The sequence below is a fragment of the Neophocaena asiaeorientalis genome, unplaced genomic scaffold, assembly GCF_003031525.2.
Source record: "Neophocaena asiaeorientalis asiaeorientalis breed wild unplaced genomic scaffold, Neophocaena_asiaeorientalis_V1.1 scaffold292, whole genome shotgun sequence".
In the NCBI taxonomy this organism is placed as follows: Eukaryota; Metazoa; Chordata; class Mammalia; order Artiodactyla; family Phocoenidae; genus Neophocaena; species Neophocaena asiaeorientalis.
The window spans coordinates 86,859-155,950 of record NW_020173241.1 but is presented as its reverse complement, the minus strand read 5'-3'; the positions used below and the strand labels follow the sequence as shown (position 1 = coordinate 155,950).

Here is a 69,092-nt window from a genome sequence, read left to right as displayed (position 1 = left end):
GACCTTCCGCGCGTCGCCGCCGGCGCCCTGGCCTGGACTCATGGTGTGCTCGTCGCGGGTGGACTCTCAGAGGGGACGGTGCACAGAGCCGGGGTCGCTGGCTGAGCGTGCTGGAGCGTGCTGGAGAGCCCGAGGCACGAGGTCGGCCCGGCGCGGGGCTTGGCCTCCGGGCAGCAGCGGACCGCGGCGCACGCCCCCTTCTCTGCAGCCAACTCCTCCACAGCGGCCACTTTGGGCAGTTTCCTCTATGCAAATAGACCCTGCCAGAAAAGGAGCCGGGACCCACCCAGGGGAGGAGCGGCCAGGCCTGCCCCGTGCGGCGAGGGGGCGGGGGCGGGGGCGGAAACGGAGCTGGCTAGCCCCACAGCGCGTACCTGGCTAACCCCGCGAGCAGCACGCACCTCCGCCCTCACCTGGACGCCAGGCTGCACCCTGGACGCCGGGCTGCACCCACTCCCGCGCATGCACCTCTGCGACTCCTCAGCCCGAGTTCCAGCTGCGATCCCAAGAGGTCTGTGGTGCACCCAGAGACTCAGAGCGCCTTCTGCAGCCTACCCCTGGCTGCGGCATCATTCATTTGCTGGGAAAATTCCCCTCGACTTGTAAATTAACCTGACACTTTGAAGTGTCAGAAGTTTTGAAGTACGAAACTTCAAACCCTGTGGAAAACGTAGTGAATCCTTTCTAGATGGTGCCCTAGCGCCGCTTGGTGGTGGAAAGCGACCTCTTGTGCATTCATACGCAGTCAGGGTCGGGATTGAGCCTAGTGGAAGGATGCCTCTTAGAATATTTAATACTCTCACCATTTATTATGTGCCAGACAGGCGGTGATGGAAACAAATTGTAAGACCTTGTTCCTGACCTAGAGAATTCTTTCATTTGAGAAAATTTAGGCTTTAACAAATGCAAAAGATAGGGAAAAAGAACTCCAACTTTTGATGAGCTGATGGCTTAATTCTGTACTGGAAACACAACTTGGCCAAAAATAATCATCTAGTATGCACCATATTTAACCTATACTGCGATTCTGATGCAAATGTACACCACAGGGTTAAAGTAGGAAAGCCTGAATGAGAATCAAATGGCCGGAACAGTCTTTTTCAAGAAAGGGGGGCAAGGCTGGAAGTCAAGCACATTCTCTGCTGGCTCAGATTCCTACCAGGCATATTGTATCCTAAAATGGGTCCCACATAACTCTCCCACTAACTCCAGTAATAATCAAATAAAAACAACAGACTTGCTTGGACCTTTGTAATTTGGGCAAATCCACAGCCGGTTTTGAAAAAAAGACCTGTTATATCTTCCCACTCTCTGGGTATCTTTGGATTTATTAGCATCTTTGGACAGCTCTTAACACTGTTGAGGACTTTCAGCTGATATATTCCTCCTTAATCCCTTAATTTGGAGGGGGAAATTACCTCCAAGATTGGAATAAAACAAATGGTTGGCATCTCACCTCTGCAACTTTGTAGCTGTGACCTTAGGTAACTTGGCATCACAGTTAAGTGGTTATACAGAGATAGGTCTTGCTAAGATCTAGCATATGCCCAATAAGTAGTTTGAAAAGTACTTGCTCAGCAAACTGGATTGTCTTCTTTGAAAAGAGGCCAACACCATATTACAAGTTGGCACATCATTCTTGCTACAAACACACAGGCAAATTGCCCATCACCTGCATGTATTGTTCACCATATTCCAGAAGCTTCTGTGTATTAAACAAGCCAAGCTCATTGGTCTCTTTGGCCTTTGCCCTTGCCTACAGCCTCACTATCTGGAATATCCTGCTCTCAGATCTTTGAGCAAGCTCCTCCTTCAGGTCAAGGTCCCAGGTCCTTAAACCTCACTATCTCCAAAAGACCTACCCAGACTGTCCAATCTAAGGAGGCTTCACTCGCAGTCCTCAGAAGGATTACTCAGGAAGATCATTTATCACTGTTTGAAGTTACCTTTTTATTAATAAGACAAAGTTACCCATTTGTCTTGTTCACCCCTGTTTTCTCAAAGAGCGGTACAGGATCTGGCAAATATTTGTCAAGTGAATTAAGGAAAGGCGAAAATATATTTACTGCCTACAGCTTAATTTAAAAGACAAGGCAGAAAATACTCTATTTTGTAAGTTGAGGTCCTGGAAGGAACAGATGGCATCCTCAGACTGAAGACAGTCTGACTGTAGAGACTGTCTACATGGTGGGTCAGATTAAGGGAAGCCAACAGGGGATGTTGAAGAAGCACTCTGGAGTATAAACAGTGGGAGGCCATTACCATCTCTAGCTACAGGGGGGAGAAGAAGGAAGTGTGTGGGAACCCTGTGAATGCTCGGAGCTAGACAAAGGTCAGCTCAACAGGAGCTGTGGCCTTTGGTCAAGGGATACCACTTCTGCAAAACCATGGCTTGGAAGGTAAGGAGCTGGGGGATAATCTCTCTCTCCTCTTACTCTCTGATCTGCTGGTCCTCCCACTGACCAAACCTACAGCGCAAGGGAGCCCAGATGATGCAATGTAAAGAGGTCAGCCTCCTAAGGGCAGAGAGCTGAGTCAGAGTGGTGGAGAGCAGATCTGGGGGGTGGGCAGGAATCCACTGCATTCCCTAACATGCATATAGATTACCAAGGTCAATCTAGCTACTGCTGCCTCTGAAATGGCTAACCTGTCAGCGATAGGCACTAGTCCTCAGGCTACTTGGTGGCAAATCAACTACTTTGGACTCTCTTCATCCCAGAAGGGCCAGCAATTTGTCACTCACAGGGGTGGATAGCTATACTAGGTATGGGCTCGTCTTCCCTGTTTGCAGAGCCTCAGCCAGCACCACTATCCATACAGATTCCCCATTCCACAGGTATGGAGTCCTATATAACAGAGCATCTGACCAGGGAACCCACTTTACAGCAGAGTAAGAGGGGGAGTGAGCCCATGACCATGGAATCCACTGGTTGTATTACATCCTGCACCAGCCAGAAGCAGCCAGCCTCACAGAACACTGGAACTGCCTTTTGAAGGCACAGGTGAAGCACCAACTCAGAGTATTCAGAAACAATATGGTAAAAGACTGCAGTGCCATCTTTCAGGATGTGGAATACACATTAAGAGGGACCTCGGGCTTCCCTGGTGGCGCAGTGGTTGAGAGTCCGCCTGCCGATGCAGGGGACACGGGTTCATGCCCCGGTCCGGGAAGATCCCACATGCCGCGGAGCGGCTGGGCCCATGAGCCATGGCCGCTGAGCCTGCGCGTCCGGAGCCTGTGCTCCGCAACGGAGAAGCCGCGACGGCGAAGGCCCACGTACTGCAAAAAAATAAAAAATAATAAAATTCAAAGCTCATGATAAAAAAAAAGCAGCACTGTTTTTTTTTAAGTTAAAAAAACCTTTTCATTTATATTTGTAATGGGAAACATTTTAAGTCACTGGGAGGAGGGGGTGCATGGGAACTCCTCCAAGTCTACAATTAATCTTTAATCTCATTACATGTAACTGGTGTTGATAGTATCTAAAGAACTAGACCTATGAGGTGTCTGCTCCTTTGGGATATTTAGGATGGTTTCAAGTCTTTACAATTAAATCTATGCTAAAGTCTTTTAATTATATATAACTTCTCCCCAGAATTGCAACATTTAAAAACAAACTAAAACCAGGAAAGGAGTGAATGTAAAGAAAATATATCTGAAGTTGACCATTTCTTGATTGGTTAAAAAAAGAAAAATTCTTTGAAAATTCTATTCCCCCTTCCAGTTTCAGTGAAATGTAACAATAAAAACTGCTATGATAGGGAGTCAAAAGTAGAATTCTTGGGCTTCCCTGGTGGCGCAGTGGTTGAGAGTCCACCTGCCGATGCAGGGGACACGGGTTCGTGCCCCGGTCCTGGAAGATCCCACATGCCGCGAAGCGGCTAGGCCCGTGAGCCATGGCTGCTGAGCCTGCGCGTCCGGAGCCTGTAAAAAAGTAGAATTCTTGATAGTTTTGTAATTCCTGGTGCCCTAAAGAGGAACAACCAACATTACTGGGAAAATTTTAAAAAACATGAAGTCACCTGGGTTAAAGCATTTATAGAAAGTAAAGTAACTGCTATTTACTAGGGGTTAAAGCATTTATAGAAAACAAAGTACATAACTGCTATTGACTAGTGGGACTACTAAAAGCCAGGTAATCTGCTAGATTAAAAAATTTTTTTTAAATTTTTGGCTGTGTTGGGTCTTTCTTGCTGCGAGCGGGCTTTCTCTAGTTGTGGTGCACAGGCTTCTCACTGTTGTGGCTTCTCTTGTTGCAGAGCACGGGCTCTAGGTGCATGGGCTTCAGTAGTTGCAGTGTGTGGGCTCAGTAGTTGTGGCGCATGGGCTTAGTTGCTCCGCGGCATGTGGGATTTTCCCGGACCAGGGATTGAAACTGTGTCCCCTGCATTGGCTATTGGATAACAGATACTATCCCTAAGTAATTCCAAGTAAGGAAGTGTAGTTACTTTAAAGTAACTTACTCCTCCAAACACAGAGAAGACCTGGGACTACAGTTGAAACCATGCTGGTAAGAAGTCTGAGCTCTTTTAATTCATTGAACTGCTATCCCAAAGAATTAACAGACAGGTAAGAAATGAACAAAAAGGGTCGGTATGCTTCTTTATATTTCAATTTCAATCTACAGGCTTGACTAGATCCAAATTCAATTTTTTTGTTTTAAAGGCAGTGATACTCCACAGGTGCTGTGTATTTCCTATTGCATCACCTCAGACACATATCAACACATCCATCTGGTTGCCAACCTGAGATTCAGCCTGATCCCTTCATTATAAAGTTCTCCATCAGTTTTCCCCTCATGGTTTTAGCATCCACTGATGATTGGTGCCCAAATATATTATTTCATAAAGAGTAGCAACACAGTGTATTTCTAACATCCCTTCTGTATTTATCAGAAGGAATACTATTAAAAAACTTCATTAACTATCAGTTTACAGGATAAGTGGGGACTAGAGGAAAGGACACCACTCCAATGAAATATTGAGTATGGGAAATTCTCTAAAGACAAATGACCAAGTTTCAATTAGCAAAGAAATAAAAAGGGGAGAAAAAAAGGCACATAGTGATTAAGAGATCTGAGACAAATTAGCTATGTGTGGACCCTGACTCGGTACTGATTCAAACTAACTTAAAATAACTCTTTAGACAATCATGAAACTTTATAGACTCTACCAGATAAGGAATTTTTTTTTTTTTTTTTTTTTTTTTATTATTTGCGGTACGCGGGCCTCTCACTGCTCTGGCCCCTCCCGTTGCGGAGCACAGGCTCCGGACGCGCAGGCGCAGCGGCCATGGCTCACGGGCCCAGCCGCTCCGCGGCATGTGGGATCTTCCCGGACCGGGGCGCGAACCCGCGTCCCCTGCATCGGCAGGCGGACTCTCAACCACTACGCCACCAGGGAAGCCCAGGAATTATTTTGTTAGGTGTGATACTGGCACTAAAAACTCATGTTAAAAGATATACAGTACAGATACATGGATGAAATGGTATCTGACATTTGTACTTAAATGCAACAGGAAAATAAGTTGGGGAACTGATGAAACAAAATTTGCAAAATGTTTTTAATTTTTTAAGCTGGGCTATATATAGAGGTTCATTATTCAACTTTTGCATTTTATTTTTAAAAATCACTAACATAAAACTGGCTGCAAAGGCTGGACTGGCCAAGGAGTTGTAAAGCCAACCTGACTTAAAACTTTACCTTCCCTCTATAAAAATATGGAAAAAATAAAACCAATTAACCAACTAAACAAAACTTTAGATTAAGGATTTAGCTGGATATAGCAACCTCTCAAAAATCGTGATCAAATGATCAACTCTTTTAAGAATTAAAATTATTTCTACCTATTTATTTGCAAACGTGCGATCTACTAAGCCAACAATTACTGATGCTATTAATACTGTTACTGACTCATGAATTCTTCTATTTGAAAAGGTCGCCTTTTTTTGTTGTTGGCTGCTTGGCATGTGGGATCTTAGTTCCCTAACCAGGGATTGAACCAGTGTCCCCTGCAGTAGAAGCAGAGTCCTAACCACGGGACCACCAGGGAATTCCCTGAAAATGCAGCTTGTTAAACAAAGTACTAGATGTTCAAATTTACAAAATTTTTAAAACTTATTTTTGGCTGTGTTGGGTCTTCATTGCTGCGTGCGGGCTTTCTGTAGTTGCGATGAGTGGGGACTACTCTTCGTTGTGTGCAGGCTTCTCATTGCGGTGGCTTCTCTTATGGAGCACGGGCTCTAGGCACGCGGTCTTCAGTATTTGCAGCACATGGGCATGCGGTCTTCAGTACTTGCAGCACATGGGCTCAGTAGTTGTGGTTCTCAGGCTCAGCAGTTGTGCCACACCAACTTAGTTGCTTCACGCCATGTGGGATCTTCCCGGACCGGGGCTCGAACCCGCGTCATCTGCATTAGCAGGTGGATTCTTAACCACTGCACCACCCTGGAAGTCCCTGGATGTTTAAATTTAAAATACCTTACTTGCACCAAATTTTGTGGGAATCAGACATTTCAAACTGGAAATGAGTTAAAAAGCCAGGCCACACTAACTGACAAAGTGTTTCTTCATTCCAGGATGTCAAGATGTTTAAATATAGGTTATCTGCCTATCTACTTAAAACAGAGTATATTTTCAAATTATCATACCATTTTAACCATTTTGATGGTTGAAGCTATGTATCAACTACTAAAGAAAAACGCGAGAAAAATTGAATCCAAGTAATTAAACTATTAGCCATTACATTCATTTCATCCCATTTCACAGAACCATGAACAAGAATCAAACTTAAGTTTTTAACTCAGTAAGTTGTATTATCACAAGAATGCACAATGCTAGAATCTAGGATACCTGAGTTTAAGTCACAATTCAGCCACAATTATTAGGAGTCGTGGCTGAGTCACTTCTAATTTCTCTAGCATCTAGCCCTTCAAGATTATTCAGAGGAATAGTTTTCAGTTGTACGAACTACAAAACTTCACTGGGTATTTTTCTACTGTCAACTGGATAAGTCAATTTTATTCGTCTACTCCAAAAATTTTGAGGAATGCATGGATGAGAACACCTGAGCTATAAGCAGTAGCAGAAAACACTGGAAATAACCTATTTAGCTGCACTTTTAAAACTAGGTTTGACGTCAGTGGAATTTCTAGAAATAGTAATCTATGAGACACCAAATCATGAGGGAAAATACCCAGTTACAAACAATCCATATTTATACACCGGCCATTCTAAACCTTTCCTGTTAGTGCTGAAGCTCCCAACACTGTCAAATAAAAACCTGGCGCTTTCAGAAATTGAGTTCAGAAGTACAATGAAAAAGGCAATTAAGAGTAGGAACCTGAGAGTTCACAGAAGATGGGAAGGAAGGTTAGCAGTAGACACTCATATGATACCAGAGATACCATCCTCACCACTAAACTTTTCTTCTATCCTACCTAATTCACTGAAGTTTCACTTTAATTCCTAAACTTCCATGAATTAGGCCTAGGAACTAGCAAATACCCTTAGTGAAGAATGTAAATACTTTTCAGCAGGGAAAGGGGTTAGCAATCATTAACTTCTTAGTAAGAGATAGTGTGGATATTTTTCTTTCCTCCTATATCCTGAGATCAGCTACTCCAAAGGAATGAGTTTCTGATGGGGGAGAAAGTAAACATTAATTTGGGAACTTGGAGCACTTGTAGGGAAAGGTCAGGAGGCTTAGGTAGTAGAGTGGCACCAGCAGTATGGAAATGGAGAGGAAAATAAAGGATGGCTGACTTCTTAATCTCTATAACGACATTGATGTGTTAAGGAAAAACCTTTTCTTTACATCAAATGCTCCTTTAAAAAAACCTTATAACATATAACATAGTTGAACTATATGTAGACTGCATCAGAGCCCTAAGCATAATTTATGCAGTGATTCTACAGCAACATTTCAGTTTTCTTAAATTCCTAGTCAACTTCAGGAACATAGCTTTACTATATGTGCAAATGCTACCAGCAGATCATGTAGAGAAACCCACCTTGGTATCACTATTTGTCATACCAAAAAATTACATGCATTTTATGTTCAGAATACAGATAAAACTCAAATCTTTGGTAATACACTTCAGAAATGGGAATACTTTTAACAAAAAACCTTTACCTGGATAATCAATCATGAATTCTACAACAAAAAATATTTTTACCTGGCAGACTGATCAATAGTTTTTGTTTTGTTTTGTTTTTTTTACTAAATTAATATTTACCATGTAGTTTTTAATGTGAAAACAGGTAAACAGAAAAAAATACCTACAAACAAAAAGTTCATTATGTTAACCAATCAGGGTCTGGAAATTTCTGCAGTTTTCTTCCCAAGTGTTTTCCAATCAAATCATCTTTTTTTTTTTTCCAGTAAAGAGTAACATATATACAAATTGTTTAATAATAACCTTAAAGTCTCATAGGCTGAGGTTTAAGTATTTATACTTCATATGGTAAGGAAACAGATATTGGACAATTTCTAGACTCCTGAAGATTTGGCATTAAAAACAAAAACCTCAGTCATCAGAATTCCTATTTCTACGTTTGTGACTAACTACATAAATAGCCATTGGAAAACAGGACTTTCCAAGCTAACTTTCCAGTTAGACTTTAATCTTAAACAAAGTGTGTATGTGGTTTTATTAACCTATTACGATGCACAAGTTGGATGTCTTTCCATGAATGCTACTTACCACCACTGACATCACCCAATGAAAAAGAACAATACTTACAATTTAATGAAATTCCAACAGCAAACAGTTCCTATGGGTTTTGGTTTCTAATACCTGCCTACCTAGAGTTAATAATACTTATTACCTGTTCAACAATTACAGAAAAAACTTTTAAAGTTAAGAAAAGTTTGAGGTAAATAAAGAATATTCCTTTAAGAATGAAGTAGTCAAGATTTCCTTTTACTCAAAAAAAACAAAAAACAAAACACAAAAATCACTTCCAAGAGTCAACCTCCATGTACAAAAAAGCAAGATCAATCACATTTATCACTGGACACAAAGGATATTCCAAAGGTCTTTAAAAATGGTAATTAATCTCAAAAAAGGAAAATTAATTTTAGCTTTTATATTTCATTCATTATCAAGACCATATTTGCTTAACAAGATAATTATGCAATTGATACAAAACATACAGCATTTACACTTAACTGTACAAAATAATTTAAGGTTTACAAAAATATTAGAATGTTTAGAGTTGACTGACACAGTCTTAAATAATCTCTTCTAGAGAAGTATAGTAAGACCACTGATTTCCATTTCATTTCTTTTTTAATAAGTCAAAGAAAGGATGCTGCAATGCTTCATCCAAGGTAATTCTTTTCACTGGATCATATTCTAACATTCTTCGAATCAGGTCAAACAGTTTCTCATGTTCCTCATCATGACAAAGCATAAATTCCTGAGGGGAAAAATGACTGTTTAAGAAAGACATTAAAAAATAGTTAAAAGTTTTTTTTTTGTTTTTTGTTGTTTTACCTTTAATGGTTTGCAGCGTCTCCTAACATATCTACCAGCAGAACTATGTTCCTCCCAATCTAGCTGATTATGATGAAAATACTTGTGTTTCCTATAGGAAAGAGACGTCTGGATTAAAAAAAAAAACAAACCCCCCAAAACCCCACATACTTGCCCTGCCCCCACCAGGGGATTGGGGGAAAAGATGGAACCATAGACATCTCTCTCTATATATATATAAACATACAATTTCTAAAAATCTCAGCAATAATTATATCGGCTACCTTATATGATATTTTTCCTAATCTTGTACCCTCTGAAGTTTTAGTATCCCGCCTAAGTTGTTCCCAAATACCATAAGTGAAACAATGCCAGCTTCAAAAACAGAGGTTCCTAGATCCATTCCTGTAAATTCTGATTTCACTAGATCTGGTATGGGGCTGGAAATCTTTAATAATTCCCTGGATGACTTCTGTGGTGAAGCTATGTTTTGAAACCACTTATAGTATTCTTGTCCAAAGACATACATGTGGTTTGCAACAGTCTGGAATTCAAACTTAGATATGACTCCAAAATCAAGCTTTTTACTACTCTTATGTATTATTTTTAAATCAACCTAGGAAAACACTTATGCAAAGGTTAACTTGAGTATAAAAACACCACTTTATTTACTGGATCACAAAGTAAATATTGCATTACTTTTCAAAAACGACTTCATGAAAAAAATTCAAAATCTACAGTCTTTGGAATAAGCAATAACAACAAAGATGGGTTTTCTATAGTTTGAATATAGGCCACTGCATGTACCCAATATAGGGCTTTAATCTTAAAAAGCATACCGTGTTTTCTGAATCATGCGTGTTGGTATGGGTCCTAACATACGTTCCATCATTGCCAGGTGCTCTTTACTATCATGAGTCTAAAAAAATAGGAAAAAGAAACTTAGCACTTTCCATTTCCCTACATGCACATAAAAAGAAAACACAAGAAAATAGTGTTTCCGGGACTTCCCTGGTAGTCCAGTGGTAGAGAATCCACTTTCCAACTAAGCCTGCCCACCACAACGAGAGAGCCCGCGAGCCGCAACTACAGAGCTCACACACTCTGGAACCTGCACACCACAACTGGAGAGAGAAAATCCACGCACCGCAACGAGAGAGAAGCCCACGTGCTGGAATGAAGACCCAATGCAACCAAAAAAAAAAAAGTAAATAAATAAATGTTAAGGAAAAAGAAAATAGTGTTTCCATAAAAGGACTAGATTAGACAGCTATACAATTTATATTACACTCTACTTCAAAGATGGAATAAAACTGAATGAGCTATACTGATTGTCTGATTTCTGAAATGGATTGGTAAGGTCTGTATAGCTGATTGAGGAACAACTTTTTAAGTATATTTTACTGAAGTACAGTTGATTAACAATGTTGGAATAATTTGTTTAATGTGAAACAGAACAGTTTTTCCTTATTTGTATTACTTGCACTGTTTAACTGAGGGATGACTGGGGAAGATTACCAAAAACCTGGCTACTCATTTTATCGGTTGCTTAACTAACCTCCATTACCCAATGGATAGCAACTTTGTAACACTAATCCTAGACAATAAAAATACAGTCCCAATAATTCTTACAACAACCTTGAGCTAGGAATGTGGGAACATAACTTTCAAAGAGGTTAAGATACTAGCTCAAGCTCACATAGCTCATCAATGAGGAAACCTGAGCTGTGAACCCAAGTCAAAACTCATATTCTTAAATTACACAGTAGCAGAGCTTTGGCTAAAGTAGAATAAATTGTTAAACTAAATGGTATACTCCTAAGCAGAGGCTGGCAAACTTCTTATGTAAAGGACCAGATAGTAAATATTTTAGGCTTGGATGGTCACAAATGGTCTCTACCACATATTCTTTTTCGTTTTTTAAAGCAGGCATCAGACAGGATATTGTTTGCCAACCCTTGTTCTGAAGAGCAGAGTCTATGTGCAATGCTTTTTAAATCCATTAGCTACTGTGCCTAGCACACTGCTTTCAAAATGTTCTTAATTCATGACAGGAATAAATAATACAAGCTCCATTATCTTCAAAAAGTTCCTTAGCTGAAGACTATTTTGGAGGGTAGAATTAAAATATAAACCACATCTCAAACCAAAGTTAATAATCGACGCTTAAGATCTCAGAATGATTTACAATCATAAAACCATCTGAAGGATTTTATATGTGTCAGAATGAAGAAAGCATGCACTGTTCTCAACTTTTTCCTTGACCCTATAGCTTACTACCACAAAACCAGACACCACCCCCTAGAAATGACCGACAGCTATGTTCTAGATATCAAACTTGTCTACAATCTCAGAGTACTTTTAACAGATCTCTACAGAGTAGACAGAAGTTTGGTGAGGTGCCCCACAGCAGTGAACACATATTCTGCAACAGCCGCCTAAGTGACTTATAATTAATCACAGCTTCCTCCCTCCTCATCCTGCATTGCCATAACCTCAAATCAACCTTGATAGTATTAGCCAGGAACTCCCTAACCACCCTCACCCCATCCAACAACACACCTTATCAAATCACAACCCTCTTCAATGGTTACACCACTTGAAGCTTTCAAGACTTCTAGTTTTCTGACATAAGCAAAATTATGAGGAAAAAAAGTAGAGACCTAAATAACATTTTCTCCTTTTTGTTCTGCCAAGTAAGCCAATAACTATTACCATTTCACAGAAAGAACATTTTAATACCAAAAAACCAGGAGAGATAATTTCTAAATGAAAGCTAGAATGGCAACCCTACAAAATCATTTTCATTTTAGACCAACCAGCCTACATTTGGAAACCACTGACTCCTAGGATAAAACAAATACCTTTCTATGGCAAACAAGTCCACTATGAATCAATACTTGCCTACTGACACCATTTTCCTATTTATCCAAGACACTCTGACAGCACTATTCATCCTTCCTCAACTAGAGTAGCTTCCTTTATGCCTGTTGCATTTATGAATACCATTTCTTCCTGATATGGCCATCACACACTCTAGTTTTCTGACAAACTCTTACTCTTCCTTATAGCATGGATTAAACTCCCTACTCCTCAGTGATGCCTTCTCTAAGGAAACTTAACCGTTCACCTTTTCTGGGTTCCCTTCTACATTGTTCCATTATAGCAAGTATCATATTGTACTGTACGTTTTCCCATGTCTATCCTGTGTATGACTTCCTTGAGGACAGAGATGCTGTCTTTTCATTTTTATACACATAGTGCTTAGAAATGTGTCTAGGGTGTCATAGATGCTTAATACAACTTACTGTTTCTGAATACTTTTAATAAAAGTACAACATAACCAGAGCTGAATTAAAACTGACCATAGTAACACTAATGTAAATTTATGAAGGAACACCACAATAAAACGGATCATATGAAGTCAATATGAACCATGTGTTTAAAAGCTCCACATGCAGAATGAATTATGACCATTCACTGGGAGTATTTCATTCAACTATGGTTTTAGAGAAGGATGACTATTTCGCGCATGTAAATTTTAATCTTAAGAATAATGACACTATGGCAACTTTCCAATATGGAAACCAAAACTTTAACATGCCTTTAACATTAAAGCTCATAATGAATCAGTAAATAACATTTACTAAATACATACCTGAAAGACTGTGAAACCAAGGTAATATTCAATAAGAATGCAACCTATGCTCCAAACATCACAAGGCTGAGACCAACCTAAAGCTATTTAAAAACAAAACCAAACATTGTATTATGCAACAATTTTTAATTGCCAATACACAATATCTTTTCCTATGTGGGTGCTCTCTTTATATAGCCTATTTAGGAGAATATGATAGTAAATTCAGAGTTTACATTTTTAGTTTTATATCAAACATTATTCACTATGCTTTCAGAGTCCTCCATATCCTTGTATCAAATTACAGTATTTTAACCTGGGGAAGCATTTTATGTAAAATAAGAAGGATTAGCATATATTCCATAGTCTCTGAATTGCTTGTGCAATGAGGAACACTGTTATACCCAGTTAACGGTTGTTCTATGAAATTTTACATTTTATTAGTGCAAACATAGATCAATAATTATCCTCCGAATGTAATTACTAACCCCTCATCAATTACCATCAACTTGATATCTGAGTTTATTTCTTCCATTAAAAAAATAGTAGTGTCACATAAATTATGTAAGAATTATAATGGATATTATAAGCAGTGTCACCCATAAACAGAATTATATCGCTATTTAAAGTTCACATGGAGAGGTATCTATATATGTACTTTCAGGTTGTCTATATATGATCATATATACTTTCTCCTTCAGAATTCTCAAGAGTAACATTATTCAGAAAAGAAAAAAACACCTAACCTTAAGTCTATATCTAATTAGAAAGGAAAAGAGTAAACCATACAGATGTTTTAACCTTTTAAAGATTAAGTTTTTAATAAAACAATAATGTACAAATAAATCCTACTTTAAAAGACATTTCAATTACTTTCAGTAACATTACTGAATTTAAAGACAAAGGAAGAAACAATATATTCAAGGAACTTGACTATGATTTAGCCATTTTTGTTAACCCTCACGGTACTTATCACTTGAACAAAAGGATAATGGAGCATAGTTTCTACTTACAGTAACACATACAAAATCTGCAAATGATAGAGCTTGGATCTAAGATGAAAGTTTTCTTTTCCAGCCACTCCTGTCTCCCAGTCCAGCTTTCTCCCAAGTGACTGTAAATTACCTCCTTCTCTTATGGGTCAGCTCTCACACTCTTTGGAATTTCACATCATTCACTTTTACCAACTTCTGTTTACTACCAACACCCAAGACATGAGACCAACTGCCCTCCTCAATGGTAGCAACTGACAACATCTTCCTCCTTCAACCTAATTCTGCCTTAATACTCAGGAGTAACACTTCACAAACACAAAAAGAACCCTTCTCACCTTCCCATCTGTTCATTTCTTTTCCTAAAGATCAATAACCCCAATTTCAGATTTATATCAACTATCCCCAGCCTGGCCACACATGGGACTGTATTATTACTAAGAATCACTGTATCTTACGCAATCTAGGAGGAGGCCATTAACTAACTGTAAGATACACCACTGTTTTACAAACCAATAACAAAGAAAAAATGCCAATTGTTTTGTGTTATGTTCCCTCACATGTTAAAATGTAGAGAAAAATCTTCTTCTTAAAATTGATAAAACACAGCAAGTTATCTCTTTTTAAGCTCTGAAAATACCACTCTGTCCACAATCTCTTCCCACACTCTTTTCTTTTACCTTCATTGCAGCCTTCACTCCTCAACCATGAATACACTTTCTAAACTACTGCAACACAGCAGCTTCTTTCAGACCATACTAAGCAGAAATCCTAGTAACATCAATCTCAAAGATGAGCTCCAAACCTGTGCTATCCTATTTGGTAGCCAGTAGCCACATGTGGCTATTTAAATCTAAAATTTAAATTAATTTAAAATTCAGTTCCTCAGTCACACTGGCTATACTGAAAGTACACAGTAGTCTACGTGTGGCTACTAATGGGTACCATGTTGGATAGTGCAGATATAGAACATTTCTATCATCATGGAAAGTTCTACTAGCCAGCACTACATAATATTCTTAATTTCCTGTCCCTTTTACTAATTCTCTACTCTAGGTAAACATCATTAGTTTGCTTTCACACTCATATTCTGAACTACCAAGTCCTCTTAGACAAAAGGTAAAAAGTGGAAAAGACTGATTCCACAAAGATGTTTTACTATCCAACCTCGGTTGAAACTTACTTTTGGTGAAGTAATATGCTTATACCATTTAACTATCTCCCAATATCACCTGATCTGAATTTTTCCCACTGTCTCCAAGCCCCCAAAGCCATCTCTGACTTCCTTGCTCTATCAACATGACTTGGTCTCGAACTTTAAAATTTTGAGGCATAAGACATGCTCTCCCTCACTGAGTTCCCTTTTATTAATATTTAAAAACCCTGCACCTTAACTAATTTTCCTTTCTATGCTTTCTCATGTCAAAGATGATCAAAGAAGCTCTCCTCTTAGACTATCCCCTCTTTCTTCTCCTCTTAACCTCCATCCACCCTACATCTAGACGTCTGCCAACCCAATCTTTAGCATTTTCACCAGCACCATGATTTGTGATGAGACGAAAAGAGGTGCCCACATTGCTTCAAAATCATACTGCTGTCATGTACTTAGCCAATACAGCTTGTTCTCTTATGATCTTGTAAGACTGACTTGTTCAAAAATAACCACAACCTGGAATATCTTTACAGATGATATCACATTTTTCCCACTCAGGAAAAATATTTATAGCAATGTCCAGACAGCTTTTATGAAAACAGAAAACATTTTCTGTACACTGCTAAGAAAATTACAGCTATCCCCCAACTACCTGCCCCCCAATAAAAGCTGTAGAGAACAAAAAATCTCTTTTTCAATTAAAATATCAGGAAGTCTGGTATCTACTAACCCAAAATGACCTCTGGAGCTCTGTAATGCCGTGTAGATACCAAAGTACTATGATGTTCATCATCGTATGTTGCACTTCCTAAGTCAACAACTTTGATATCTGTGTTTTTCAGTGTGCGTTCATCACGTTTCTAGAGATACAGTTAAGTAAACAAAAAGATCAATAAAGATATGAAATATTTTATAGCACTATCCAAAAGGCTTGCACATGAATTATCTTTTTGATTTTCAAAATAACCCCATGAGAAAGGCAAAGGATTACTCTTTTTGGGTTAAACATCAGGATATAATAAGCCTCAAAGGTAAAATTCCTCATCCAAGGATCACCAAGCTAAATTAATTTTAAAGACAACTACCAAAATTAAAACAAGTGTAACCTACCATTTTTGAATTATACTTGACTACATAGTCAGACTTCACAAATAAAATATTTTCAGGCTTCAGATCTGTATGGGTTAATTTATTATGATGCAAAACTACAAAAGAACAAAAAGACATTATTAGTTTCACTTACAAATTTAATCTGTACCGGGGGACAGGAGAATTAGTAGTAGAGGTAGGGATCAAAAGTGGTTTCATCTTTACTTGCAATGTGTATTTTTAGTGACACTGTTTTGATATGTTGCTTGTAAAATAAAACCTTTAATTTACTGGTATTTAAAAACTTAACAAGTATACTTACAATTTATTGACTGACAGATCTGATATGCCATTTGCCTGATATGGTCAATTTGAAATGGCAGAAAGCTGTTTTCTTTAATGAAATCATAGGTACTAAGTCCCAGGAGTTCAAACACAATACAAACATGACCATGATGATCAAACCATTCTAGCATCTGGACACATCGGCTAAAACAGATCAGAATAAAAATAATTCAGTTCACAGAATTCTGATTATTTCATGTAACATAATGGATCACAGTTCCAAGTTTATTACTTACAAGACACTATTGGGATCAGTACTATTTAAATGTTCTAATACTTGGATTTCTGAACGAGCTGCTTCACGATATCGTCCCACATTTTTTATGATTTTCACCGCTACATGCATGCCACCCCTTAAAAACAAAATGAAAATGGTAAATGTACAGAAGGGCACTGAAGACATGTATCCTCTAAAGCAGCTATCCCCAACCTTTTTGGCACCAGGGACCAGTTTCATGGAAGACAATTTTTCCATGGTGGGGGGAGGGTGTGATGGTTCAGGTGGTAATGCAAGCTATGGGGAGCAGCAGATGAAATTTCACTTGCTCGCCCACTGCTCACCTCCTGCTGTGAGGCCCAGTTCCTACCAGTCCACAGCCCAGGGGTTGGGGACCCCTGCTCTAAAGCATAATCTTATTAAGTACCAATCATTCTATGCTATTTTCCTAAAATAATCTTTCAGGGTATATTATAGCAGATCTATAAACATTTTTTCGAAACATTTTGACAAAATATACATTATATGGAGTGATGATTTCTCTTAATACTTATCAACGTTAATGTTTGTTTCCAAAAGTTTAAATTTACCTAGATTTTATAAGTAGTTTTTTTTTTAAAAAAAAGGATAAAAATATAAACCTTGAATAGAACATACTACTGCTGAAAGCATTCACTCATTCACCACGCTAGACCGACTGTGCCAGATGTTGCATTGGAATCAGTGTTAAAAAGGGCTTGTCCCATGTACCTCATAGTCTAATGGAAAAGACAGACACTTGAACAACTTATCATAAGGTTAGAAGTGCCTGGTATAAGGAGTAGAGAGAAGAAAGAGCCTAACCATCAGGGTTAGGGGAGCTTAGACTTCTTCAGAGAAGGAAGACAGCTATCAGTTTGTTAGATAATTCCGGCAAAGGAGACACCAATAAGTCATGAAGCCAAAAAAATGTTTAGTGCATTCACGGATGCGAATAGGTATAAATAGCAACAATGTAGGGCAGCGTGTTTTAGACTGGGACATCTGTAATACTTCCTAAAAAGTACAGAGGGAATTCCCTGGTGGTCCAGTGGTTAAGACATGAGCTTTCACTGCCGTAGGTCCAGGTTCAATCCCTGGTCGGGGAGCCGAGATCCCGCAAGCCACGTGGTGCGGCAAAAAAAAAAAAAGCCATAAATGATTTTGAGGAAAGGGATTTCCAAATCTTCAGCTTCCTTCTGTCCTCTTTTCTAAACCTGATCTTCTTAAATACAAGCCAGCAGTCAACCCTGCATTTTTCACTATGGCCTTCCCACATTACAAAAGAGAACCCCATGCACACGAAATTAATATGGCAAGGTTTGTGCCCTAGGCTGTTTGTAAAAAAAAAAAAATCTTTGAGGCAAACAAATTTTTCTAGTGGTTGGATAGCAAACCTGTTCCAAACTCATTTCTTTTGACAAGGCCCCAATGAAGTTGTGGGCTGATATATAATCATCAAAATAAATTTTTAATGATTTATCTCCCTATGATGTATAGCATATATCTCAAGACTTACAAGAATTACTATAAAACTGCTGTGACAAAACTTCTTCTAGTCTCATCTATTTAATCGTATGGCCAAGTTTTCTAACTGCTAATAAGCTATAAAAATGAACAGTGCTAATAGCTATAAAAATGAAAAATGGATAATGGTGTTAGCTAATGCTACTATAGTAATCATATTGCAGTATATAAATGTTTCAAACCAACGTTAAATACACCTTAAACTTACAAGCTTTCATATTACTTGTCAATTAAAAAAAAACGAAAAATGGAAACTTAATGCTAAAACAGTAAGATTTATCTATGGACACATGAACTCATTTTTTAAAGGCCCCAACCATCTCAATGAAAGATATATTTTCAATTACATTGTATGTTTTAGGTCTAATTAAGTATCAAAATTTGTAACAGATTTGTACTTGATCAATTGAATACTATTCATTGGAATATCTCAAATACTCAAGTCTTAGAACCTCAAGAAATTTTTAAAAGACCTTAATGGGACAACTAGTGAAATGTGAATCAGGTCTGTAGATGAGCTGGCAAAACTTGAAAATACATATAACATGTAAATACAGAGAATGATTAAATACTGTAAAATGTTAACATTTGTGGAATCTGGGTGAAGAATATATGGGAATTCTTAGCAACTTTCCTAAGTCAAAGTATTTCAAAATATCTTAAAATTTTACTTTATGTTCACATTTTTGTCATAGAGAGGAAAGGGTGATAATAAAAGACATTTAGGATAATATTCTCTATGAAAAATGAAGTAAAAGTAAGTTCAAGGATAAAGCATTTCTAAGTATTCAAGAAAAGTTTGTTCATGGATGACAGGAGGTATCAAGCTGTTGTATTTAGATTCCTCCAAACATTTAAAAAGAGATATGTTTTTTTAAAAAATCAGCATTTACAATAAGCTGGAAATTACATCCTCAACTATTTTATGAAGAAAAGTTTAGATGTCAATTTAGAAATGTGCGGTTTCCACTAAACTGTTTTAAGACATTCACTTACATAAAAACTTGCAACCACAGAATAGGGATCCTAGAGGAAAACATTTCCTTTGGAAATAAAAGTTTTTGAACCAAGAAGATTAGACATGCTAATTTATTGTCTCTGCAATTCAAAAGTAGGGTAAAGCACTCCAAATCTCTTATAGAAAGCTAAGGACCTAAGTTCTGGGAAACTCTTCACTTGAACATTCACATTAATTTCAATGAACTCCATCTGATAAAAATTTTTAGCATTCTTGATCAAAATCCATACTTACAGTAAATAAATCATACACAGTTCAAGAACTTTTGAATACTTATACCTTCCAGGAAAACACATAGCTACCACTTAAATTCCATTTCATTTAAATTATGGATCCTTCTCCACCAAAAATATCAGAATGTTCAAAAAAGAAAAACAACAAACTTACATGCCATGATCAATACACTCTACAACTTTGCCAAAGGCCCCTTCTCCCAAAGTGTCCACGATTTCATCTAAAGTGAGGGGGGAGAAAGAAGTGTAAGTACCTGTGTACAAATTATCAGTTATTCAAATAATGAGTGCTTAAGTGTGGAATATTTTCAAATGATCTCTATTAAAGCATAATTAAGGTTCCAGCAGTCAAATTATTTTATTTTCAGCTGCTACAAAAATAATTTAGATAGAGCTATCATTCTTGCTCTAATCTCAAATTCCACTGATTATTTTGGAACTTTAGAGTAGAAATATTTAAACTCTATAGAAAAGAAGAAATACAAAAGAACAACAAACAAACCCACGAAAAACAAAACAAAAAAGCAATGAAGAGTTCTTTAGCCCCCCGCTGACAAACTATTCTTAAAAAGATTATTCTGTCTGAAAAGTTTAAAAAGTGTTGAAAAATATTCTATACATCTTGCTCTTAGAACGTCTCCACTTTGACAGATCAGGTGACCCTCCTCATCATCCTCTATACTCCTGGATCTTTTCCTTCGGTGGCTCTTCTGGAACGGCAAGTGGGCAGCACCAAGATCATCCAGCCAATCAATATATCAGAGTGAATTCAGGGCAGAATACGCAATTCATTCAGCGGGGAGATATTCAGGCATTCAGATAAGCACCAGGCCACGAACAGTTGGCAGGAGCAATTTCAAATTCAGTCCCCAGAAATTCACAAGGCACAGTTTATGTTACAGAAGAAAAACATGGCAAGGAACAGATTTTCAGATAAGATACTTAAAGTGGCAATAGAAAAAAACAACACAATTGTCTCTTTAAAATACTGACTTAATTGAAGTCTGAAATTTAAAGAATGCAATGTCATGATCTATTAATCTCTTGTTATAAAATAGCCTATGCTGTGAGTTGAGATGTCTAGTTTGTCAGGAAAATGTTTTAAAATGTCAAGATTAGTTCAAATTGATATTTAGCAATATTTTTAAACATACTTAATTAAAATAAAAGGGGAAAATAAAGGCTAATGCCAATGTTCGATCTAATCAATGATAGTTCTACTGAAGAAAACTTGGGGAGGAAAATAATTCATAGTTTACTGCAAACAAGTGAAGATTCATGAGTGTAAAAAAAAAAAGGGCAGGCTTTCTGGACAATAATTTCCTCTTCAGCACCCACTTTCAGAACTCCAATGGAACTAATTGGAGCCTGTGCTATACACAGGGTAAGTATCCGCCAGTGCAACTTTCTACATTTGTCTCCAAGTACTGGGAAAGGGGTTTCTTTTAAAGTAAAAAACGTTTAAGATGAAAGAAAAGATGGGTGCTTCATCTTTTCGTATGATTATGTTATAAAAGATAAAAATATTTTTAACATTAAAATCAAGAAACTCATGATCTGGTCTGCAGAAAATGAGTAAATGTGGGCAAATGAGGGCTAACTAATAAATACAGATTAGTTGTAAGAATTTGGAAGTTTCCTTTAAGGATTCAAGTAATATAAACACAATTATATTCATATAGTATTATAAACTTTTTCAAATTTATTGGCTCAGTAAGAGCTTTTACACACAAATAAGTATCCACCCAAAATAAAAACAAAATCAATCATACCGAACATGACTGATTACTTGAACAGTGTCTATTACGCTTCCTTTTAGGACTGCTTCTCCTGCTTCGGACTGAAGATTTCCTGCAGTGGATTCGATAACTGCTTTCAACGTCTCTGTGATAATGTCTAGGAACATATCTTTCGCAGTAGTCATTTCTGTATTCATCAATGTATCTCCGGTCCCGATAATCTCTCTCATTCAAGGACCCTGCTTCTAAATAATGACTGCAAACACATTAAAGGATTTAAAATTACTCTCTTCATTCTAGAATAACGTGGTTAAAATAAAACATTCTCTCAAGAATTCGTGGTTTAAAACAGCTAACTCAATAAAAGAAAAAAATACAAATTGATGAATTAGAATTTATATTTAACTGACAAAACTTCAGAAATAATTTTACTTTAACCAACAAGTAAAGGGGAACATATATCTCTATTAATACATACTGCTATGAAGGAACAAAGCTTGGGTCAAATCATTCAACATATTCAGTGTTTACTTGATTAAGTGTCCCTTTACCTTCTGGTGAAAGTTAAGACCAAAAATTCACAAAACTGCTCTTCTGAAATTCATCAATCTTGTGATATATGCATCTGTAACTAAGCTCTCTTCCTTTTTTTAGAGCCACACACAATATGAGGCAGGCAAAACAGGATTCCTTTCCTTCTTAATGTAAGTAGGTATCTCTGGCACAGAGTTCTTTCATGAAAGGTGTATTAGAGCTAAAGGAATCTTAAATATATTTCAGGCCTCTCATTTTACAGATGACTAAACTGAGATCCCTAGAAGGAAAATGATTTGCCATGGTTGTAGAGCACATTCTAAATCCTATTGTATGTGCCAGTATTATTATACACACCACCTATTCCATCTCCTCTCCTCTATTTCGAGCTTCCTGTATCTCTCTGAGAAACAAACAACACAGCTTTTGAAGGCTGCTCCATGTGCCAAAAATATCTAAAATATATCCCCCTCAAATGAGAAAAGCTTCTTGTAATTGCTTGCTTAGGATTTCCCAACCCCCTACTTCCCTCTGCATTTTGAATTTGTCACTCCTGCTTGTGAAATAAACAAGAATTCAGAAAAAACAGCATCATCTGGTGCCATAGTGCTTAACTTCTGAATCTACAGATCCCTTTGAAAATCTGATTGAGAGATATGGACCCTCTCCGCTAAGAAACGCACAAATGCGTAAACAAAACTTGGCAAGGAATTTCAGAGGTCATGGACCTCAGGAAGTCAATGGATTCCAGTTAAGCAGCCTTGATCTGATGGAAAGAAAAAGATTCAATTGGCCCAGTTTCCCGTCCCCCTCTCTACCTGGGATGAGTGTCCTTTTCAACAGAGTGTGAAGCTTCAAGAGATACCTCAGTGCACAGGGAGCACTGAGGGAGAGAGGGGACACCTGCCCAGTCAGACACACCAGCTAAAATAATCCTGACAAGCAATGGAGTGACAGATGTTAACTAGACTGCCCTCACTAACCTCTTTCTTTTTCCCAGAATATGTTGTCATTCTTTTTCTCAGGAGGCTGGTTTACACAGAAATAAAGGAGAAGCATCTCTAAAACTGCTACTCAACAGGGCTGGCATCAAATCCAGGCTGGGGAGATGCAGAAACCCCCTTTCCCCAGTGTCAGCCTTAAGCTCTAGCCATTGGAGAAACAACTCAGGATATTAGGGTCTAAATCTGGGTCTAAGTCAGGGATCTGATCAGTTGCTTGGAACCGTTAAGGGAGAGATCTACAATACGTCAAACTAGAAATTACCATGCTCTAAAGGGCATCTGTTTAATTCTGTAAGGCATCCTTCTCATAAAAGTCTAAAATTTATTGGAAAACTCTAACACTAATAATCCTTAGCTGGACTAGTGCATGAAATTAGAGCTGCTGATAATCCATAAATAATCTAAAGAATAACAAACATAGAGTCAAGTAATACCATGAGGATAAACTAAAAAGATGAGGACCTCTTCAACCTACAACAACCAAGGCTTAGAGATTATATAAACAATTATATATAAATATATATATAATTATAATATATATATTCTATATGTATTATATTATTTATATTATTAATATAATATATTAATTATATAAAGAAACTATATTATAATATATATTCTATATATATTCTATATATATTCTATATATATTCTATATATATTCTATATATATTCTATATATATTCTATATATATTCTATATATATTCTATATATATTCTATATATATTCTATATATATTCTATATATATTCTATATATATTCTATATATATTCTATATATATTCTATATATATTCTATATATATTCTATATGTATTATATTATTTATATTATTAATATAATATATTAATTATATAAAGAAACTATATTATAATATATATTCTATATATATTCTATATATAAATATACATAGAATTATAAAGGCTATATGGACACAGTGAACAGGATGAACAGACTGATTTAATTTCTAAAAATATTCACTGAATGTCCAGTGAATATTTCACTGTAGTTCTTCAAAACAGCCAAGACTAATGAGGCTATGGGCATTCGTTTTTATTTCCACACAGGTCCTGTGGAAGGTAAAAAACATATATGAGGCAAAATCCCTGCCAACAAATAACTGTTCAGTTTGAGATTACTCATACAAGAATAAAACAAAACTCAACAATGCAGGAAATGTTGAAAGCCTGGATATGAGTGCTTAGGAGAAAAAACTCAAAATGTTTAAAATGGTCAGGAACAGTTGCATCTTAAAGGGAAATCAGGATTTGGGCAAAGTGGGAAGTAGAAGAAATGCCAGGAAAGAAAAATGGCATATTACCATTCTTACATTTATAGAGTACTTTTAGCCAGAATGGCTTAGAGATGAGTTTGTCTACATGTTACTTAGGAAATAGTAAGTAGACAATTTCAGCAAGAGCAATTTTCACATAGGGGAACATAGGCAAATAAATAAGCTGGGAACAGATCATCCAAAATCTTGCATGCCAGGCTAAAGGGCTTAAAACAGTGTTTCTCAAAGGGTGGTCTGTTTATTAACAATATCGAAATATTGAATTTTTAAAAATGAAGATCCCTGGACCCCAGGTCAGACTCACTGAATAATCTGGTAATATGCATTTTAAACATACCTCCAAAGTGATTCTATTCACACTAAAGTTTGAGAATCACTGGTTTAAGGCTTGATACTCTATGTTACAAGACATTTAAGGATATAAAATGTGTTCACAGCGTTCACAGCCACATCAGTCTTCCTGTGTAGAACTGATTAAGCCTGTAGGAAGGGAGAAATTCACAGGCTACTTACAAATCAGAAAGAAAAGACACTCTGAAATATATATGAAAAAAGGTAAGATAACTGATAACCAATAAAAGCGCTGATAAATCATAAGAAAAATACACTTTAATAGAAAAAATAGGCTAAGAATACAAAAATAATGTTCACAATCAAATATACTTCAATTAAAAAAATGTTCAAGTGTTCAATAAGCACATGACAGAGGATAAATTCAGCAGAAATTTAAAAATTCAAATGAAAACAAAACACTATTCTTGGCATTTCAAAATAGGCAAGACTGGTGACAGCATGTCGTAGGAGTGTAACTTGGTACAAACTTTCTAGAAAAATACGTGAAAAATATGTGAATATGTAGCAAGAGCCTTATAAGAGTTCACACCCTTTAACTTGAAACTGTCCCTTCTTAGAACCTATTTTCAGGAAATATTCAGAGGCAAAGATTTGTATACAAAAATATTTTTCAGAAGAATAAGAAATAACTTTACATCCAAATGGGGGACTAGCATCCTACCAAGCGTACCTTCTTTATACGCTTCTGTATTTTTCATTTTTTTCCAATAATTTTACAAAAAACACTCTCGTAAAGTTTTGAATCTTGAAAAAGATTATTAGATTACTCCAGATTAGAGAGCAATTACCACCAGACATCTCTGGTGCCAATATCAAAGAAGAAACTATTGGTCTAGTGGTTATTGCACTGACTCAGTAACATCTTTATGTGGTTAATTATGAACACGAATTCATCATTCATATCATTCATCATTCATATCACTTCCTTTCTACACATACAATGCATAATAAATCCATGAATGGTTAGTACTATATGTTAAGCCTTACAGAGTATTTTGTATTTATCTTAATATAGGGTACAGATATTCTTGTATAACACATTAATTAGCTCAGGTCATTGAAATCCTGGCATAGATTCTCCCTCTTCCCTCCATATGATAGTGTGTGAAGAATGATTAGTCTGCACTGATTACCAACAAGCTCACTGTTCTACAGAACAAGTCTGTTTTGGCATGGAGAAGGAAAAAAATTACATATTGTTTTTTAAAGTAACCCCAGTTGGCTAATTTAGAAAGCAATCTGGCAAACAGTCCCAGTGGAACATCTGCACAAAACAAGGAGAAAACATAGAACCAACAAAAACAAATGAGAGAGGGAAATTAATGGAGGACAGAATGAAAGAAACTCTATTCACCTAGGCTTTGTTTAATCATTTAGGAACTTGAAAAATTCCTTCAATTCTATATAAATGTATTACCTCCAAATTTTACACTGGTAAGAATACAATAGAACAGGACATATGCCATTGGAAATTTTTATTGAGGCCCTTCTTACAACAGCCAAGCTTCTAAAAATCCCAAACATATCTACTGGCCTTATCTACAAATATAACCTGTAGAATACAGTATAAGCAACTAATCCCCAACACACTTTAACATTCTCACACACCACATGCTATTTTTCTCATCTGGATGAACTCTTCCCCACCCTTCATTATCTCTCATTTGTGGAACCCTAAATAAGGCCCCAATGTACAGCTCTCCCTACTACATAGAAGTTAAAGGCACTCACTGGTCCTTTAATCACTTACTTAACTTTTGTGTGTCTCATTTCCCCCAACTATATTACTGGCAGCTGGGACTCAATCAACTGTCTCCTATAGCTCCGAAATGGACACAGATATGTGAGGGTAGGAACTCTGTTCTATTCACAGCAGTGTCTAGCATATAATAGGCACTCAGTAAATATTTTCTGAATGAGTATTTGTTGACTGATTTATAAAACAATCTGACAGATGAAAGCTATATAAGCTAATGACAAGTCATTAAAACTATTAGTGTTAAAATGGTACTAGTTCAAGCGTAATTTACCAATCAGATTCTTTAAGCTGGTGATGTGGTTTACAATGTCTGTTCTCTTGTGTACTACTGTGGGATCTCCTCTTCCGTTTGTGACTTCCACTGTAGCTTTCATGTCCCCAGCTTTCTCTGCTATCCCAGTCAGGGCAGTGAGTTCTTTTGGAATGCCTCATCTGTTAATGGAAATGAAAAGTGAGTTGTGGAATTTACAGATGGTTATATTTAGTAAATAAAATATTTCACATTAATATTAAATAGAAAAACCTCAGCACATAGGGTTGGTTGTACAGGTTCTAAAATCTTCGTAGGTAATGGTTCCCAAGGCATGGAGGCACTATCCCACTGGTATGTCAGATGATTCTAAGTGGTATACACACCTAGTACTAAATGATAACACTGTGAGACCTTAATACATTTTCTTTCAATTCTTCTGGATAAATTCTCAGCTTGGTGCATATCTTCAACTAACACTTGCTAACTGCCATTTTAAAAAAAGAGTCAGGATTCAGGCTCAAAGCCTTCAGTAGACAACAATATCTAGCTAGAAATTAATAACTTTTTTGGTTTTATTTTTATCATTACCTTCTATGGTAAATTATTACTAATCTCTTAAGTTATTGATATAATCAAATTATTAAGTTATTGATGTTAACTTTAAATGTGAACTAATTTAAAACAAATATTACAAGTGTCATGCAGCTTTGTCGAAATACTGTGATACAAATAACTGAACTCAGAGAAACACTTAGGGATACTGAATATAGGAGATGACTTTATTTTCAGATCATCCTGCAGCCATTCTTAAAATTAAACATATTTGTTGTAGATCTGGGGTGACTAAAGAAATGAACCTATAAGGATGAATACGGTCACACTGAAATCAGATAATTGTGACAATTCCCTGACTCCATCTACATCCTCACAAGTTCCATTCAGGATCAGGATCTGTGTTCTAACAACGTCATCCCTATCTGCCTCTTCCCATCTTAATTCTTTCACAAAGCAGTTAAGTTTTTAACAGTGATGTCCAAACTGTTGAAGAGGGTGAGGTTCACAACTCAGCAAGGAGCTGAAAACAGGTAAAATGGAGCAAAACCAACTTAGTTAACCCCCTTCAGTTAGCCCAAATGACTCAGTAACAAGCAAACAAATTCAAGTAAAAAATTTTAAAAACTTCAAATGAATTAAAAGACTTTAAAATGAAGCATCTCCTGGGAGGTATTCCCTAAGAAAATGTAGGTATCATGCCATCAGAGCCCGAAGCCACCAAATATTCAGATCTTTTAACTCACTTCTCTTGTTGATTCTTAGGTCCAACAAAAATCCTAAAACTCTAGTCAGGGCTCTCACTGGAAACTGATAAGTGAGCATTCTGATTTACATAGTCATTTGAATATGGGAAACTGAAATAAATGACATTACAAATTAACCTGAGCCAAAAGACCATCAGAAAAGCCATCAAAAAAAAAATTATATTTCTAGTGGAATTATTCTGACCCTTCAATTACCCAAATTGTATTTTAACCACACAGGAACTCTTTAAAATTGTTTAGTTAAGCATTCTTAAATCATAGCAAGCAAAATTACAACATCTGATGACTGAGGTTTATTACTATGACTATTATAATGCAGTTTTTGCAAAACATGTGTGTCTGCTTCAGTTTTATTTTTTTCCTTCTACTGTCAGTAGGCCATAACTAGCTCACCAAGGCAGAATTCTTAAATAACCACAGTTATCAATATGCAAATATTAAAATAAGCATCTTGGGAGAGCCAAAGGTTTTTATTTCTCTAGCCAAGTTCATTACTTTAAATTTAATTCAGCTGTTAGGAAGCCATTCCCGCCCCGCCGCCACTACTGTTCAGAAATATTTTCTCAGGAGGCCAAGAGAAGAATCCCAGATCCAGGTTACACAGATTAGGTTCCTTCGCATACAAAAAGAAGAAAAACTATCTAGAATTATCACACTATTTCTAATTAACAAAGAATCCTACATGTTAGAATCATCCTTCAATAAAAACATCAGATACAATAAACATCGGATGTTTATATCCATCTTAGAAACCTGATTCTCTACTGCCCTTTAACACCCTATATTACCCGACAATTTTACGTTATCTATATTAAAATATCTATATAGGTTAAAGTTATGATTAGATGGCTCCAAGAGTACTGTATGTAATGGATAACAAGAAGCCTGTGAGTGTATGTATGGAGCACAATCATACAAAGATAGCTATAAAATAAGACCAGGTGGCTGACGTGGTCAGTTTGGAGCGCTGTTTCCTAAGAATAGTATAAGCATTTCACGGTTACTTAAGTAATCAAGGACAGTGTGATGCATAAGTATCAGAAATGCAGATCTGATGCAACAATACTATGCTCCACTTTAGGAAAAAAACAGTTCACACAAAGGATGAGCCTCTCCGTATTTACCTCTCACAAGCACGAGCTAAATTCCACCACCTGGACTCGCAAACTAGCAGTTCCTCGGACGCCCAGTCCCCACCCCCCGCCTCTCCCCCAGGGCACCTGGTCAGGGCCTTTCGCGCACTCAGAGGCAGAAGTCTGAGCTCGGAAAATCCCAGAATGCTACAAACGGCCGAGGCCAGGGACCCAGAGTAAGGCTTGATCTAGGAAAACACTTGCCCCAGGAGGCTCTCGCAGGGTCTCACCCTGATCGGCGGGACGAGTCACGGGCCTAAAGGAGCCGTGATATGAGTGGCCTGGCCTCTCTGAGAAGAGTCAGCAGCAGAGCCGAGGCCTTTCCGCCCTAGGATTTTAAATCTACCACGACACCTGGGCAACTTTAGGTTTCAAATGCCACGAGCAGAGCTGTGCCCCGAAGAAACCCAGGTCGCCGAGGCCCCGAATCCCGTCCTTTTTCCGACACGTGGTTTTGAGACCTAAAAGACTGGGAAACCACCCAGCCCAGAACACCCTATCCGAAAACTTACCTCCGCAAAAGTAAAAGGCCCTTTGGCCAATAATTGTCACCAAACCGCCGTCTTCTCTCCCAGTCGCTGCGACAAACATCCTACAAGATGGCGGCAACACCCTCTCCCTACACCCCCACTGTCGGCCTCTACCGCCATTTATAAAGGACGAACGCGCCTGCGTAACAGAGCTCACGCGCTCCCGCCTCTCCCCTAAGGGGCGGAGCCCTGTGTGACGTCAGGGGCGGGCCCCGCCCTCCACCACGCGGCTACGCAGGCGGAGCAGTCTACGCTCCGAGATGTGTGGTAGGTGAGGCAAGTCCCTAGATTGTTTTCGTTGCGGGAGAACCTGGGTGAAGCCGGGAGGAAACGCCCTAAGCCTGTGGCACGTGTCTGCTGTTACTCGAGGAGTTATTCTGAATGCAGCACCTCTCAGCAGAGCCAACCGTGGCTCCGTTTCCTGCTCTCCCGCCCCAGTGGGCCGGACCACGGCTGAACTGCAGGCAGAGCCACCACGCAATAGACAAGCCGCAAACCGGCCCAGGCTGGTGCTGGGGTTAGCTCAGTGAACGCGATTGTGTAGTCCAGCCCGCTTGGAACGTCCTGTCTAAAAATGGATTCCGATAAATAGGATGTCTTAGGAAACAAGCTCAGAGGTGCTTACCTTTTTAAGGCCTGTGTTCCTAATAAAAAACAACAAAAAAATAAGTTTCAGTTGAGACTCCTTACAAAATTTTTCCTGTTGTGGTCCCTGCCTCCTGGTAGCTGGAAGTTTCCCTAACAAACTTTTCCCCATTATTTATTCCTGTGAGTCAGTTTTATTTAACCAAGGCAGAGTAATGTCTGAGAGCTAGTGAGCCCCGTTAAGGGGCTTGCTTACCTCAGATAAGGTATTTCGCAGTTATAAGGATCCCCAGACAGTTTCCCGTTGTGAGCGTATAGAGTGAGAAGAGAGAAAAAGGCCAAAATCTGAGCCCTGGGGAGCGCTTCAGGGACAGAGGAAAAGAGCCTGAGAAGGAATGATCAGAAGGAGAGGAGAACCAAGAGTGCGGTGTCAGAGTAAGCGAGAGAAGGGCTTAAATGAGGGAAAGGCTGACAGTGACAAATGCTGGGAAAGAGTCAGGTAGGGTTGGTCCTGAAAAGTGTCAAGGGGATTTTGTGTTCTGACAAACATTCGATGGATAAAAGAGAAAGTCAGAAATCAAATTTGGGAGGGCATGGTTGGACTGTTGCGGGCATAAATCCAATAGCATGTGGGTTTGTACCTTGTTAGGTGAAAGGAGGGCACTGTCATTTCATGACCTAATACTGTAGAAAACTTGTGCCACCTACTCTGGATAAATTGAATTGTTATGGAGATTGTACCCCATGTTAAGAAGTGAAGAAGTGAAGTTGAAAAGATAATTGGAGAATTGGAAGTGAAAATTCTTTATGCTGTAGAATGAAACAGACGTTATTCTTCTCACCTGGAATAGCCACCATTTATGCATCTACAATTTTAAATCTTACCCATCCTTTGAGGTCTGTCTCTAAGATGCTATCTCTGACTACATCAGTTCCCACCTATCTCCCTGCTGTTGACTACTCTGGTTAGAGATGAGGTCCTTAGTCAGTTGGCCAAGGCACACTGGTGTGCCTGGAACCACCAAAATATGATGACCAATTTTGTCCATAGTGTGAAATGTATTGGTTCTACAATTGATTACGCCTACTATTTCAGGGACATCTATCAGTTGGAATGTTTAGCTGAGTAGACTGGGCCATCTTGCGAGGTAAAGTGGGACTCAGCTTGAGGCATATAGAGGCATAAATTAAGCTGGCAGCAAAGAAAAGTTCCCCTTTTTTGCAGGCACATGAAAGATCTTTGTCTTGTGAAGCTAGAAGAGAATGTGGTCAGGACAGTGTACAGTTTTGTTCAAACAGCAATATAAACTTAAAAGACAGCCAAGTGGAAAGGCCCCCTACAGAGGGATTTATAGACATCACAAAACAATGTTACACAGTAGTGCAGTCTGCTTTGTAGTTGCTGCTATCTTATTTTAGTGTCATTTTGAATATTTAAGTTTGTCTGCCACTTAAATATTAAGCCCTAATATTTGAAAGTGTGTCATGATCAGGAGGAGGTCAACATGTATGGTGTTCCTATTTACTCTCTGTGGCTTATGAGCTTTGACTGGAGGCAAGGACCTAATTTATATTATCTTTGGTATCTCAGTGGCTACAACCCAGTACATATTTGTAGGTTGTTTATGGAAGCTGCTTTTGGCTGTTTTGCTCAGTTGGGTTAAGTTGGACTAAATCAAAGGTTGAAATTTACTCCCAGAATCCCTGGGCCAGTTGGCTTAATAATCTTACCTGACACCTTAACCCTTTCTAATAAGTCAGTTACCTGGAAAATGAACACCTTGTGTCAGAGGACTTAATAAAAAGTCTGTCTAAATTTCTCAGAATCCACTATTAACACCAGAAAAACTGTCTAATCTGGTAGCTTCATCTCAACACAGAACAAGTATGTTGCAACATAAGTCAGAAAGAGAAAGACAAATACCGTATGCTAACACATATATATGGAATTTAAGAAAAAAAATGTCATGAAGAACCTAGGAGTAAGACAGGAATAAAGACACAGACCTACTGGAGAACGGACTTGAGGATATGGGGAGGGGGAAGGGTGACCTGTGACAGGGCACGAGAGAGGCATGGACATATATACACTAACAAACGTAAAGTAGATAGCTAATGGGAAGCAGCCGCATGGCACAGGGATATCAGGCTCAGTGCTTTGTGACCGCCTGGAGGGGTGGGATAGGGAGGGTGGGAGGGAGGGAGACGCAAGAGGGAAGAGATATGGGAACATATGTATATGTATAACTGATTCACTTTGTTATAAAGCGGAAACTAACACACCATTGTAAAGCAATTATACCCCAATAAAGATGTTTTAAAAAAAAGAATAAAATTACAAAAAGTGACATTAGCAACCATTCTAGAAGAAGCACACAGCCTCTGTAGAAGTACAAGTAAATTCGCTCTTTTTCCTTAAAGGACCATTCAAGTGCTTTTTGTTCATTTTTACAGTAATGAAAGAGAGTGCCCTTCAGTCAATTTTCAGGACCTGGTACAAATTATTATATTTTCTCCCTTTAAATGTCAAGGTCAAAAAGTGGAGGGCTCCCCCGCCACCCAGAGCCAAGCGCCTGGGCCAAGAGTGGGAGCTCCTGGCGCGCGCAGGACCTCGTGCCCAGAGGTTCCGACGACCCACGAACCGTCCCACACCCCGATGCCAACGGTCGCCTCAGCGCCGTAAGCTTCGCGTCTACAGACTTCGGGGCCGCCCAGAAGCCAAAGCCCGTCGAAGGTCCGACCCCGCTGACCCGCGAGCATGGGCAGCTACCTGAGCATGTACCTGGGCACGGTCAAGGCCACGCAGCCAGCCCACGCCCGGCAGCGCCGGTCCCCATGGACCGGGCCCGCCCGCGGCACCTGCCTCCCGATGGGCCGGGAAGAGTGCCAAATCCTGTGCTACCACCGCCGCCGCCAGGATCGCGGGCTCTGGTTCCGCAGCAGGCGGCCGCTCCACGCCGCCTTGCGCACCTGGAAGTACTACCCGGTCTGCGGGTCCTCGGCGCCCCAGGGCTGGAGGCGCCTTCCCAGCGGGCCGCCCCTCCGCACCTCCTCGGGGCTGGGGTTTTCCGGCCATGGCAATGGTTTCACGATGAGGTCCCAGTGGAACGCCCGCCTCTCCTGCCACACGCAGAGCCTGGTGGACATCCGTACCGCCCCCGTTGAAAGCCTAAGCAGCTTGTCCACGTGTCCGCCCAGCCAGGAGTCCCCGGACCCCTGTGCCAAGGAGACCGCGCTGAGGGCCCTCAGCCGATGTGAGGAAGGACAAAGGCGGCTCGACGGGCCTCTCAGGTCTGAGAGCCCCGAGCCCAGGCTGTCGGCCTTCCGGCCCGTGATGAGGAATGGAGTGGTCCCTGTCTTTGTGCCCAGGCCGGGGCCTCTGAGAAGAAGCATCTGCTCCCGGTGCAAGCGCCTCCGAGAACAGGACACTGAGCCCCGGCCTGACCAGCAGCCCTGCCCGAGCCTTCCCTGTCTTCCTCCCACCCTGCTGTGAGGCCCCTGGTTTAAAGGTTGTTCTTATTTTAAATAATACTAAAATAGCTTCATTATCCTAAGGAAAAAAAAAAAGTTTCTCAGAATACTACTTTCATCCAAATCACTGTTCAAGAATACATGTTTTTTAATACTTAAAAAAAAAAAGAACAAGTATGTCTAAGAAAACCTTAAGTTAAACCATATATAAAGAAAATCTTAGCTTTGAAGAACAACCAGAGGAATATTCTTATCATATATTCTAGCACAGATATTCTGCAAGTTTAACTTCAGACATAGGAAACAGTCATCTCTGAAAGCAGAGTTCCAGAGTAAAAGTCTAAATTGTTGTGTAAATTACGTTTAACAAAAGATTGTCAGCTATATGGAGAAACCTTTACAAAGGTATAAACCTTTATGGGTTTATAACTTCTAAGTTGCTATTACTGATAATTACCAATCTGTATTTAATTAGATTTTTTGTGTGCTTTTAGCTATCAATTAAATACTCATTATGTGCTAACTACTTTGTATACATGATCTCATTTAATAATCTAAACAACTCTGTAAAGTGATCATTGGTTACTTGCTTGCAGTCAAGTTATCAAGTACCAGAACCAAGATTCAATCTCAGGACTTACCTGCTCCAAAGCTCTTGTGTTTAACCCATTCTACTGGCTGCTTCAACTCGTACAGCAGTACAAAGCAACTTACTTTACTTAGTCATTAGGGAAACCGGGCTGAGTTCATCTTTCAGCAAGATCAAAGGAGTTTGTCTTAAAAAAAGCACTTTTCAAGGTGATATATCATCAAGGGCTCCTCATGATGAAACAATGACTCAGTTTATCGCCAGCACATCAAGGTCATTAAAGGTCCCAGGGTGCCTTATTCACTGTTCAACAGCAAGTCACTAAGGGTCTCCCATGCATCCCATGCTGCCTAAGATGGATAACATCCCAGGTTTCTCCAATATTTCCTGAGACTGGTTGTGAGGAGATTCACACAGCACACCATGTAGCAGGATCCAATCATCAAACAGTGCCAGAAACATTCCCTGATACACAGTGCACTTTGCAGTGTATCAAAGGTGGGGAGTGGAGGGGTGCCAGGAGTGATTTAATTCAGAGGTTCTGTTGGGAATAGGATAAGCTGATCTTTCCAATCTCCCTGTCAATTTTCACTACCTCTAATGAAAGGGCTTTGGAACTAGGTTAATAAATGAGTTTCTCAACACCTGCTACCAATAGTCTCAACTATCAACCATCCAGTGAAACCACTGAAGGGAAAATATATTTGCCTAAGTAAATAAGTTCTAAATTTCCTATGAATATTGTAGAATCCTACATAAGCATATGAAAATATGTAATATATATTTGTCTCCAAATCTTCTGGGGTTACCTTTTATTTTAATGTATAAATATCAAGTTCCTAATTCATGTAATTGTAGGAAGTACAGTATCCTTCAGACTATTCTGATGACTTCTATAGAGGTATTAACTTCTGTGGTGGCTTCCTGTCACCTCTCACTCTAAATTCCCATTCCTGGCTCTATCCCTCAGTTCCCTTATACCATCTCATCTGCAGTTGCTGTTCTTACTTCATAACATTTTTGTACCAAGTATTGACACAGACTTCTTCACCTTGATTCTCCAAAGACTATGTAGCTTTTATGAGGAATAGGCTTAAAATTTTGAGAATACCAGAGGGTGGGTACAGCACAGAAACAAAAAGAACTTAAATTTTGTATCAGAATCCACAATTCTGAAGGTCCCAATCATTTCTTATCACAGATAATTTCTTACTGGCTTTCATCTCCTTAGGACTCAACTAGGGGAATGGATATAAGTAAAATGGATATATACTACACATTAGTTAAAAGCAATGAACAGGGCTTCCCTGGTGGCGCAGTGGTTGAGAGTCCGCCTGCCGATGCAGGGGACGCGGGTTCGTGCCCCGGTCCGGGAAGATCCCACATGCTGCGGAGCGGCTGGGCCCGTGAGCCATGGCCGCTGAGCCTGCGCGTCTGGAGCCTGTGCTCCGCAACGGGAGAGGCCACAACAGTGAGAGGCCCAAGTACCGCAAAAACAAAACAAACAAACAAAAAAAAATAAAAATAAACAATGAACAATTTTGCTAAATTTATGCTAAATTTACATATAGCAATATAAATAGACCTAAAAACTTAATGCTGAATGAAGAAGAAAATGAGATTTATAAAACAATATCATTTAGGCAGATATTTAAAAACTGCAACTGCACCACATGTTTTCGAGGATACGTATATACTTAAATAAAGGTTTGAGAGTAGATTGGAAGGACAGTATATTAAATACACTAGAGATGTGCTTCTCAGAGTTCTGAACTTTAGCATAGGAGACCATTTAGGCTATGCACTCAGTTTACTTTGTAGCTTTGTTGCCCTGGGTCTAATTTTCAACACAGTCTTCCCTGTGGCTACAGGAGACAACTGACTCAATAGTGAGCAGTTGACAGATGGCTGACCTGATCTTCTCAGTTTCCTTTTTCAGAGCTTTTAAAACAACTGACCAAAGGCAAACAACTCAATAACTCTTACAACTGCAATTGTCCCCATACTATTCAAGTACCTCCAGCTATTGCATAAGCCAATGTTTCACCTCCATCTGAACCTCATCCCAGTTCACCACCAGTGAGAGTTTTTTCCTGGACCCAAAGGGCTATGTTCTTTATTCTGTTTCACTACCTTCTCTCTCTTAGAAGCAATGATAAGGGACATCCTTGCTTTATTCCTGTTTGTAAAGGGAATACTTCCAAAGTTTTAGTTAGGTTTCATGTTGTAACTTTTCTTCTCAATTTATTGTGGAAATAGGTCCATACAAATAAATACTTATATATAACCAATCCTCATTATTGGTGGATTCAGCTACTCATTAAAATTTATTTGTAACCCCCCAAATCAATACTCATAGTGCCTTCATGCTCATTCATGGGCGTGAGCAGAGGAGCAAAAAATTTCTCAACGTGTATATTCCCAGCTGAAGTCAAGCAAGGCAATGCTCTGCCTTCTTTTCCAGTTCTCATATTGTAAAGAAGTGCCTTTTTCACAGTCTATTTAATAGTACATTTTTGTGCTTTTTCTTGGTGACTTCACTGTTTAAAATGGCCCCTAAGTGTAGTGCTGAAGTGCTATGTAGTGTTTCTAAAAGAAAGAAAGTTATCATGCACCTTATGGAGAAAATATGAATGTTAGACAAGCTTCATTCAGACATGAGTAATAGTGCTTTTGGTCATGAGGTGAGTGTTAATGAATCAACAAGGTATATTAGATAAGGTATTTTTAAACAGAAAACCACATTTCAAAAATTATGGGCTGACTGGCTGATGAAAGTATTGTGAACCAGAGGCTCACAGAAACCCAGCCTTATTTCTCCTAGGAGTGATGAGTAACTATTCACCAATTCAGTGTTTTCAGCAACTTTATAAAACCTAATTCCTGCAAGTAACAAGAATCAACTACATATATTAAAATAAAAGAAACATTGCATGGGACATACTTCTACTACAAAATTATTTATTATTTATCTGAAACAAATTCTACATATCTAAATTACATCTCTTTAATTATGTTTCCCAGATGATTTGGATCTCAACAGTTCCTTGTTTTGTAGAATTTGCTTATACATTTATTGCAGTTATAATCTGTGTTCCATTTAAATTGTTACATGACATTTCATTTCTTTAAATATTTTTTTAATGTGGACCATTTTTAAAGTCTTTATTGAATTTGTTACAATACTGCTTCTGTTTTTGGTTTTATTGGCTGCAAGGCATGTGGGATCATAGCTTCCCGACCAAGGATTGAACCCGCACCCCCTGAATTGCAAGGGGAAGTCTTAACCACTGGACTGCCAGGGAAGTCCCTTATTTCATTCTTTTGTCCACTAATATTCTTTAGTGAAAAAAGACTCTCATAATCAGCATTATGACCCACTATGCTGAACATGTGTTGGCATAAAATTGATAACTGAGAATTGACCTTCCAATTTGATTTGTTGAAGCGCATAATACCATCTTTCCATTCTTCAGTATTACTTAGCATCTCTTAATCAAACTCTAGGTAAAAAAAATCAAGTTTTTCAAGTAATAAAATCCATTTCAAAAGATAGTCATGGCAAGTTTCATAAAAATGATCTACATCAAATGAGAAATTCTTTTTCATTTTTATCAGGTCCCTTTTAAAAAGTGTCTTGACACTTAACTCCCTAACACCATACACAAAAATAAGCTCAAAATGGATTAAAGGGCTTCCCTGGTGGCACAGTGGTTGAGAGTCTACCTGCCGATGGAGGGGACACGATATATGTATAACTGATTCACTTTGTTATAAAGCAGAAACTAACACACCATTGTAAAGCAATTATACTCCAATAAAGATGTTAAAAAATAAATAAATAATTTTTTAAAAAAGGGATAAACTTTTCATCAATTCTTAACACATTCCACAAATTTCTTTATATAGTAAGAGTACTTCAGTGACAGTGTTTACTCTTCAATTTGCATAATCCTATTGATAAACAGATGTTAAAAATTATAAACAAGAAATAAATAAGCTTCACTCACTGGATTGTTGAAAAAGTCAACAAACATTTTGAGACTTTTTCTTCAGAATTAAATAATGATTTCTGTGCTTCAAATAAACTGAGGATTCTCCCAACTGCATTTGTTAAAGAAAGCCAATGGGTTTTTCAATTCAAGAGAATGAATAATACTGAATGTCAACAAAGTCACAAAATCTTTTAATCACTCAGTTCAAATAGAGTAAATGTTGACTTAAGAGAAGGATTTAATGACAGTTGTTTTAATGTCAATAGAAAGACATAGATGCTGTTTGAGCAGCATTATGTAGAATATGGGCAAGACAACCAGCACATTCCAGAGAATTGTTTATGCTGCTTCACCTCTGAATAAATATTGCTTGCATCTTTATGTAAAAACCCACTAAAATTTGGATTTGTATTATCTCCACCAGAAGGTTTTTTAAATAACTCCTAACCCAATAAGATAATCTCTGCAAAAATTTGCTCTTGTTTCTGAAGTCTCACCTAGAGTGGATCACACTCAGCCTTATAAGCAACTTTTTTCATGAGAAAAAAACTGGTCATCTGAAAATGTGCTTGCAATTTTAAAATTAGAAAATTCTCTGAAAGCAGTATTTTTTAAACATCTTTATTGGAGTATAATTGCTTTACAATGGTGTGTTAGTTTCTGCTGTATAACAAAGTGAATCAGCTATACATATACATATAACCCCATATCCCCTCCCTCTTGTATCTCCCTCCCACCCTCCCTATCCCACCCCCTAGGTGGTCACAAAGCTATGCGGCTGCTTCCCACTAGCTATCTATTTTACATCTGGTAATGTATTATGTCCATGCAACTCTCTCACTTCGTCCCATGAAAGCAGTATTTTTAAACAGTTCATTTGAGCTGAAAATCTGATGTTGATATACAGTGTGGAAAGCCACCAATTACAATTTTTTCTTGATTATTTTATCTTCATCTGAATTTCTCTTAATCAGAAAGTATGTTATTTTATCATTTTCTTTGATAGCAGTTGAGGAAATCATAAATGTCTTACACTTAGTGCTTAGAATATGCTGGTTTATATGTGACTTTCCACCATTTTTTATATTAAATGAACAATTGCATACAGCACTAAGACCTTCAAAGGAATTTTTCCTTGGTTAATAAATTTCAATAGTTCAGAAAATTCATCATATAATTTATACTTGTATTTTGACATTTTGGGGTTCAAATATATATGAATAAAAAACAGATAATAGCAATCACCACAAAAATTGGAAAGACTGAATTTGATTATCTCAAAACTGCATTAGTGCATCTGTCACTACCAGTCTGAACTAATAACCAATTGTAAACTGGAGTTGAACCAGAAAAGAGTTGTGAACTAACAACAAATTGAACTTGAAATTTGATGCAAAAAAAGTGAACTTCTGGTTTGCTTGCAAGGGAGAGCTGTACTTGTGAGGGATATCATCCCCAAATAAAGCCAGAGCTGATCTTTTATAAGGTTTTGGGAACCTGGCATTTAGGCATTGGTGGATTTCGGAAGCAGAGGTATTAAGGAATTGATGGACTTTCAGCTACGCTAGTGTGGCTACTGGAGTGAAGCTGCAATAGTTTTCTTGTAATTGTCTGGCTTTGCTGTTAGGGTAATTCTGGCCTCCTAGAATGAGTCAGGAAGCATTCCTTCCTACTCTATTTCATGCAAGAGTTTGTGAAGTATCAAACTATACCAGTGGAGTCATCTGGGCCTTGGCTTTTATGAAAAGATTTTTTTTTTTTTTTTTTTTTTTTTTGCGGTACACAGGCCTCTCACTGTTGTGGCCTCTCCCATTGCCGGGCACAGGCTCCGGACGTGCAGGCCCAGTGGCCATGGCTCACGGACCTAGCCACTCTGCGGCCTGTGGGATCTTCCTGGACCGGGGCACGAACCTGTGTTCCCTGCATCGACAGGCGGACTCTCAACCACTGCGCCACCAGGGAAGCCCTATGAAAAGATTTTTAATTATTAATTCCATTTCCTTACTTGTTATAGGTCTATTTTGATTATCTAGTTCTTCCTGAGTCAGTTTTCATAATTTGTGTTTTTCTAGCAAGTTTCCCATATCATAGAAGTTGTTTAATTTGTTGGCATACATTGATTACTATATTTCCTTATAATTCTTTAAGTTTTTCTAGGGCTAATGGTGATGTCCCTGTTTCATTAATGATTTTGGTGATCCCCCCTTCTCTCTGTTGGTCTAGTTAAAGGTTTTTCAATTCTGTTGCTCTTTTTAGAGAACCAACTTTCATTTTATTTTCTCTATTGTTTTTCAATTTTCCATTTCATTGATTCACACTCTAGTCTATGATGTCCTATTTTCTACTTGAATTGGGTTTAGTTTTTTCTTCTTTAGATTTTTAAGATAAAAGCTTATATTATTGATTTGAGATCTTTCTTCTTTGCTACTGTATGTGTTTGAAGCTATAAATTTCCCTCTAAGCACTGCTGCATCCCATAAATTTTGATATATTGTGATTTCATTTTATTCAGTTCTAAACACTTTCTACTTTAACTTATGATTTCTTCTTTGATTCATGGATTATCTAGAAATGTATTTTTAATTTGCAAATGTTTATGGATTTTCTAAATTTTCTTTTATTGTTGATTTCTAACTTATTTCCCTTAGAGTCAGAGAATATACTTTGCATTATTTCAGTCCTTTTAAATTTATTGAGTTTTATGGCCTAGCATAAATAAGACATATGATTACTTACATAATAGATAGATTATGGTCTATCATAGATAATGTTCTGTATGTACTTGAAGAAAATGTATATTCTGTAGTTGGGTAGAATTTTCTATAAATACCAGTTAAGTCAAGTAGATTGACAGTGTTCTTCAACTCTTCTGTATCTTTGCTGATTTTATACCTAATTGTTTTACCAGTTATTGAGAGTGGAATGTTGAAGTCTCCCTTCAACTCATTCAGTTTTTGTTTCATATATTTTAGGGTCTGTCGTTAGATGTATTCTGTTTATAATTGTTTTATCTTGTTAGTGAATTATCCCTTTTAAAAAAAGGGATAAAATGTTCCTCTTTTTCTGTAGTAAACTTTTCCCCTTAATGTCTATTTTCTCTGTTAGTAGCATAGCCATTATAGCTCTCTTTCAGTTACTGTTTATACTGTATATCTTTTTTCCATCCTTTTAATTTCAACTGTTTGCATCTTTGAATTTAGTGTGTTTCTTATCTACAGCATACTTAGATTTTATTTTGAAACCCAGTCTGACAATCCCTGCCTTTTTATTGGAGTGTTTATTAATCCATTTACATTTTGATATGGTTGGATTTACATCTGCCATTTTGCTATTTGTTTTATTTTTATTGGAGTACAGTTGCTTCACAATGTTGTGTTAGTTTCTGCTGTAAAGCAAAGTGAATCAGCTATACGTATACATATATCCCCTCCTTATTGGATTTCCTTCCCATTTAGGTCACCACAGAGCATTAAGTAGAGTTCCCTGTGCTATACAGTAGGTTCTCATTAGTTATCTATTTTATACATGGTAGTATACATATGTCATTCCCAATCTCCCAATTCATCCCACCCCTCCTTTCCCCCCTTGGTGTCCATACAATTTTTCTCTAGGTCTGTGTCTCTATTTCTGCTTTGCAAATAGGTTCATCTGTATCACGTTTCTAGATTCCACATATATATGTTAATATACGACATTTGTTTTTCTTTTTCCGACTTACTTCACTCTGTATGACAGTCTCTAGGTCCATCCATGTCTCAGCAAATGGCACAATTTCGTTCCTTCTTATGGCTGAGTAATATTCCATTGTATATATGTACCACATCTTTATCCATTCCTCTGTTGATGGACATTTAGGTTGCTTCCATGTCTTGGCTATTGTAAATAGTGATGCAGCAAACATTGGGGTGTATGCATCTTTTGGAATTGTGGTTTTCTCTGGGTATATGCCCAGGAGTGGTATTGCTGGGTCATATGGTAGCTCTGTTTTCAGTTTTTAAAGGAACTTCCATACTGTTCTCCATAGTGGCTGTATCAATTTACATTCCCACCAACAGTGTAAGAGGGTTCCCTTTTCTCCACCCCCTCTCCAGCATTTATCCTTTGCAGATTTTTTGATGATGGCCATTCTGACCAGTGTGAGGTGATACCTAATTGTAGTTTTGATTTGCATTTCTCTAATAATTAGTGATGTTGAACCTCTTTTCATGTGCCTCTTGGCCATCTGTATGTCTTTGGAGAAATGTCTATTTAGGTTATCTGCCCATTTTTTGATTGGGTTGTTTGTTTTTTTGATATTGAGCTGCCTGAGCTCCTTGTATGTTTTGGAGATTAATCCCTTGTCATTTTCTCCGTTTGCAAATATTTTCTACCATTCTGTGCGTTGTCTTTTCATCTTATTTATGGTTTCCTTTGCTGTGCAAAAAGTTTTAAGTTTAATTAGGTATCATTTGTTTATTTTTGTTTTTCTTTTCATTATTCTAGGTGATGGGTCAAAAAAGATCTTGCTGAGATTTATGTCAAAGAGTGTTCTGCCTCTGTTTTCCTCTAAGAGTTTTATAGTCTCCAGCCTTACATTTAGGTCCTTACTCCATTTTGAGTTTATTTTTGTGTATGGTATTAGAGAGTGTTCTAATTTCATTCTTTTACATGTAGCTGTTTAATTTTCTCAGCGCCACTTATTGAAGAGACTGTCTTTTTTCCATTGTATATTCTTGCCTCCTTTGTCATAGATTAGGTGATGGTAGGTGCGTAGGTTTATCTTGGGGATTTCTATTCTGTTCAGTTGATCTATGTTTCTGTTTTTGTGCCAGTGCCATACTGTCTTGATTACTATAGCTTTGTAGTATAGTCTGAAGTCAGGGAGCCTTATTCTCCAGCTCCATTTTTTCCCCTCAAGATTGCTTTAGCTATTCGAGGTCTTTTATGTTTCCATACAAATTAAAATTTTTTTGTTCTAGTTCTGTGAAAAATGCCATTGGTAATTTGATAGGTATTACATTGAATCTGTAGATTGCTTTGGGTAGTATAGTCATTTTGACAATATTGGTTCTTCCAATCCAAGAACACGGTACATCTAGCCATCTGTTGGTGACGTCTTCAGTTTTTTTCATCAGTGCCATATAGTTTTCTGAGTACAGGTCTTTTGCCTCCCTAGGTAAGTTTATTCCTAGGTATTTTATTCTTTTTGTTGCAATGGTGAATGGGATTGTTTCCTTAATTTCTCTTTCTGATCTTTCATTGTTAGTGTATAGGAATGCAAGAGATTTCTGTGCATTAATTTTGTATCCTGAAACTTTCCCCAAATCATTGATTAGCTCTAGTAGTTTTCTGCTGCCTTCTTTAGGATAGTCTATGTATAGTATCATGTCATCTGAAAACATTGACAGTTTTACTTTTTCCTTTCCAATTTGTATTCCTTTCATTTCTTTTCCTTCTCTGATTGCCGTGGCTAGGACTTCCAAAACTATGTTGCATAATAGTGGCGAGAGTGGACATCCTTGTCTCGTTCCTGATGTTAGAGCAAATGCTTTCAGTTTTTCACCATTGAGAATGATGTTTGCTGTGGGTTTCTCATATATGGGCTATATTATGTTGAGGTAGGTTCCCTCTATGTTCACTTTCTGGAGAGTTTTTATCATAAATGGGTGTTGAATTTTGTCAAAAGCTTTTTCTGCATCCATTGAGATGATCATATAGTTTTTACTCTTCAGTTTGTTAGTATGGTGTATCACGTTGGTTGATTTGCATATATTGAAGATTCCTTGCATCCTTGGGATAAATCCCACTTGATCATGGTGTATGGTCATTTTAATGTGTTGTTGGATTCTGTTTGCTAGTATTTTGTTGAGGATTTTTGTGCCTATGTTCATCAGTGATATTGGTCTGTAATTTTCTTTTTTTGTGATATCTTTGTCTGGTTTTGGTATCAGGGTGATGGTGGCCTCGTAGAATGAGCTTGGGAGTGTTCCTCCCTCTGAAATTTTTTGGAAGATTCTGAAAAGGAAGGGTGTTAGTTCTTCTCGAAATGTTTGATAGAATTCACCTGTGAAGCCATCTGGTCCTGGACTTTTGTTTGTTGGAAGATTTTTAATCACAGTTTCAATTTCATTACTTGTGATTGGTCTGTTCACATTTTCTGTTTTTCCCTGATTCAGTCTGGGAAGGTTGTACCTTACTAAGGATTTGTCCATTTCCCCCAGGTTGTCCATTTTATTGGTGTATAGTTGCTTGCAGTAGTCTCTTATGATCCTTTGTATTTCTGTGGTGTCAGTTGTAACTTCTCCTTTTTCATTTCTCATTTTATTGAATTGGGTCCTCTCCTTTCTTTTCTTGATGAGTTCAGATAAAGTTTCATCAATTTTGTTTATCTTCTCAAAGAACCAGCTTTTAGTTTCATTGACCTTTGCTTTTGTTTCTATTTCATTTATTTCTGCTCTGATTTTTATGATTTCTTTCCTTCTACTAGATTAGGGTTTTGTTTGTTCTTCTTTCTCTAGTTGCTTTAGGTGTAAGGTTAGGTTGTTTATTTGAGAACTTTCTTGTTTCTTGAGGTAGGATTGTATTGCTCTAAACTTCTCTCTTAGAATTGCTTTTGCTGTATCCTGTAGGTTTTGGGTTGTTTTGTTTTCATTGTCATTTGTTTCTAGATATTTTTTGATTTCCTCTTTGATTTCTTCAGTGATCTCTTGGTTATACAGTAGCATATTGTTTAGCCTCCATGTGTTTGTGTTTTTTACAGTATTTTTTTCCTGTAATTGATTTATAATCTCGTAGCATGTGGTCAGAAAAGATGTTTCATACTATTTCAGTTTCCTTAAATTTCCTGAGGCTTGATGTGTGACTCAAGATGTGATCTATCCTGGAGAATGTTCTGTCTGCACTTGAGAAGAAAGTGTATTCTGCTACTTTGGAATGGAATGTCCTAGAAATATTAAGTCTATCTGGAATAATGTGTCATTTACAGCTTGTGTTTCCTTATTAATTTTCCGTCTGGATGATCTGTCCTTTGGTGTAAGTGCAGTATTAAATTCCCCCACTATTTTTGTGTTTCTGTTGATTTCCCCTTTTATGGCTGTTAGCATTTGCCTTATGTACTGAGGTACTCCTATGCTGGGTGCATAAATATTTACAATTGTTATATCTTCTTCTAGGATCGATCCCTTGATCATTATGTAGTGTCTTTCTTTGTCTTTTTTTTAACAGTCTTTATTTTAAAGTCTATTTTGTCTGATATGAGTATTGCTACTCCAGTTTTCTTTTGATTTCTGTTTGCATGGAATATCATTTTCCACCCTCTCATTTTCAGTCTGTATGTGTCCCTAGGTCTGAAGTGGGTTTCTTGCAGACAGCATATATATGGGTCTTGATTTTCTATCCATTCAGCCAGTCTCTGTCTTTTGGATGGAGCATTTAATCCATTTACATTTAAGGTAATTCTAGATATGTATGCTCCTATTACAATTTTCTTAATTGTTTTGGGTTTGTTTTTGTAAGTCTTTTTCTTCTCTTGTGTTTCCTGCCTAGTGAAGTTCCTTTAGCAGTTGTTGTAAAGCTGGTTTGGTGGTGCTGAATTCTTTTAGCGTTTGCTTGTCTGTAAAGCATTTGATTTCTCTGTCAGATCTGAATGATATCTTTGCCAAGTAGCGTCCTTGCCAGGTAGAATAATCTTGGTTGTAGGTTTTTGTCCTTTCATCACTTTAAATCTATCCTGCCACTCCCTCTGGCCTGCAGAGTTTTGCTGGAAAATTCCCTTGCATGTTATTTGTTGCTTTTCCCTTGCTGCTTTTAATAATTTTTCTTTGAATTTAACTTTTGTTAGTTTGATTAATATGTGTCTTTGCATGATTCTCCTTGGGTTTATCCTGTATGGGACTTTCTGTGCTTCCTGGACTTTTGTGGTTATTTCCTTTCCCATGTTAGGAAAGTTTTCGACTATAAGGGAAGTTTTTGACTATAATCTCTTCAAATATTTTCTCAGACCCTTTCTTTTTCTCTTCTTCTTCTGGGATCCCTATAATTCGAATGTTGGTGCATTTAATGTTGTCCCAGAGGTCTCTGATACTTTCCTCATTTCTTTTCATTCTTTTCTCTTTATTCTGCTCCTTGGCAGTTATTTCCGCCATTCTACCTTCCAGCTCACTTATCCGTTCTTCTGCCTCCGTTATTCTGCTATTGATTCCTTCTAGTGTATTTTTCATTTCAGTTATTGTGTTGTTCATCACCGTTTGTCTGTTCTTTAGTTCTCCTACATCCTTGTTAAACATTTCTTGTATTTTCTTGATCCATGCCTCCATTCTATTTCCGAGATCTTGGATCATCTTTACTATCATTATTCTGAATTCCTTTCCAGGTAGATTGCCTATTTCCTCATTATTTATTTGGTCTTGTACATTTTTACCTTGCTCCTTCATCTGTAACATATTTCTCTGTTGTCTCATTTTTGTTGATGGGTGGGGCCATGTTCCTGTCTTGCTGGTTGTTTGGCCAGAGGCATCCAGCACTGGAATTTTCAGGCAGTTGGGTGGATCCAGGTCTTGGTGCTGAGATGAGGACCTCCAGGAGAGCTCATACTGAATAATATTCCCTGGGACCTGAAGTTCTCTGGTAGTCCAGTGGCTTGGATTTGGTGCTCCCATGACAGGGGCTTAGGCCCCACCCCTAGCCTGGAAACCAAGACCCTGCAAACCATGCAGCATGGCAAAAAACAAAAAGAAAAACAAAAACCAAACCCCCCTCCAAAATAAAACCCTGATAAACAAAGCCTAAGGCAAATAGTAAAAGCAAAACTGAGCAAACAAAAACAAAAACATAGAAACACACATAAAAGAAAAGAGAACAAACAGGCAAATAAAACCCAAGACAAATAATAAAAAGAAATCCAAGCAAACAACAAACAAACCAACAAGCAAGCAAGCAAACAAACAAAAAAACCCAAGGAAGAAAAAACAAGAAGACATCCAAACAAACAAGAAAGCCCCAAAACCAAAACAGATAATAAAAATAAAACTAACCTAAACAGAAAACAAAAAATAAAGAAAACAAACTAAAAGAAAAGCTAAGTGAACAAAAGACAAACACACAAAAATGACAAAAACAAAAATAAAAACTAAAAAAGAAGATAAACACAAAACCAACCAAAATAAAAAACAAAAATGTCAAAAGAACCAACAACAATAACAACAAAAAAGACAACAAATGAAGAGCAGAACAATTACAAAGAATAAAAAATAAAATAAAATTAGAAAATAAAAAATATATTAAAAAAATAAAATAAAATTTAAAAACTAGAAATATATTTAAAAAATAAAAGTAAAAAATAAAATTAAAAGATAAAAAATTTAAAAAGTAAAAATTTCCCTGGTGCCTCTGCTATTATTGTCCTTGCCCCCACAGAGAGCTACAGTAAACCCCTGACTCCCCAGTAGGCCCTCCAAGAGCTCTAGGTAGGTCTCTGGACCTGCTTTGTCGGCCCCACCTCTGCGTGTGTTCCTCTCACCAGCTTCTGCTCCTGAAGCTGGCCTGGAGCATGTGTGCTGGCGTAAGCCAGCTGGGGCGCAGGCTTCCATGGGCATGGCCACAGGGGACGGCACAACCCACTGGGACCTGCATGGCCAAAGGAGGCTTTGTCAGGGGCAGCACGCAGGCCACCAGGACCTGTGCTGCCTGGAGGAGGCTTTGACTGGGGTGGGGTGGGGGTGTTCCTGGTATTTGTTTTGTATATATCTCAGATCTTTTTTTGTGCCTCTGTCCTCTTTTACTTCCTTCTTTTATGTTAAACAGATATTTTCAAGCAAGGAATAAAACATGCATTTTAACTTAAAAAAAAATTTCAGATTAATATTAACTTAATTCCAATATTACACAGAAACTGTTCAAATATGTTTCTCTTCCTACCCGCTCCTTGGTGCTATTGTCATGTAAAGTATATCTTTAACATTATGAGCCCAACAGTAAGTTTTATAATTGTTTCGGTATACGTGCTGCTGAAGTGAGCACCAATTATTGTTTTATGCAATTGTTTTTAAAATTATTTGAGGAGAAAAGGGTATGCATCATATCAATAGAATAAAGGACAAAAACCACTTAATCATTTCAGTAGACACAGGCATTTGACAAAATTCAATGGATAAAAGCACTCAAGAAATTATGAATACAGCTTCCATTGTGGTGGTGGTTAAAAATCTGCCTGCCAATGCAGGAGACATGGGTTCCAGCCCTGGTCCGGGAAGATCCCACATGCTGTGGAGCAACTAAGCCCATGCACCATAACTATTGAGCCTGCGCTCTAGAGCCCGGGAGCCACAATTACTGAAGCTCATGTGCCTGGAGCCCATGCTCCACAACAAGAGAAGCCACCGCAATGAGAAGCCTGCACACCACAATGAAGAGTAGCCCCCACTTGCCGCAACTAGAGAAAGCCCGCAAACAGCAATGAAGACCAAATGCAGCCAAAAATAAATAAATAAATAAATAAATAAACAAACAGAAAGAAACTATGAATACAGGGAAGCATCCTCAGCCTGATAAAGAGCAGCTATGAAAATTAATGGTTAACATGATACTGAATGGTAAATGACTGGATGATTTCTACCTAATGTCAGGAACAAGACAAGGATGTCTGTGCACATAATTTTCCTTCAACATTGTACTGAATGTTCTAGTCAGGGCAATTTAGACAGGGAAAAGATATAAAAGGCATCTGTATTGAATAAGAAGAAGTAAAACTATATCTATTCACAGATGACATGAAATTATGTATAGAAAATCTCAAGGAATCCAATAAAGCATTATTAAAACTAATAAATGAGTCCAGCAAGGTCATAGGATACAAGATCAATAAAAATCAATTGTATTTCTATGCACTTTAAATGAATAATCTAACAATGAAAATAAGAAAACAATTCAATTTATAACAGTGAAAGGAATAAAATTCTTAGGTGCTAATTTCACATAAACAGTGGAAGACTTGTATACTGAAAATAACAAAACATCATTGAAAGAAATTAGAGGGTCTAAATAAATGGAAAAATATCCCATGTTCATCAGAAGATGAAGAGTATTGTTAAGATGACAGTACTCCCCAAATTAATCGAATGATGCAATGGAATCCGTATCAAAACCCCAGCTGGCTTCTTTGTAGAAACTAACAGGCTGATCCTATAATTCACATAGAATTGCAAGGGACCTTGAAGAGCCAAAACAAGCCTGAAAAAAAAGTTGGAGGATCCATATTTCTCCATTTAAAAACTTACTACAAAGCAATGGTAACGAAGTTGGGGGAAGGGTAAAGGCATACAGGTAGATATCTAAAACAGTAGAATAGAACTGAGCATTCAGAGACTCATAGGTCCATACTCAACTAATTTTTGACAAGGGCATCAAGGCCATTCAATAGAGAAAGAGTAATTTTTTCAATACGTGATGTTGGAACAACTAGATTACCACATGTAAAAGAATAAAATTGGACCTTTACCTCATAACTTACACAAAAATTAACACAAAATGTATCAAAGACCTAAATGCTAAGAGTTAAATCTATAACACTCTTAAAAGAAAACATGGGGGTATATCTTCAGGATTTCAGATTTGGCAATATATTCTTAGACATGACATCAAAAGAATAAGCAATAAAAGAAAATAAATCGGGCTTCATCGAAACTAAAAGCATTTGTGCTTCAAAGGACACTATCAAGAAAGTGAAAAGGCAATCTCAGAATGGAAGAAAATATTGGTAGATCATATATCTGATAAGGGGATTGTATATAGAATATGTAAAGAACTCTTACAACTCAATAATAAAAAGACAAATAACCCATTTAAAAAATGGGTAAAGGATCTGAATAGACATGTTTTCCAAGGAAGGTATACAAATGACTGATAAGCACATCCAAAGATACTCCACATACTTTCAAGATTCTCTCTTTGTCTTTTGGCAGTCTGACTGTAATGTGTCAAAGTGTTGTAACATTGATTATATCCTATTTGAATTTCATTGACTTCTTGGGGGTGTAGATTAATGTTTTTCATCAGATTGAGAAATTTCAACCATTATTTCTTCAAATATTTTTTCTGCCCTTTTTTCTCTTGCTTCTCCTCTGTGACTCTCATTACATATTGGTTGATACGCTGAATGGTATCCTACAAGTCTCCGAGACCCCATTCATTTTTTTTTTCATTCCTTAACTTTCTCTTCTTTAGACTGAATAATCTACATTGATCTACACCACATTCAGCTGATCCTTTCTTCTGCAGCCTCAATTGTGCTGTTGAGCCCCCCTAGTAAAATTTTCATTCAGTTATTTTACTTCTCAACTCCAGAATTTCTATTTGGTTGTGTGTGTGTGTGTGAATTTTTGTCAAGCTTTCATTTAACTCTTTAAATATGGTTTCACTTAGTTCTTTAAACATATTTCTAATAGCTATTTGATGTCTCTATGAATTGCACCCAATATCTGGGCTTCCTTAGGGACAGTTTCTATTGACTGCCTTTTTATCTTGGGTATAGCCACACTTTCCAGTTTATTTGCGTGTCTTATTTTTGTTGTTGTTGAAAACTGGACATTTTAGATAATATATTGTTCTGATACCACCTCCTGGGGTTGTTGTCATTTCTGGCTTCCTAGGGATTACCCTAGGTCAGCATAGCTTAGTAGTCAGTCAGATTGAATGCTGCTGAAACCGCACTCCTTCTTGAATGTGACTTGAACTCAGCCAAAACTCAGATTGGGACTTGAACCCATGATCCCTGACTTAGGAGAGGACTCAAACCCATTGTCTTTTAATTGAAACTGCTCACCTGGTGTCAGGACTTACTGAAGCTCAGGTTCTTTTTTCTCAATGCAGAAAGAATTCAGTGTGAGGGAAAGTGGTAGGCAAAGAGTGAGCTTATTAACATAGGATGCTTGTGAGAGATAGAAATGGGCAGGCAAGGGAGCACAGCAGCCCCAAGAACAAAGCAGGCTATATTTTTATAATCAAAGAAAAAGTGGGGAGGGGAGAAGACCACCTTCTTCCTCATTTTTTGGTAGACATCAAGGCTTACATCATTAGTTCCTCCTTTGGCCCTATATGGTCTAAATGGGACTGTCATGGCACTATTTAAACATATGTATATTAGCAGAGGGGTGGTAACATATACTAAAATATGGTACTTCATATCAGGTTTCAGTATAATGTCCCCTTTCACCTAGTTTTTTTCCCCTTTCACCTATATTCCTGCCTTGGCCACATGCAGAAATGCTACTCTTCAAGGACCATTAACTCCCTGAATTCATGTAACAAGATTCAGAACCCATATCTATTGTCTTGCATTTTAACAATCAGGACTTGCGGCTTGAGTGTGCCTGGTGCTTGAATGTGCCTGGTCTTCCTTCAAGTAGTGTAGATTGTTGCTAGGTTACTGGATTCTTTTCTTGCATGGTCATTAGCTTACAACAGTCTTGCAAACTCCCTTAAAATCCTCTCTCTGTCTTCAATCCTCCAGTGGGATACTCAAATTAACCATTTAATTATCCTACTCTATCACTTTGAGTTGGTTAGGCTTCCATTCAGTGCAAAGGTGATCTATGTATGGGTTAGGGAATGCATTCAAAATTGAGGGAGTTAACAAGTCTGCCTGGGCTTTCACTTCTTGATTGCACAGGGTCTAAATGTCAGTCAGATATGAACAGTAGACTGGAGTCCTCTCTGGTGTTTCCTGTGTGTGATTCTAGCCCTACCCATGTGTATAGCATTCCAAATCAGCAGGAAAAAGTCAGAGTTTTCATATCCTTATTTGAACTGTCTTATTCCCTTCATTTTAAACTTTTGGCTGGTCTCTTGCTTGCCCCAATTGTTATTACAGCCTTAGGCAGCTTCCATGTTGGCCTTTGACTGTTTGCTACCAAGCACTATTGTTTTTAACAGAGCTGTGGACATGGGGCTTTTCCTTGGAACTCCAAATCATATCAATCCCTTCTGGCACCAGCAAGGCCTATAATACCATGTTGCTGAGTCGGGGAAAGTGAGGATGGGACAAGTTCCAAGTTAAAATGTCACAGACCCTATTGTTCTTACCAAGGCTCAGTAGTTTTTCTTGAATAAATGTTTCTCAACTTGTCGTGGACCTTTAGTTAATTTCCGGAGTTCTGAAATGGTTGTTTCTAGTAATTCATCAGTTTTTTAGTTGCTTCTTTTGGAGAAAGGATTTGTCAAGGTCTTCTATCTGCTCTTCTGGAAACTCTTCATGAGCATAACTAAAATTTTTCTAATATTTACGTTTAAAACATAAAACGAACAGGTAAAATTAATATTAATTTTTTAATTTAATCCAGTATATCAAATTATCATTTAAACATGTAACTTGGGGCTTCCCTGGTGGCGCAGTGGTTGAGAGTCCGCCTGCCGATGCAGGGGACACGGGTTCGTGCCCCGGTCCGGGAGGATCCCACATGCCGTGGAGCGGCTGGACCCGTGAGCCATGGCCGCTGAGCCTGTGCTCCGCAGCGGGAGAGGCCACAGCAGTGAGAGGCCAGCATACTGAAAAAAAAAAACAAAAAAAAAACAAAACAAACAAACAAACAAAAAAACATGTAACTTGTATAGTTTTTCCAGCTTTATTGAGATATAATTGACATATAACATCATGTAAGTTTAAGTTGTACAATGTGATGATTGCTACAAGTATATATTGTGAAATGATTGCCACAATAAGGTTAATTAACACATTCATCACCTCATATAGTTGCCATTATTTTTTGTACAGTGAGAACATCTAAGATCTAACTCTCTTAGCAACTTTCAGGTATACAATATGGTATTGCTAACTACAGTCACCATGCTGTACATTAGGTCCATAGAGCCTATGTACTTTATAACTAGAAGCCTGTACCCTTTGACCAACATCTCCCCATTTCCCCTACTTCCCAGCCCCTGGCAACCACCAACCTACCATTTTTTTTTCTGTGAATTTGGCTTTTTTACAGTCCATATAAGTGAGATCATATAGTGTTTGTCTTTCTCTGTCTGACTTATTTTACTTAGTTAATGCCCTCAAGATTCATCCATGTTGCAAATGGCAGGATTTTCTCCTTTATTATGGCCGAATAATGTTCCACTGTACATATATCAAATTTTCCTTATTCATTTAAATTTTGAAGGACACTTAGGTTGTTTCTATGTCTTGGCTATTTTGAATAATGCTGCAATGAACATGGAGGTGCAGATATCTCTTTGAGACAGTGAATTCATTTTCTCCAGATATATACACAGAAGTTGGATTGCTGGATTATATGGTAATTCTGTTTTAATTTTTTGAGGAACATCCATAGTGTTTTCCATAGTGGCTGCACCAACTTACATTCCCACCAACAGGGCACAAGGATTCCCTTTTCTCTACATCCTTGCCAACACTTATCTCTCTCGCTCTCTCTTTTTTTGATAACAACCATTCTAACAAGTGTAAGGTGATATCTCATTGTAGTTTTGATTTGCACTTCCATGATTAGTGACGTTGAGTACCTTTTCACGTACCTGTTGACCATGTATATCTTCTTTGGGAAAAAAAAAGTCTATTCAGGCCCTTTTCCAATTTTTAAGGTGGATTATTTGTTTTTGTTTTTTTGCTATTGCATTGTATGAGTTCTTATGCATTTTGGACATTAACCCCTCATCAGATATATGGCTTCAAACATTTTCTACCATTCAAGAGGTTGCCTTTTTATTTTGTTAACTTTTGTGTGTCTGGTGCAGAAGATTTTTAGCTTGATATAGTCTTATTGGTTTATTTTTGCTTCTGTTGCTTGGTACTTTGGTGTCAAATCCAAAAACTCATTGCCAAGCCAGGTCAGGAAGATTTTTCCTATAATTTCGTCTAGAAGTCCTATGATTTCAGATCTTAAACTGAAGTCTTTAATCCATTCTGTGTTAACTTTTGTGTAAGAGGGGGGTTCGATTTTATTCTTTTGCATGTGAATATCCAGTTTTCACAACACCATTTATTGACGAGACTATCCTTTCCCCATGAGTGTTGTTGGCTCTCTTGTCAAATATTAGTTGATCATATACATGTGGGGTTATTTCTGGGCTCTTGATTCTGTTCCCATGAGTCTCTGTGTCTGTTTTTATGCCAGTACCATACTGTCATAATTACTATAGCTTTATTAGTATAGTTTGAAATCAGGAAGTGTGATGTCTCCAGCTTTGTTCTTCTTTCTCAGGATTGCTTTCGCTATTTGGGGTCTTTTGTGGTTCCTTATGAATTTTAGGATTGTTTTTATCTATTTCTGTGGAAAATGTTATTGAAATTTTGATAGAAATTGCATCAAATCTATATGGCTTTAGGTAGTATGGACATTTTAACAATATTAATTCTTCTGATCCATGAACATGGGATATTCTTACATTTATTTGTGTTCTCTTCAATTTCTTTCATCAGTGTCTTATAGTTTTCAGTGTAGAGATCTTTTACCTCCTTGGTTAAATTTATTTCTAAGTATTTTACTTATTTATTTATTTATTTTGGCTGTGCCTCGTGGCTTGTGGGATCTTAGCTCCCCAACCAGGGATTGAACTCGCACCCTCGGCAGTGAAAGCACAGAGTCCTAACCACTGGACCACCAGGGAATTCCCAAAATTTTATTGTTTTTGATGCTATTGTAAATGGGAGTATTTTCTTTGATTATTTTTAGCTAGTTTATTGCTAGTGTATAGAAATGCAACTGATTTTTGTATGTTGACTTGGTTATATAAATATTAATAAAGTACATTACATTTTTTAAAATACTGTCTTTGCAATCTGATATATATTTTACACTTACAGCTCATCTTAATTTGGATTAGTCACAATTAGTGTCTAATAGCCATATTAGCTAGTGGCTACTATACTGAGCATGCAGCTCTAACATTTGTTAGAGTAGAGAAAAGTGATTGATTTTTAATATCAATCTTATATCTGGTCACTTTGTTAAACTCTCTTGTTATGTCTAATTTTCTGTCTTTGGATTCTTTTAGATTTTCTATATATAAGATCATATCATCTGCAAATAATAATGGACTTGTTTCAGCTGTTCCAACCATTACACCACTTATTTTTCTTCTGTTACTGTGATGTCTAAGACAGTTATAAATAGAAGCAGTAATAGTAGGCAACATTGTTCTGTCTGATTTTACAAGAAATATTTCTAACATTTTGCCATTAAGATAGATATCTATAACAGGTTTTTGGTAGCAACTTTTCACTAGATTAAGGTGGTTGCCTTCTATTTCTAATTTGCTTAATTTACATACACACACATTCTTGGTAGGCATTTACTTTGCTCTTTATGCTTTTGACATGGTCATATGCTTTTTATAGTAATATAAAAATTAAATTGAGATATTCTCTAACTTAAGCTACCTTTGCATTTCTGATAAAGCTTCCATATCTATACATTTTGGTCATTGTTGTTGTTTGCTTGTATCCGTGGGGAGGAAGGCGATCTCCGCGTCTTACTCTTCCGCCATCTTCAAGGTCCCCGCCAAGCATTTTAAATAGAGTATAAATTGGTGAGGATAGAAGACTGTGGCATGTGAATGGGAGGTGTGGAGCCATGTAGGGGAAGCAGTTTTGAGAGGTTATTTTAGGTTTGGGACGGTGTGAAGTCGCTTGGAGAGCAGCAGGAGAATCCTGTTAAGTGTAGAGGAAGAGTAGTGACCAAGGGAGAGAAGTGATGATTGATGTAGTTAGGGCCAAAGGAAGTTCTTAGGAGATATAGAGATGGCAAGGTGAACTTTCTGAAACCTGTTGTTTTCCAAAATGTGAGAGAAGAATCCTGGGAGCTCATTGAAAAGAGGAACGGCATCAGATTTATTTTTGTAATCTCAGTATCTAGTTAACTTAATGGTAAAGGCACATTTATTCATTCTCTAAACATTTAACAAGAGCATACTCTGTGCCAGGTACAGAGCTCATGGCTGGGGATCCAGCAGGGAGGCCTAACAGACAAATCTCTCATAGAAGTCACATTCAAGTTTGTGGGGTAAAACAGTGCATGGGTTGTGGAGGAGACAGTGTTCACTGAATATTCATATGCTCCTCTCTTTTTCCCAGCATTCCTTGCAGTGAGGTTGGAACCATGTGACTAAATCTGGCCAATGGACTGTGGGCATGCATCGCTTTCTGGTTTAGGCTGTATAGAGCCAGTGTGCAGCCTCCATATCTCCTCCTCTGCTATGGTTACCTTGGAAACCACATGCTCATGAAATAATACTTATCCATATTAACTGCAATATGCTCTCATATCTCCTATTTGTTTTGATTCGCCTTCTCTCCATTTCTCTTTCTGTCTCCTGCCATCTCTTCTTCCATCCCCCTGTCTTGATTTTTCTTTCAAGGGCTGATTCCAACAGCTTAAACTGATTTCATGAGTGATAATTAGGCTCTTTGAAAAAAGTGTTGTAGATCAGCATTTTCAACATTTAATCTGTACATGAATCATAAGGGATCTTGTTAATGCAGATTCTGATTCAGTAGGTCTGAGTTAGGGCCTGAGAGTTTCTAAAAGGCTCCCAGGTGATGATGGTGCTTGTTCAAGGACCACACTTTATTTTTTTGTGGTATGCAGGCCCCTCACCGCCGTGGCCTCCCCCACCGCAGAGCACAGGCTCTGGACACGCAGGCCCAGCGGCCATGGCCCACGGGCCCAGCCGCTCCGCAGCATGTGGGATCCTCCCGGACCGGGGCACGAACCCGCGTCTCCTGCATCGGCAGGCGGACTCCCAACCACTGCACCACCAGGGAAGCCCAAGGACCACACTTTAAATAGCAAGGTTCTAGAGGGTATTCCTGAACTCTGGTAATGAAATTTCTAACAAAAACTTATTTCTCTGGAATAATGCACACATGCACATGCAACAGATTTGTATGTATGCATACAAATGTATGCATATGTGTCCTCACAGTTGCTTGACAATATATCTCCTCCCAGGCACCCTCAATGGTACCTTTCTTCTTAAAGACAGGATATGTTCAAACTTTTGTTTATTAACTGGTGTTTTAGTAGTGTGCCATTTCATTATATCTGTTGAGTGGGTGAACACACATAGTCATTCTTGAGAACAGTTATGAATGTCTGTGTGTGAAGCAGAGATGCTAGGGGATTAGGAGATCAAAACCCTATGAGAGATGAAGCAAGCTTCTTGTGCCTGGTGGAATTCCCACTCCCTTGCTTGGCTTCCTCCAATCTCTGTTACTCATGAGAGCTCTTTTAGGGACATCAGAACATGTAATTCCTGCTGTCTGTAAATGTCTCCTTTGGTTTTCATCTCCTAAATGAAGTTCACCTTCTTTGTGTCTGTTGACATGTGCCATAAGTCTCATCACCTTCCAGTCTCTTAAATCCTCTGCCCTTATTTGCAGGACCCTACACTTACGTATGTATTATTATCGTTGGCACGGCTGTTTTCATGACAATACATCAACATGTTTGCTAACAGTGATGAATCTGGGGGAACAACTGATACAAAAATATGAGATTTACACAGAGAAGAATTAGCTGAAAGTACATAAATCATCAACATTAATACTATTAAAGTAAGAGCTGACTGTAAGGGCCTCTGTACTGCCATAGCAGCATTTAGTGTTTTGATGGTAACCTTTACAGATACACTAATTTTATGTCATTATAGGAATAATGTTTATGAGAAAAACAAAACAATCTTTCTTCAAATATGCACCATTAAGAAATACAATAAATCCTTGAACATCCTCTAATTTAGAGTCAAAAATGCCTTACATTTCCAATCTACTCTTTTTCTTTTCTTTTTTAAAAATTTAATTGAAAAAACTGAAGAATAGTTGCTTTATAATATTGTGTTAGTTTCTGGTGTACAGCAAAGTGATTCAGTTATATATATGTGTGTGTGTGTGTATATATATTCTTTTCCATTATGGTTTATTACAAGATATTGAATATAGTTCCCTGTGCAATACAGTAGGACCTTGTTGTTTACCTATTTTATGTACAGTAGTTTGTATCTGCTAAACCCAGACTCCTAATTTATCCCCCACCTCCCCTTTCCCCTTTGGTAACCACAAGTTTGCTTTCTATGTCTGTGATTCTGTTTCTGTTTTGTAAATAAGTTCATTTTGTATCATATTTGGGATTCCACATATAAGTGATATCATATGATATTTGTCTTTCTCTGTCTGACTTACTTCACTTAGTATGATAATCTCTAGGTCCATCCATGTTGTTGCAAATGGCAATATTTCATTCTTTTTAATGGCTGAGTAATAGTCCTTTTAGTTTTTAAAGGAACATCCATACTGTTTTCCATAGTGGCTGTACCAATTTACATTCCCACCAACAGTGTAGGAGGGTTCCCTTTTCTCTACACCTTCTCTAGTATTTATTTATTTATTTAAAGAATTATTTTTTAAATTTTATTTTATTGTTTTATTTATTTACTGCGTTGGTTCTTTGTTGCTACATGCGGGCTTTCTCTAGGTGTGGCGAGTGGGGGCTACTCTTTGTTTTGGTGCACAGGCTTCTCATTGCAGTGGCCTCTCTTGTTGCAGAGCATGGGTTCTAGGTGTGCGGGATTCGGTAGTTGTGGCACGTGGGCTCAGTAGTTGTGGCTCGCAGGCTCTAGAGGGCAGGCTCAGTACTTGTGGCACGTGGGCTTAGTTGCTCCGTGGCATGTGGGATCTTCTCAGACCAGGACTTGAACCTGTGTCCCCTGCATTGGCAGGCAGATTCTTAACCACTGCACCACCAGGGAAGTCCTCTCCAGTATTTATTATTTGTAGATTTTTTTAATAATGGCCATTCTGACTGATGTGAGCTTATACCTCACTGAAGTTTTGATTTGCATTTCTCTAATAATTAGCAACATTGAGCATCTTTTTGTGTGCCTGTTGACCATCTGGATGTCTTCTTTGGAGAAATGTCTATTTAGGTCTATTTAGGCCCATTTTTTGATTGGGTTGTTTGTTTTTTTGTTATTGAGTTGTATGAGCTGTTTGTATATTTTGAAAATTAAGCCCTTGTTGGTCACATCATTGGCAAATATTTTCTCCCAGTCCATAGGTTGTATTTTTGTTTTGTTTATGGTTTCCTTTGCTGTGCAAAAGCTTTTAAGTTTGATCAGGTCCCATTTGTTTATTTTTGCTTTTATTTTTATTGTCTTGGGAGACTGATCTAAGAAAACATTGCTATGATTTATGTCAGAGAATGTTTTGCCTATGTTGCCTTCTATATTTTTCTGTTTTTCCTAATCTCTTATGTGCCTGCCTGCAAAAATGTGAGGAGAACAGCACATGAGCATTTTACATGGACCCTTGGTTCTGAGCAAAGTTGGCTTCCCCATGCACTAATCTCTGTGCTTTAGCCCACAAAGACCAGCATTAGGCATGGCTTTGAATTGTGATAATGACATATTTCAGCTGATTTGTCAACCAGAACTGTTTGTCAGTGGCCAGCCTCTTTAAGTGACATAAGGAATCCAGTAAAACAGAACCTTAAATCAGAATTCTAATGATTCATAAAACATAAAACAAACCTTAAATCTAAAGGGTACTTGAGTACCATCTTTTGGCCATGAGGCCACATACTACAAACTAAGGCAAAAACTGAAAACCTGGAGCGGCCTGATGTATGAGAATAGGAAAGTTGTCCACAGCCCCAAATAAATGGCAGACCACACAATTCTGCCTCCAGAATGGTTAATAATGGTGTGTGGAGGCTCTTCTCCAAAGATGGCCTTCCAATGAGGCATGCCTCCCTTGACAGACTTTCTGGCAGGTGGGTGTGCCAACAGATGGGTGTTCAGATACACAGGTGTTCAGATGTTACTGGCAAACTTGGATCTACATGCCCTACATGTAGCAAAGCCAATCTACTGACACTAGTTGTAGTGAAGGAAAGTAAAATGCTTATTGCAAGGCACCAAGCAAAGACAACGGACAGTTCTTGCTCAAAAGACCAGAACTCCCTGATGGCATACAGGGAAGTGTTTTTAAAGGCAGCACTAGGGGTGTGGGTTTCAGGGTGTATGATTAGCTCATGGACACTCTTCTGACTGGTTGGTGTTGAGGTAACAGGGTGAAGTTTCAAGAATCTGAATCATCAACTTCTGGTCCCAATGAGTTCAGAGTCTATGTACTTGTGGTCAGCAGTTTCCATCTGGTGGGAATCTGGTTCCTGTAAAAACAACTTAGGAATGTGCATCAGACATTATTATCTATGTCCTTCAGAGAGAAATGGAAGGTCTGGTGACTCTGCTATATGGCTGATCTATTGTTTAAATTTTTACCAGTTTCCCTGCCTGACAGCTATTCTTTGTTTCTACATGTTCACATTTTCCTAATCATTAACTCTTGAGCCAGCTTTTGAGACTCAGGGGAGCCTGAAGCAAAGCCTTTTACTTAAGAGAGAGGGAGCACAGGGTGGTAGGCTTGTATACCTGAGAGGGTCCCAAAGAGTCCTGCTTGGTATAACAGACAGACAGATGTTTAGACTGATTTCAACAGATTGACAGATGTTCTGACAGACAAGTGTTTGGACACATGGACATTCAGACACATGATTATCAGACACATGGACAGGGGTTCAGACAGATGTTTGAACAGACTGACATTCAGAAAAATGAACAGATGTTCAGACAGATGGTTGGTTGGACAGATGTTCAGACAGAGAGCCATTTTTGCAGATAAGCATGCAGACAGATGGATGTTTGCACAGACAGACTGATGTTCGGACAGTGGGTGTTCAGACAGATGGACATAAGTTAAGAAAGATAGACATTCCAACAGATGGACATTGGAACAGATTGATACACATTCAGACAGATGGGCATTCTGACAGATGGGTGTTCTGACACACAGATATTCTGAGATGGACTTTCTGAAAAATGGATATTCTGATAGATTCACATTTAGATAGATTAATATTGAGAAAGACATTCTTACAGATGGACATTCAAACACATGGACAGACATTCTGACAGAGAAACTTTCTGGCAGACAGACTTTCTGACAGATGGGCATGTGGACAGATGGGTGTTCAGACAGACCAGTGTTCAGATGGATGGATGTCCCCACTAACTGACAGGCAGATGAACAGATATTCACAGAGAGGGAAGTTCAGACAAACAATTCTTCTGACAGACATTTCAGCAGACAGGTGTGCTGACAGATGTTTGGTGGCAACCCTGGATGAAGTGAGTCTATCTGTGCCATTTTTTCCAATACCATTTGCTCACTCAATGTCTCTGTATCACATTTTGGTAATTCTTGCAATATTTCAAACTTTTTCATTATCATTTAATTTGTTATGGTGATCTGTGATCAGTGATCTTTGATATTACTATTGTAATTGTTTTGGGGTGCCAAGAATGGCACCCGTACAAGATGGTGAACTTAATAAATGTATGTGTTCTGACTGCTTCACTGACAGGCTGCTCCCCCATCTCTTTCCCTCTCCTTGGGCCTTTCTCTACCTTAAGACACACAATATTTAAATTAGGTCAATCTAGAGGCCTACAATGACCTCTAAATATTCAAGTGAAAGGAAGAATCACATGTGTCTCACTTTAAATCAAAAGCTAGAAATGATTAAACTTAGGGAGGAAGGCATATCAAAAGCCCAGATAGGCCAAAATCTAGGCCTCTTATGCCAAACAATTAGCCAAATAGTGAATGCAAAGGAAAAGTTCTTGAAGGAAAGTAAAAGTGCTACTCCTTTGAACACATGAATGATAAGAAAGTGAAACAACCTTATTGCTGATATGAAAAAAGTGTTAGTGGTCTGGATAGAAGATCAAACCAGCCACAACATTGCCTTACGCCAAAGCCTAGTCCAGAGCAAGGTCCTAACTCTCTTCAATTCTATGAGGGCTTTGAGTAGTGAGGAAGCTACAGAAGAAAAGTTTGAAGTTAGCAGAGGTTGGTTCATGAGTTTAAGGAAAGAAGCTGTCTCTACAACATCAAAGTGCAGGGGCTGATGTAGAAGATACAGCAAGTAATCTAGGACATCTAGCTAAGATAATTAATGAAGGTGGCTATATCAAACAACAGATTTTTAATATAGCCTCATATTGGAAGACGACGTCATCTAGGACTTTCATAGCTAGAAAGGAGAAGTCAATGCCTGGCTTTAAATCTTCAAAGGACAGGCTGACTCTCTTGTTAGTGTTTAATGCAGCTGGTGATTCGAAGTTGAAGCCAGTGCTCATTTACCATTCTGAAAATCCTAGAGACCTTAGGAATTATGCTAAATCTACTCTGCTTGTGTTCTATAAATGAAACAACAAAGCCTGGATGACAGCGCATCTGTTTTCAAAATGGTTTACTGAATATTCTAAGCCCACTGTTTAGATCTCCCACTCAGAAAAAAAGATTCCTTTCAAAATATTACTGCTAACTGGCAATGCACCTGATTATCCGAGAGCTCTGATGGAGATGTACAACAAGATTAATGTTTTCATGCCTGCATCTGTTCTGGGTCAAAGAGTAATTTTGACTTTCAAGTCTTCTTATTTAAGAAATACATTTTGGGAATTCCCTGGTGGTCAGGACTCCATGCTCTCATTGCCAAGGGTCTGGGTTCAGTCCCTTGTTGGGGAACTAAAATCCCACAAGCCACGCAGTGCAGCAAAAAAAAAAAAAAAAAAAAAAGGAAAGAAAGAAACACATTTTGTAAGGCTATAGATGCCATCGGTAGTGATTCCTCCAATGGATCCTGGCAAAGTAAATTTAAGAACATTCGTGATTCATGGGAAGAGGTCAAAATATAAACATTAACAGGAATTTGGAAGAAGCTGATTCTAACCCTCGTGGACGACTTTTTGAGAGGTTCAAGACTTCAGTGGAAGAAGTAACTGCAGATGTGGTGGAAATAGCAAGAAAACAAGCACTAGAAGTGGAGCCTGAAGATGTGATTGAATCGCTGCAATCTCATGATAAAACTTTAATGGAGGAGTTGTTTCATATGGGTGAGCGAGAAAAGTGGTTTCTTGAGATAGAATCTACTCCTAGTAAAGATGCTATGAAGATTGTTGAAATGAAAACAAAGGATTAAGAATATTTCATAAACTTAGTTGATAAAACAGTGGCAGGGTTTAGAGGATTGACTACAATTTTGAAAGAAGTTCTACTCTTGGTAAAATGCTACCAAAGAGCATGGTATGTTACAGAGAAATTGTGAAAGGAAGTCAATCGATGCCACAAACTTCATTGTTGTCTTATTTTAAGAAATTGCCACAGCCACCCCAGTCACCTTCAGCAACCACCATGCTGATCAGTCAGCAGCCATCAACAGTGAGGCAAGACCCTCCACCAGCACAAAGATTACAACTAACTTGCTGAAGGCGCAGATGATGGTTAGCAATTTTTAGCAAGAAACTACATTTAAATTAAAGTATATACATTATTTTTTAGACATAATTCTATTACACATTTAATATACTACAGTACAATGTGAATGTAATTTTATATGCACAGGAAAACCAAAAACTTCATGTGACTCTCCTGCGTTGTCTGCTTTATTGTTGTGGCCTGGAACTGAACCTACAATATCTCCACAGTATGCTTGTATTCAGACACAAAGACCTATGTTGAGGCATATGAATGTTCCAAAGGGTGGACAGACATACTAACAGATGGCTGTTCTGATACATGGATGATCAGACAGAAGGACAAACCTCAGATGACTGGATGTTTGGACAGATGGACAGAAGATGTTCTGCCAGATAGATGTTCTGCCAGAAAGGCAAAATTAGAACTATTTACAGAGAATCTGTTGATGAGAATTACCTAAAGATTAGCCAAAAAGATACTCCATAACAAAATATATAAAGAAGGAACCACAATGAGATGGGCAGGAGGGGTGGAGACAAGGTATGGTCAAGATCCACAACCAACAAACTGGAAGATAATCATAATTGCAGAGGGTCTCTCAAAGGAGTGAGGGGTCCAAGCCCCACATTAGGCTCTTTAGCCTAGGGGTCCTACACCAGGATGATGAGCCCCCAGAATGCCTGACATGGAAGGCCAGTGGGGCTTGTGTAAGGAAGAGTTGGAGGGCTGTAGGAAACAGAGACTCTGTTCTTATACAGCACATGAAAAATCTCACATGATTCAAGACCCAGTGTGGGGGCAGTAATTTGAAAGGAGATTGTGTTAAATCCACTTGTTGATCTTTGAGAGCCTCCTGGAGAGGCAAGAGGCAACTGGGACTCCCTCGGGGGACACAGACACAGGTGAGAGCCATTTATGGAAGCTCGTTCTACCATGAGGACACTGGTGCAGGCAAGCCCCATTTGGAGTCCTCCCTCAGGCCTATTAGTGCAGGGAGCTTACCTGTCCACCAACTGGGTCCCCAGGACTCCCCAGGCTCAGAATTCAGCCATGAGGGACACAGCCCTGCTCACCAGTGGGCCAGCACCAGTCCTGGGCCTTGTCCCCCAAGGCTCACAGCCAGCTGCTGGGACCCAGCCCCATCAACCAGTGGGTCACCACAGCTCCAGGTCCCCCAGGCCATGCAGCCAGCCACACTGAACTGATGCCACCCATCAGCAAGCCAGCAGCCTCCACACAAAGCAGGGCCTAATAGCCAAGTAAGCCCAGGGGCTAGCCCTGCCTACAAGCATGCCCACAGTAGTCAGCCCCATTACAATAGAAGGGCCCATGCAGCCCACATAGGGGGCACCCCTAGAGCATATAGCTCTGATGTCCAGAAGGGAGGGTGCTGCTGGACCCCATAGGACATCTCCTAAATAAGGTCACTTCTTCAAGATTGGGAAACATAACTGAACTGCCTAATACACAGAAATAAACACAGAGAATTAGGCAAAATGAGGAGACAGAGAAATGTGTTGTAAACAAAGGAACAAGACTAAACTCCAGAAGAAGAACTAAGTGAGGTGGAGATAAGCCATCTACCCAATAAAGAGTTCAAGGAAATAATCATAAAGATGCTCAGTGAACTTAGGAGAAGAATGGTGAAAATTCTCACACAGTGAGAATTTAACAAAGAGTTAGAAAATATAAAGAAGAACCAAATGGAGCAGAATAATACAATAATCAATAAAAAAATATGCTAGAAGGAAGCAACAATAGATTAGATGATACAGAAGAATGGAGCAGTGAACTGGAAGTCAGAATAGTGGAAATCACCCAAGCTGAACAGAAAAAAAGAATTAAAAGAAATGAGGATAGTTTAAGAGACCTCTGAAACAATGTCACATGTACTAACATTCACATGATAGGGGTCTTAGAAGGAGAAGAGAGAGAGAAAGGAACTGATAACATATTTGAAGACAAAATAGCTGAAAACTTCCCTAACCTTGGAAAGACAACAGACATCCAGGTCCAAGAAGCACAGAGTTGCAAACAAGATGAACCCAAAGAGAGCCACACCAAGATACACTGTAATTAACATGGCAAAAATTAAAGATGAAGAGAGAATCAAGAAAATCAACTAGTTATCTACAAGGGAACTCCTGTAAGACCACAAGCTGACTTTTCAGCAGAAACTTTGCAGGGCAGAAAGGAGTGGCATGATATATTTAAGGTGATGAAAGGAAAAAACCTGTAACCAAGAATACTCTATTTGGCAAGGCTATCATTTAGATTTGAAGGAAAGATAAAGCATATTACAGATAAGCAAAAGCTAAAAGAATTCAGCACCACTAAACTGATTGATAAGAATTGTTAAAGGGATTTCTCTAAGTGGAAAAGTAAAGACCACAACTAGAAATATTAAAATTATAAAAGGAAAAACCTCATTGGTAAAGGCAATATACAGTAAAGGTGTAGATCAACCACTTATAAAGCTAGTAGAAAGGTTAAAAGACAAAAGTAGTAAAATCATCTATACCCATAATAAGTAGTTAAGGGATACACACAAAAAAATGATGTAAAATATGATGTAGAAAACAGTACATATGGATGAGGGGAGTAAAAATTCAGCATTGTTAAGTGTGTTCAAATTTAAGAGATTTTAAGCTTAAAATAATCATATATATACATATATATATATATTAATTTGAAAGGAGATTGTGTTAAATCCACTTGTTGATCTTTGAGAGCCTCCTGGAGAGGCAAGAGGCAACTGGGACTCCCTCGGGGGACACAGACACAGGTGAGAGCCATTTATGGAAGCTCGTTCTACCATGAGGACACTGGTGCAGGCAAGCCCCATTTGGAGTCCTCCCTCAGGCCTATTAGTGCAGGGAGCTTACCTGTCCACCAACTGGGTCCCCAGGACTCCCCAGGCTCAGAATTCAGCCATGAGGGACACAGCCCTGCTCACCAGTGGGCCAGCACCAGTCCTGGGCCTTGTCCCCCAAGGCTCACAGCCAGCTGCTGGGACCCAGCCCCATCAACCAGTGGGTCACCACAGCTCCAGGTCCCCCAGGCCATGCAGCCAGCCACACTGAACTGATGCCACCCATCAGCAAGCCAGCAGCCTCCACACAAAGCAGGGCCTAATAGCCAAGTAAGCCCAGGGGCTAGCCCTGCCTACAAGCATGCCCACAGTAGTCAGCCCCATTACAATAGAAGGGCCCATGCAGCCCACATAGGGGGCACCCCTAGAGCATATAGCTCTGATGTCCAGAAGGGAGGGTGCTGCTGGACCCCATAGGACATCTCCTAAATAAGGTCACTTCTTCAAGATTGGGAAACATAACTGAACTGCCTAATACACAGAAATAAACACAGAGAATTAGGCAAAATGAGGAGACAGAGAAATGTGTTGTAAACAAAGGAACAAGACTAAACTCCAGAAGAAGAACTAAGTGAGGTGGAGATAAGCCATCTACCCAATAAAGAGTTCAAGGAAATAATCATAAAGATGCTCAGTGAACTTAGGAGAAGAATGGTGAAAATTCTCACACAGTGAGAATTTAACAAAGAGTTAGAAAATATAAAGAAGAACCAAATGGAGCAGAATAATACAATAATCAATAAAAAAATATGCTAGAAGGAAGCAACAATAGATTAGATGATACAGAAGAATGGAGCAGTGAACTGGAAGTCAGAATAGTGGAAATCACCCAAGCTGAACAGAAAAAAAGAATTAAAAGAAATGAGGATAGTTTAAGAGACCTCTGAAACAATGTCACATGTACTAACATTCACATGATAGGGGTCTTAGAAGGAGAAGAGAGAGAGAAAGGAACTGATAACATATTTGAAGACAAAATAGCTGAAAACTTCCCTAACCTTGGAAAGACAACAGACATCCAGGTCCAAGAAGCACAGAGTTGCAAACAAGATGAACCCAAAGAGAGCCACACCAAGATACACTGTAATTAACATGGCAAAAATTAAAGATGAAGAGAGAATCAAGAAAATCAACTAGTTATCTACAAGGGAACTCCTGTAAGACCACAAGCTGACTTTTCAGCAGAAACTTTGCAGGGCAGAAAGGAGTGGCATGATATATTTAAGGTGATGAAAGGAAAAAACCTGTAACCAAGAATACTCTATTTGGCAAGGCTATCATTTAGATTTGAAGGAAAGATAAAGCATATTACAGATAAGCAAAAGCTAAAAGAATTCAGCACCACTAAACTGATTGATAAGAATTGTTAAAGGGATTTCTCTAAGTGGAAAAGTAAAGACCACAACTAGAAATATTAAAATTATAAAAGGAAAAACCTCATTGGTAAAGGCAATATACAGTAAAGGTGTAGATCAACCACTTATAAAGCTAGTAGAAAGGTTAAAAGACAAAAGTAGTAAAATCATCTATACCCATAATAAGTAGTTAAGGGATACACACAAAAAAATGATGTAAAATATGATGTAGAAAACAGTACATATGGATGAGGGGAGTAAAAATTCAGCATTGTTAAGTGTGTTCAAATTTAAGAGATTTTAAGCTTAAAATAATCATATATATACATATATATATATATATATATATATATATAACCAAGAATCTATAATAGATACACACACACAGAAGAGAAAGGAATCCAAACATAACACCAAAGATAGTCATCAAATCACAAGGGAAGTGAGGAAAAGAAGAAATAAATGAAAAAGAACTACAAAACAACCCCCAAACAATTAAAATGGCAATAAGTATATACCTATCAATAATTACTTTAAATGTAAATGAAATTTTTGCTCCAATCAAAAGACACAGAGCAGCTTGAATGGATAAAAAACAAGACCCATAAATATGCTTCCTACAAGACATTGACTTCAGATCTAAAGTCACACATAGACTAAAAGTGAGAGGATGGAAAAGAGTATTCCTTGCAAATGGAAATGAAAAGAAAGCTGTTGTAGCAATACTTATATAATAAAAATAGAGTTTAGAACAAAGACTGTAATCAGAGACAAAGAAATTATAAAGATCAGAGCAGAAATAAATGAAATAGAGACTAAAAAACCAGAACAAAACAAAACAGAAGATCAATGAAATGAGAGCTGGTTCTTCAAAAAATAAGCAAAATTGATAAACCTTTAGCCAGACTCATCAAGAAAAAAAGAGAGAGGACTCAAATTAATAAAATCAGAAATAGAAAAGAAGTTAAAACTGAAACCACAGAAATATGAAGGATCATAATTAACTGCTATGAAAAACTATATGCCAATAAAATGGAAAACCTAGAAGAAATGGACAAATTACCAAAATGTACAATCTGAAACAGAAAGAAATAGAAAATGTGAACAGACAAATTACCAGTAATCAAATTGAATAAATAAAGAAAAAATTAAAAAACTCCCAACAGGGACTTCCCTGGTGGTGCAGTGGTTAAGAATCCACCTGCCATTGCAGGGGACACAGGTTTGAGCCCTGGTCCAGGAAGATCCCACATGCCGCAGGGCAACTAAACCCGTGTTCCACAA

At 38.1% G+C, this 69,092-nt stretch overlaps 1 protein-coding gene across 2 annotated transcripts; it reads right to left on the bottom strand.

Annotated features, from left to right (window-relative positions):
• Positions 1 to 8,905: 8,905 nt before the first annotated feature.
• Positions 8,906 to 29,735, bottom strand: CLK4 (CDC like kinase 4). Of its 2 annotated transcripts, XM_024745591.1 has the most exons (13): positions 29,609 to 29,735; positions 26,663 to 26,823; positions 21,481 to 21,703; positions 20,328 to 20,418; positions 19,863 to 19,929; positions 16,932 to 17,048; positions 16,673 to 16,839; positions 16,372 to 16,466; positions 15,992 to 16,121; positions 13,138 to 13,220; positions 10,319 to 10,398; positions 9,501 to 9,591; positions 8,906 to 9,423 (listed from the first exon to the last, which is right to left on the bottom strand). In XM_024745591.1, exons 2-13 carry the CDS (start codon positions 26,821 to 26,823, stop codon positions 9,283 to 9,285), a joined length of 1,446 nt encoding a protein of 481 aa, XP_024601359.1. In that variant the 5' UTR covers positions 29,609 to 29,735; the 3' UTR covers positions 8,906 to 9,282. The 2 variants fall into 2 exon arrangements, with proteins under 2 accessions (XP_024601359.1, XP_024601360.1); XM_024745592.1 differs by lacking the exons at positions 20,328 to 20,418; positions 29,609 to 29,735 and adding an exon at positions 24,616 to 24,758 and having other exon boundaries at positions 26,663 to 26,796.
• Between the last annotated feature and the right edge of the window lie 39,357 nt (positions 29,736 to 69,092).

Excerpts from the sequence above, each read along its gene's own strand:
- CLK4 (XM_024745591.1), bottom strand. The coding sequence starts at position 26,823 with ATGAGGCATTCCAAAAGAACTCACTGCCCTGACTGGGATAGCAGAGAA. Across the intron at positions 19,930-20,327 it reads AGACGTTCTAAGAGCAAGAT|ATGAAATCGTGGACACTTTG; the intron begins GTATAGAATATT and ends CCCTCACTTTAG. Across the intron at positions 16,467-16,672 it reads GATCTGTCAGTCAATAAATT|TTTTGCATCATAATAAATTA; the intron begins GTAAGTATACTT and ends GTTCTTTTGTAG.